This window comes from Castanea sativa, chromosome 5 (genome assembly GCF_040712315.1).
Source record: "Castanea sativa cultivar Marrone di Chiusa Pesio chromosome 5, ASM4071231v1".
Classification (NCBI taxonomy): Eukaryota; Viridiplantae; Streptophyta; class Magnoliopsida; order Fagales; family Fagaceae; genus Castanea; species Castanea sativa.
The window spans coordinates 33260114-33332202 of NC_134017.1; the positions used below are offsets into that span (position 1 = coordinate 33260114).

At 37.0% G+C, this 72089-nt stretch overlaps 1 protein-coding gene across 1 annotated transcript; it reads left to right on the forward strand.

The window, feature by feature from the left end:
- The first annotated feature begins 38189 nt into the window (after positions 1 to 38189).
- Positions 38190 to 54382, forward strand: LOC142634169 (uncharacterized). Its single transcript, XM_075808459.1, has 3 exons — positions 38190 to 38429; positions 53492 to 53691; positions 53901 to 54382. Exons 1-3 carry the CDS (start codon positions 38295 to 38297, stop codon positions 54154 to 54156), a joined length of 591 nt encoding a protein of 196 aa, XP_075664574.1. The 5' UTR covers positions 38190 to 38294; the 3' UTR covers positions 54157 to 54382.
- Positions 54383 to 72089: the final 17707 nt, after the last annotated feature.

Below are 72089 nucleotides of genomic sequence, written 5' to 3' on the forward strand. Positions count from 1 at the left end.
CAAACATATATTTTTCCTACAATTGGTATCAGAGCGGTCTTCATTTTCGTATCTGTATAACATGTTTTCAATTTTGGAAATAGTGACAATAGTTTCATGTTGTTAGAAATTAGTTTTCTGCATGGTTGTTGAAATTATTGTTTGATACAAACTAAAATTGATGTTATGATGTTGTTTAAATTTGAGATTAATTATGTTAAATTGAACTTTAAGGCTATAGCATCAATGAAATTCAGTTTTGATATCAATCTTTGTCCATTATGTTCATATGATGGTTGTTTTTTCATTTAAAAAAAACGTAAATAAACTGTCTTAGAAAAATTCTAGAAAATTCAAAATTTAAGAAGCTCGATCGATCAAGTAGGCAGAATTTATCTTGATCAATCAAGGACTGAAGATTCAAAAAAAAAAAATTTTCTAAGTGTTTTTAAATGTATAAAGAGCAAGGCTATGTGTAATTAGTTTACGCATGTTTTAAAATTAAAAACCTTTATTTTAAAATATCTAGTGGGAGAGAGATACAAGGGTTGGATCTCACGGCTTCCATTATCAGTTCATAGTAGTGTGGGATAAGCACCTTGTCTTGGCGTATATGCCTCACGATCCCAAAAGAGGGTGTTTATTTCATAGTACTACAAGATTGAACTTACTCGTTTAAAGTAGTGTGGACAAGCACCTCGTCTTGGTGTATATGCCTCACGATAAGGGTGTTTTGTTTCATGGTACTACAAGTTTGAACACTATAAAGGGAGATGAAATGTGGCTACACATGATTCTAAATGATGGTGTACATTAGACTAAGTGTAATGTTAACCTCCCAAAGGAGCTATGTCATTATTACTTAGAGGCTAAAGGTAATACGACATATTATTAGTGTTTGATAAAAGTTATCATGATAGTACTAATAATGAGAATAGTTCTCAATCAATCATAGTGTTTATAATAAACTTGCTACCAAGGAATTATAAACATGGGATTGGGTTGTTGTTGCATATATTATATTATGGTTTTATTAAGGTTCCATATTATATGCTTATATGCTAAATAGATAATGTCCAGTTCACTTATTATATTCATGTTTATTGTTTTCAGATTTTATCATGGCCTCACTTTCCTCTCTTCACCATCATGGGTGCCATATGTGCTGGTTTTGTCAGGCGGAGTGAGGCCTAGCTTCGATCGAAGTGGCCATGAGTGGAGACGACCAATCCTGTTGTTGGGGTTTATGCCCTAAAATCCAATTTATTGGCATGTCATAAATAATTAAATTGTTAATTATATGAGACTATTTATAAATAAACTAATGGGACATTATCACAGTTAATGAGATGCATTGTATGTGATTTATGTGAAAAGTCACAGAAGATGTAAATCACAAGTTCTTTGTAAAATCAAAATGTAGTTCGTAGTCGGTGATAAAATTGGATGTTTCATCTGCGAAGACTATAACACATCAACTAAGATGATTTGTCTTGATCATGGAAGTGGAGACTTCTAGTTGATGTGTTGATGTGTCTTAAGAGTTAAGACATATTGAACTAGACCGCTGTGAGATTAATTATTCAATCAACAACTGTCACCTGAATAATTAATCTCACAACTTCTAATTTTATAGACTCTCAATCCTGAGAGGGTAGTGGACTTGATCATGAAATGTAGGTTACTTTGATATATCAGGAGTGGGATCTAATATTCATGGTCAAAACCTCAGTATGTCGGGTAACCACACGTAGTGTTGAAGGAACACATATTCTCGAGATGGAATCCATAATCTCTTTTGTAGAGACACGAAATATCCCCTTGAGATAAGTTTAATGGGAACTGGTTATTTAGGGCGCCCACTTTAGTAAGGAGTTACTAAAGCTTATATTTATTGAAATTAGATTTCAATAAATGTGTATAACAAAAAGATTAAACCGGGTACTTAAGGATAAAATAGTTGTTTACAAAGTGACAGTTTATTATGACTTTGTTCATTATGGATATTTCATGGAGGGGTCATATGATATCATTAGAGTCTTGGGATATAATTTATTAGTAAGGCCTAGAGTGCAATTATATTTATATAGTGGTATTAAATATAATTTATGGTAACTTTGGACTTGTCAAGAGTTGACAGAAAAGCCCAAGGCCCATTGGAGCTAGAGTCTTATTTGTTCCATTTGGTCCCATCTCAAGCCACAAACTAAAGCTCAATTAGGTAGGCCCAAAAGGCTAACCCAATTAGATAATCAGATTTTATTTAATAAGAGTTATTAAATAAAGTAACTACCAAGGTAGTTAGAATGTACGTATGATGAAAAGAAAGAAAACAGTTTTACTCTACAATGTGAAGAAGAAGGATTTTTCTTTGAGAATCAACGTACATAAAGACTGATTGGGAGACCATACTTCTTAGGCACCATGTGGAATTGAGATGAAGAGTAAAGGTATTCTCAAGTCTTGGTTTTGAATTTCACTGCATTAAGGTATGCTTTCTATTCTTTGTTCTAGAATTCAAGGTTACATGTTATCTCTCATGAATGAAGTAGATCCGTGTTTATTGCTTCCGCTGTGTGTTTTGTATGAGATACAAAACCAGATTTTCCAACACCTGTAGCTTCTGCTATTCCACCCTTTTCCTCGGCTATTTCTACCTAAGCTCTTTCCTCCTCTGCAGCTGGTGTCACTCTCAATGCCATCATGAAGAAGCTATAGCGGATGTATGCTGATTTTGGTGGTCGTCTTGACTATCTTACTAATGAAATGTGTCAGATGAACACTAGGATAAGACGTATTGCACTTCAACAAGCTTGCATCAGTGGTTATGGACCATATCCCTCTCCTTCTCCAAAGCATCCTGAACTTTCTCCTTCTAAGGATGCTGAGGATGATGTTGACTCTTCCGGTGATGACGAGATGACAACCTCTTAGTGACTTTCCCTTTGTCATTCGTGACAAAAAGGGGGAGTAGTTTTGGGTTTGAGAGTAGTCTTGTACTTAGGGGGAGAGTTAGTATAGGACATTTTTTATAAGAGGAGTGTATATAGTTTTGAGGGATGTAGTGAGAACTTTATGTGTTTTCTTTTTTTCTTTATTTACATTAGCCTCTTGTATACCGGTCTTGTGACCATTTTATTTACATACATTGTACTTTATCTTTCATATATGATGATGATGTATGTTTTTCTTCACCTATCTCTACATGTGTTGTTTCTTTTCTATCTTTATACACATGTTTCTTTATTTACGTAATCTTTATTTTTGTTTCACATTGATGCCTTGATGAGTTTTGTTTAAGTTTATCAAAAAGACAGGTTGTGAAAGTCTATCTTGCCATGAATTCTCTTCTTGCAAAGTTTTTCAAGAGTTTGTAGCAGGGACAGATTTATTTTGTAATACAACATGTGGTTATGAGTTTAGTGACTTAAGACTTCTCTTATGATTATTTATTTTGTTATGGTTTTGCCACGGATTGCCAAAGGGGGAGATTGTTAATGACATATTTTATGAAATTGGCTAATCCTTTAACAAAATGCACTTTACTTGTAACTGGGTAGATCTATATGATGGGTTTAGTACTTCAAGAAACAAGAGTTCAAGTCAAGTGTTAAAGCCATGAAGATCTGGCCAAGAAATAAGTGAAGAAAGAGCTATTCACTAAAGCTCGACAGAAGTCTCGATAGAATCCTTTCTATCGAGATTTAATGTTGAATCTCGACACAAGCTATTTTTTTCAAGACTTACGAATCAGAACTTCTAGATATGATTTTTGGCCCATGCTGAAATATTTGTATAGGGTTTCTTTTCTCATAACCCTAGACATATATAAGGCTTATTTTGAAGGCCGTCGTGCATGCAGAAAGTGCCCTAGTTCATTATTCTCTCTGAAGAAGCTACTGTGTTTTTACGCTAAAACTTTTGTAACCAAGGAGCTTCCTGATCTTCATTGTTGATGAATTGAAGAACTTTGAATCCAACAACCTCTTCAAGTTGCTGGAGTTAGTCACGTTTTGAGATTCGTGCAAAGGAGTTAGTCACGCACTGGGATCCATGAATCATTGGTTAGTCACGTATTAGGATTCGTGCATTGAACGAAAAGATTTTCACTACAATACAAGTCTAATTGGGTATTGGGGTAAGGGTTCAACTGTAAGCTGGTATTTCAGGATAGGCCAAAGGGTTTTGTAAGATTCCTTATACTCGTAACCGCTTGTGATTGATAATAGTGAATTCTTAAGAGTGGTGACCTTAAAATCACCTGATGGAGTTTTGCATCAATGGTTTTCCCCATTTGTAAATAAATCACCTGTGTCAAATTTATTTTCCGCTGCATTTAGTTTAGTTGGTGATTTGTTTGTGCTACCACGCCATTGCATGTAATTGATCCTAATTAATTAACTTAGGTAATTAATTAATTTGCAAGGGGTCAATTGATTTTAACCCAATAACAGCTTTGGTAACTTTTGCAGGGAATCAATGCAGATTAACTATTAGGGAATCAAAGCAGCTTTTGTAACTTTAGATGGGAATCAATGCGGATTAGTAGTTTTAACTAGAGATTCCTTGTCTATGGACTTAACAATTTTGGCCATTATGCCGAAAAAGTTAATCCTCACCTAATACTAGTGTGGAAGCTTCATCATGAGCAAATAATTTTTTATTATAAGGGTAATAAGGATCATCATTAGCAATAGAGGCTTCTGACGATGCCTTGGATTCTTGGTCATCTTTTTCTTCTTTTGAGTTAGCATTTGCAGCTTCTTCTTCATCCTTCCATTTTTATTTTAACAGTGCAATTATATAAGATTTGTTGAGACCATCAAAAGCATAGTTTTTTTTTTTTGGTCTTGGCAGAAGACTTAGCAAGTTTAGTAGCAGATGTGGTAGTCGGTGTAGTGGGTTGAGGCATGGCTGCCTGCCCATGGGGGTAAGCTAGAGTTTGAGCTTTAACATGAGTAATAATATTAACAGTGCTTTGAGTAGTAGTAGGGAACCCCTTGGTAACATTACCAATAACATCTTGAGTGTGGGAAAACTTGTCCCACCATTTAACAAACCATTGTTGAGTAAGAACATCACCATTCTTGACATATAGCTATTTCTAGATCCAGGGGACCTTGTAATTTTTAACGAAATTCAAGGCTATAGGAAACTTAGCACCATGTGCATATGTCTTATAAACACTTGGAAAGTACTTGAAGGAACCAATCATAGGTCTTGGAAAAATATCAATAACAGGGCCAAATTGTGTCCGACAATGGATGAACCAAAGGGGGAGTTGGGAACTGAAATTCTTATCAAAATTAACAAACTAGGAGTGGGTCATAGTTGCATCTTGGTGTAGCATGAACTTGAACCAAGCATGAACGTAATCATGGTAAGAAAAAGGAATAGTTAAACCCGGTAAAGGCTTTATAGCTGTGAGACGGTGTCCCTCAAAAAAGAGATTCAGGTACCTTTTAGGGCACCTCTCTTTTTGGGTAAGTGGTATGGAGTCACCATTTATTTATTTATGTACAAAAAATAAGAAAAACTAAATTCAAAGTTTTCGTGACTGAATGTTCCATTCATTGATTGAATAAATAAAAATACAAGTTTGAAAACTTGAACTTTACATGGCTTTGGGTCCTAGTTACAATCTACCAAATATACATGGCTTTTTTGTCCTAGTTACAATCTACCCAAAATAAAAATAAAGATAAAGCTAAGTCTACTTAACCAAAAATCTAAATCTGGAGGCTAAGTTACGGAATGGGAAGGTGTTAGGCACCCATTCTACCCAATGTACTATTTTATGCATGTTATGTATGATATGTTGAACATGTGAAATAAAATAATTACATAAAACCATTTATGAATGCATCCTCTTTTTAAAAAATTCAGATCTATTTTTATGATTAGAAGAAATTGATTTTGGCATAAAAAAAAATTAGATCTATTTTTGTTTGTGGAAAAGACTTTTGAAAAGAAAATTCAGATCTGTTTTTATATTTAAAAAAAAAATTTATGTGAAGAGGATCTCATTCAAAAAATAATTTCATGCTTCATGAGTCAATCAAATCAAACAACAATATATGATCTCCTTCTTTATTTCAAAAATCTACATGCATTAAAAAGTCAGATCTGTACCTAAAGAAGATACAAAATCCGTTTCCATTTTAAGAAAAACTCAGATTACATCTAATGTAGATCCCTTTTAAGATGTAGATCCATTTTTGTTTTGAAGAAAATTTAGATCTACATCCAAGAAAGATGTAGATCTGTTTTGTTTTGAAGAAAAAAAGAGTTGATTGTATGCAAATCTTTAAAACTAAGAAATAGATTATAGTAACAATAAAAAGAAGATCATATTTTTACAATCTACATTAACAAGTCAGAATACAAATGTGTAAAAACAAGAGAGCATACATCATCACGACTAGAGAAATATAAGAACAAAAGGATTAGAGAACAACCTCTTGCATGAGCACACTTTGTTCTTGAAAGGATTTTTTAGGGTTCAAAGAAATTTGTTCAATTCTCTTTGAAACCAAAAAAACCTAATTTAGGTAACAACACTCAGAGAAGGGATCAGAAAATATGGGTGATTCGAAAGCCCAAAATGTGTGCCTCTCAGAACGTAGCAGAAAATGTGTTGAATTATAAGGTTCAGTCTCTATTTATAGAGGTCAAAAATACCTAAAAATTAGGTATGGATGATTAGGGTTTGAATCCGGACGCATCTTTTTGCAAAAATTTCGAAAAGTGTGTGCATTATCATCACCCGAAGGCCATTGGGGCAAAGCCCATATGATGGAAATTCGGCACTTTCAAAGTGCCGTTCGGCATTCCAAAAGTGTCGAATTGGTCCTTGGATGCCTACCGCACTTTCGTGTTTGGGTGCCAATTAGACTCTCTTTCTAGGGTTTTTTGGCCAATCCTTGTATCTAAATGCATTTTCATCCTCCGTCTATGATTTTTTATCCTTTTATTTTTATTATTTTTTTTTTATTTTATAATTCAAGCATTTTAAGAACAATTATCTTGAATCAATTATCTTGACCCATTATCTCGTGGATAAATCCCATAAAATAGATCTTGATAAAGTTCAGATTATCCACAATTTTATTGTTATCCAATCATCCCTTTTATTCCTATGCATGCATCTCGATTTTAAACACTAATTATCAACCAATCACAAAATTATTTAATTAATTTTAATTGCTTGACCAATTAGAATTAATTTAAATTAATCGTGTGTGGTCGACTCTTCCTAAACACAATGCATATGGACCGTGCAAACTTGATGATGCATGTAATGCAAGAATGATTTTTTTGGGTACATGGATGGTCACTCCAGTCATTCTCCTTGATTAAATCATGAGTATGAAATCGAGTGTCTATAGAATGCCCCTCATTAACAGAGCTTGCAAAGAAAATGTCAATGTAAAACAAAGACACTGATTTCAGTGACCATGTTTCAATTGAGGTTCAATTTTTAAAGATTACTTAGCCTTCAAACCTAAAACTTTGGAACATAGAACTAGTGCCTTATCTTTTGACAACAAAATGAAAACACTAGACTTAGCTAGTAGTTGATGATTCTAGACATGATTCTTGACAATTAGGGTGACTAAAGGACTTTTCTATCCTAATCTTGAAAATGAAGTTGTCTGGGATGACGATCAAATGGATCTCCTCTAATTTGATCTAGAATTGTAATGTTGATCAAAGGTCCTCTTCTACTTCGATCTGGAATGGAATGAGGATCAAAGGTCCTCTTCTACTTTAATCTAGAATGGGATGACAATCAAAGGTCCTCCTCTACTTTGATCTGGAATTGTAATGTTGATCAAAGGGATCTCCTCTACTTCGATTTGGAACTAAAATGATAATCAAAGGGGTCTCCTTTACTTTGATTGAAGGAAAAAATCTGGTTTTGTATCTCATACAAAACACATAACGGAAGCAATAAACAAGGATCTATTTCATTCATGATTGATAACGTGTACGATGTAAATTTCAGAATTTAAGAACAAGATAGCGTACCTTGGTGTGGAGAAATTCAAAACGAAGATTAGAAGCACTTGGGAACACTTTTAATCTTCACTCCAATTCCACTTTACGCCCAAGATGTGTGGTCTCTCAATCAGTTTTCAAAGGGAGAATGAAAGTGTGTCTCACACTCTCTCACACACCGTTTCTTATTTCACTAATAAAAATTTTGTATGTTTTTCCCTTTATAAGTAACTGATTATCTAATTGGGCTGGCCTATTAGGCCTTTCCAATTGGGCTTTAATACCACTATATAAATATAATTGTACTCTACGCCTTATTAATAAATTATATCTCAAGACTTTATTATGCATGCAACCCCTTCATTAAAATATTCGTAGTAATTCAAAGTCATGAATATAGACTGCCACTTTGAAGATTACTACATCTTAATCCTTGAGTACCTGGTTTAATCCTTTACGTTATTCGTCATATATTTATGAAATCTAATTTCATAAATATATACTTTAGTAACTCCTTACTAAAGTGGTTGGGCCCAACACTCTGAATAACTAAATCCATTAAACTTATCTCAAGGGAATATTTTGTATCTCCATTAAGAGACTATGAATTCCATCTTGAGAATATATGTTCCATCAACACTAAATGCGGATGCTCAACATACTGAGGTTTTGACCGTAACTAATAGATCTCACTCCTGATATATCAAAGCAACCTACATCTCATGATCAGGTCCATTTTTCTCTCAGGATTTAGAGTTGATGTAAATAAAAGTCGTGAGATTTATTATTCATTTAACAGTCGTTAGGAGAATAATAAATCTCACAGCGGTCCAATTCAATATGTCTTAACTCTTAAAACATATCAACATACCAACTAGAAGTCTCCACTTCCATGATCAAGACAAATCATCTTAGTTGATATGTTATAGTCTTCGCAGATGAAACACCCAATTTCATCATCGACTACGAACTAAACTTCTGAGTTTACAAAGAACTTGTGATTTATATCTTTTGTGACTTTTCACATAAATCACATACAATGCATCTCATGGACTATGATAATGTCTTAGTTCATTTATAGATAGTCTCATATAATTAAACAATTTAATTATTAAATACATGCCAATAAATTGGGTTTTAGGGCATAAACCCCAACAATCTCCCACTTGCCCTCAAAGACAATTTATCATATATCTGACACTTATTTCCCTTTAGAGTAATTCATAATCACTCTAAGGCAAGGCTTGGAAACAAGTTACAGCCAAATTTATTGCATAAATTATCTTTTCTACTACTACTATTTCTCATGTACTCATATCTCTCTAATGAGAAGATATCATTTACACTTAATGTGTATCTTCACCACCTAGAGTGAACACATATCTTGAAGTTCAACTTCATAATGTGTATCTTCACTACCAAGGATGAACACATATCTTGAAGTCCAATTTCATGAATCACAATCAAACTACAAATCAGTATTTGCACATCCAGTAATGATCAAAACTTCACTTCTGTGGACAAGCATATAACACCTTATTCCCATAAGATATTTGAGTATATGCTTTACTCCCGCTAAATTAAATGATCTTTGATTCAATTGATATTTGCTTACTATGCCCATCGTAAAATAGATATTTAGCCTAGCATGTAGCATAGTATAAAGACTTCCTATCTATTTGATATAAGGGACCGTCTTAATATGCTCTTCCTTTTATATGTCTTAGGACCACAATCCTATATAAAGGAACTTCAAACTTAAAAGGAAAGAATCCTTTCTTGAAGTATTATATGCTATACTTGGCTAGAAACTAATCTATTTAAGCAGTTTGAGATAGACCCAACATCCTAATTTCTGAATTATAACAAAGTTTAATTCTTAGGATGTGACCAGTCTTTCCCAAGTACTTTATATCAAACAGGACTAGACAACCAAAAACACATTGATGACAATAAATCAACATCATTCTAAATGATTAGAATGTCATCAACATACATTAAGAAATTTATTATTCTATATAGCTATACACACATAAGGCCTTTTAATATTTGATCAAAATCAAACAATTTGATTTCTTGATCAAAGATAATATTTTATGATTTAAATGCTTGCTTTAATCCTTAAATGGAATTTAAGGAACTTGCAATCTAAATACTACCGTTTCTTTGCTATGTACAAGTCTAGTTACATCATATAGACGTCTTCCTCAAGATTGCTACTAAAAGAAGCTTTCTTGATATCCATTGTCATATTTCATCCAAATAAAATATAATAGATAAGAGAATCTAGATAAAATCAAACTTGACTATTGGTGAAAAAATCTTTTCATAGTCGAACCATTTCGTTCTGAATAAATATTTTCACCATTAGTCTTGACTTTGAAGGTTTGCACCTTCAAATCTATCAATCTCAATTTTTTCTTGTAGACCTATTTGAGAACAATAGGCTTAATGCCATTAAGCTCCTCTACAAGTTCTAGACTTTAAATAGAATCTAATTCTATTTACATAACCTTGATCCAGTAATCCATATTTATATCATCTATTGCCTCAACGTAGGACCGAGGATCAAATTCATATCCTTGTGGAATGACTTCAAAAGTTTATTCCAAAAGTATGAATTTATTTGATAATTGATAATCCTCCCACTACGATATTGTATTGGTGTATTAGCTATATATCTAGAATAATTCCTTGTGATGTATCTAATACAACCATCTCATTTCTAAATGTAAATCATAGTTGTCTTACAACAAATTCTGACATTTTTCTTCTAGAACGATTCTATGTATAGCTTTAAGATTATTCACATAGTCATCATCAAGAACTTTGTATTTGTACTTTACAAACATCTTATCTTCTTTATGACTACCAAAACAATCTTTTGAAATTCCTTTTGGATACCCAACATAAACACACATTTTTCTACCTTTTGATTTCATTTTGTTAGACTTCCTTTCTAGCACAAGTGCTGGACATCCCCAAAAGTGGAAGTATCATATACTAGGTTTTTACCTAATCCACAATTTGACAAATGTCTTAGGAACAAACTTTTGAAATCAATTTTAGAAAATGTATAGTAATACATAGAGTATATCTCCAAAAGAAATAAGGAAATGGAAATACTTATCATGTACTTTACTATTTCTAAAAGAGTCCTATTCCTCCTTTATGTATGCACTGACTTAAAGAAGTCATTGATATTATATTCATTTACAATAAAGGAACCCTAGATCATATTATCCTCTAAATAGAATTCATAGATTGAAAATTTAACAAATAATGGTTCTAAAAGCCCATCTTTCAACAATCTTGAATATCATTTAGATTAATAAGATCTAGACATAAGTGCCAAAAACATACAATACCAAAGGATGAAAACTTTCTCTTTAAAAAGTAAAATATGTAAATCTCCATCTAGAAAACAATCATGGACAAAACTTAGCTTTACCAAAACGGAAACACTTTCCTTTTGGTCATACTTTTGAGTCTAATTTCCTTTTGGCAACTACTAGGGCAAATAGCTTGCCCAACTGTTTGGTATTTTAATTCCTCTTCTTACCACATTTTCCTTTCGGTCTAGGCTAAGAATTTGAATTAAATCATATTGATCCTAGCCTTAGCTTTTAGGATGTCTTCCGTTGTGTAGAACTCACTCATCAATTCAGATAATATAAAAGAAATTTATTTTCAAAACAATCTGAATTGGTCAAATGATTCTAACATGGACTTATGGATCATATCCATATGAGATTAACATTTAATCTCTATATCCAAGAATTCCAATTCATTTTAAAATGAAAATATTTTCATAAAATGATATAGAATTGGAACTACTTAAGCTTTTCTTGGCACTCAATATGACTTATATTAAATATCGTCTAGTAGCATGATATTTTATACCAAACATCTCATTTAGACTTAATACAAAGTCTAAGTCTAGTACTAACTCTTGTATCTCATGCTGTAGCACATTTGAGATAAAAGCCAATGTAACATATTAGCATTTCAATGGAGATTATGATCATATCATAAGCCATCTTCCATCAATGCATCATGCATAAGAAATTATGATAATGCTGAATTGAAACATATATATGTACTTCAGCTCCTTAAGCACCATGTCCAAAATTATATCTTAATTAATGTGATTCAATAAAAAAAATAGTTAGAGAACAAAAATTTATGGCAACTTCAATTCGAGACTATGAACATAATTACAGGGACATTATATTTTTCATCCATAACCATATAGTATAAAACCCGAAAAACATACTATACTAGGTGCAACGACAACCTAATCCCGCAATTAATATTCCTCAGCATAGAGTGAATACCAACCACTACGATCAGGCGAGAATTACTCTCATTATTAATGCTATCATGGTAACTCTTACCAAACAAAATAATTTGCCGCTATTTCTTTGGCCTCTAAGTGATAATAGCAAGAACTCAGCATAGAGGATACTATCAAACTTAGTCTAGTGTACACCATTGCCTAGAATCATGTGTAGCCACATTTCATCCCTTTAAACAGGCTTATTATGTAGTGCCATGATACTAAACACCCTCCGCATGGAATGCAAAGCTCGAGGCTAAGACAAGGTGTTTGATCAAACTACTATAAACCAAGAAATTCAATCCTGTAGTACCATGAAATAAATACTCTCCGCATGGAATGCTAAGCTCGAAGCAAAGACAAAGTATATATTTCACACTACTATGAACCAACAATGGAGGCCGTGAGATCCAACCCTTATATCTCTCTCCCACTAGAAATTTTAAAACAAGTGGATTGTCCTAAAAACATTGTGATCTAATCACAAATTTAACCCTACACATCAAATGTGTTTAATTGTTTAAATTCGATGTGATGTTACTAAGTCACGTCACTTTAGTGTAACGAACATTCGCTTAATCACAAAAAAGTTTAACCTTGTAATCCGTGAAGTAAATACCCTCCGCATGGAATGCAAGACTCGAAGTCAAGACAAGGTATTTATTCGCATTACAATAAACTTAATAAAAGGGTTATTTAAGCACTCCCACTCGTTATTTGGGTTTTTCTTAAATAATTGTGATCCCATCACAACTAATAACCTTGCACTTGTTCAAGACTCTTTCCTTAATTTACTAAACAAAAGGTTCTAATCTCATTAGAAATTATATAACTTTTTAATTAGAATTTTAATCTCATTAAAACCCTCTAATTAAAATAAATTAAGGACTAAGAGTTCTATTTAACTAACATCTTTGATCTCAGTAGGTCTTTTAGTTAGATAATAATTAATAAATATCCATAACTTTTAAGAACTATAAAATTAATCATATAGCCTTGTTTTTATTAAAGTTTTAACACTTAGTCAAAAACAAGTGAAAATTCAAAATTCAGTGCCTTTGATCGGTCGAAAGGAATTCTCGATCGATCGAGACTCGCAAAACTGATTTTTTCAGAATTTTCAGGTAACAGTTTTTGACATCTTCATTGTTCTGCCATCAAAAACACTTTTTGATTTTATCAATGAAGATTTACAGATCAAGAACCATAATAATGCTAGACACGTGAAAAAATATAATCCTAATCTCATTAAGAATAAATTTCATTAAACTAGCATTAACAAATATAAATATATATAACGTAATAAAAACCTTTATTACATATAAAAATTTATATTATATTATATATAATATAATATATAAATTAATATATGTAATATATAATTATTACACTATATATATATAATATAATATAATATACCTATATATGTACTTAACATATATATATATATATATATATATATATATATATATATATATATATATATATATATTATGGCCCACGGTTGAAAGCTTGGTGTGCAAATTCAAGATTTTGAATAGTCAACCCACATTCAAACCATGCAAGCCATATAAACCAAGAACCCATTAGTAGAACACATGCAAGATATTTATTCCATGCAAAGCCATGCACCAATTCCAAGCAATCACTCCAAGCCAAATGGTGTAAGTCAATTCAAGGTTTTTTGACAAATGCATAACTGCCAATCAATAACTACCATGCTATTGTACCGCCATGTTGAATCACACGGTAAAGGACAATCAATGCAATCCGTGGGACAAGAAGACAATTACCATCCCACTTGACAGTTATTCTTTTATTCAAAAACTATATCCTTGTAAAGATTCTCTTCATTATATCCAAATGATGCAGAAAATTAAAAGGCAAAGATAACGGTTTTCTTAAATTCTAAAATTCAATCACACGCTATACAATCATGATATAAAAACCTGGCTCTGATACCAATTGAAGGAAAAAATCTGGTTTTGTATCTCATACAAAACACACAGCGAAAGCAATAAACAAGGATCTATTTCATTCATGATTGATAACGTGTACTATGTAAATTTCAGAATTTAAGAACAAGATAGCGTACCTTGGTGTGGAGAAATTCAAAAAGAAGATTAGAAGCACTTGGGAACACTTTTAATCTTCACTCCAATTCCACTTTATGCCTAAGATGTGTGGTCTCTCAATCAGTTTTCAAAGGGAGAATGAAAGTGTATCTCACACTCTCTCACACACCGTTTCTTATTTCACTAATAAAAATTCTGTATGTTTTTCCTTTTATAAGTAACTGATTATCTAATTGGGCTGGCCTATTAGGCCTTTCCAATTGGGCTTTAGTGTGTGGCTTGGAGTGGGACCAAAAGGGACCAATAAGACACTAGCTCCAATGGGCCTTGGGCTTTTCCGTCAACTCTTTACAAGCCCAAAGTTACCATTAATTATATTTAATACCACTATATAAATATAATTGCACTCTAGGCCTTATTAATAAATTATATCCCAAGACTTTATTATGCATGCAACCCCTTCATTAAAATATTCGTAGTAATCCAAAGTCATGAATATAGTTGCCACTTTGAAGATTACTACATCTTAATCCTTGAGTACCCGGTTTAATCCTTTATGTTATTCGTCATATATTTATGAAATTCAATTTCATAAAATATACTTTAGTAACTCCTTACTAAAGTGGTTGGGCCCAAACACTACGAATAACTAAATCCATTAAACTTATCTCAAGGGAATATTTTGTATCTCCATTAAGAAACTATGAATTCCATCTTGAGAATATATGTTCCATCAACACTAAATGCGGATGCCCAACATATGCGAGGTTTTGATCGTAACTAATAGATCTCACTCACTGATATATCAAAAGCAATGTTATCTCGCATGGTAAGTCCATTATTCTCTCAGGATTTAGAGTTGATGTAAATAGAAGTCGTGAGATTTATTATTCATTTGACAGTCGTTAGGAGAATAATAAATCTCACAGCGGTCCAATTCAATATGTATTAACTCTTAAAACATATCAACATACCAACTAGAAGTCTCCACTTCCATGATCAAGACAAATCATCTTAGTTGATATGTTATAGTCTTCGCAGATGAAACGCCCAATTTCATCACCGACTACGAACTAAACTTCTAAGTTTACAAAGAACTTGTGATTTATATCTTTTGTGACTTTCACATAAATCACATACAATGCATCTCATGGACTATGATAATGTCTTAGTTCATTTATAGATAGTCTCATATAATTAAACAATTTAATTATTAAATACATGCCAATAAATTGGGTTTTAGGGCATAAACCCCAACATTGATGACGATCAAAGGTCCTCCTTTACTTCAATTTGGAACTGAAATGATAATCAAAAGGGTCTCCTCTACTTTGATCTGGCTTTGGAATTATGATCAAAGGGATCTCCTCTACTTCGATAATCTAGAACTGAAATGATGAACAAGGGGATCTCCTCTACCTCGATAATCTGGAACTAAAATGATGATCAATGAGTCAAAATTTTAAATTAGACTTTAACTGACAGGTGCTTCATGGTCGCACTGTTTCTGAGATGTGTCATTTTCATTTGCTCACTCTTAATTTGAATGTTGTCAAAAAAAGCTTAATTAACAAAAGATTTTTCTTTTGAGAAACATTTGATCTTTGAAAATTGGAAGTTTTGAAATTCTTATTTCAAATTCTAAGACTTTGGAACTTAGAAAATTTTTTATTTGAAATCTGAAATTTTGAGCCTTAGAATTTTGAAAATTACAACTTGAAATTTTGATCATGAAATCTGAATTTTGGAAATTAAAAAGAAAAAAAAAAGCTAGAGATTTGGGTTTTTCAAATTTGGGCATTGAGAATGTGAAATTGAAAGCTTGTGAATGAAAATTTTGGATTTTTAGAAGATACTTGAAGACTTTTGGAAAAAAAAAGATTTTTTTTTTTTGGGGTTGACCGAGTCAACTTAGTTTGACTGAGTTAACTCAGCTTTTGTTGAGTTTAAAAGTGTGGGGGCCGAAGTTTTGGCCCCCCACTTCATTGTTTATCTCTTTTTGCTTTTTAGCCTCATCTTCCATCAACTTCTCTTCCTCCATTGGCAATATTCACTTTCTTCTTCCCCTAGATTTTTCTTCTTCATTTCACCATTTCTTCTCACAAAAAACACTTTTCTAAGCTTCTCAACTCTCCTTCATCTATCTCTATCAATATTTCTTTAGATCTTTGTGTTTTGGGCATTTTCATCCCATACCCATTTTGGTGAAAACCCATCTTTCAAATCCATTTTTCTTTGAATCAAGATGGATTCTTCTTCCAAAGGACCTTCTTTTCTTACTTTTCATGGTAAGAAATATATTCCAACATTTGATTGGCATGAGGAGGATGGACTTCTTCAAGACCCTAGGACCCATGCTCCATATTGTCATGTAGACACCAAGGTGAGTTTCTCTTTTGGTTCTTTGCTTAGAAAACTTTTGTTGCATGTTTTGTTGAAAGTTTCATGGTTTTGTCATTTGGTTGTTTTAAATTTGGGGTATTGTTTGATTGGTTATGTTGCAAAGTGTTGACTTTGGAGCATTCTTGAAGTATCATTTTTGTGATCATGATGCAATTTGGATAATGTGGGTGGCTTATGGAATTTTGACAATGTAGGTAGAAATTGATGTTGTTGGATGAATTTTGGTTTGGATTTTGGGAGTATTGACATTGTTCATGATAGATATGGAAAAAGTTTATTGGCATGTGTAAACTTTGTTTTATGAACATGGCAAATTTTTGTGGGTACGGAATTTTTTTTTTTTGGATATGGAAAAATTTTGGGCATGAAATTTCGAAAGAAATTTGTTGGGCATGTGATGTTGATTCTTGGAAATTTTGTGTGGTTATGATCTTGGCTATGTGAGAATTTATTTGCGTGTGAGAATGAGGGATTTTTTTTGGTCATGTAGGGTTTTTTTTGTGGAAAATTTTGGTAGTTGTGCATGGTGTTAGGATTTGTGCCCTTAAATCCTATTGTATGATGCTATGTATGATATTATGTATGACTTTATGTATGACATGATGTATGACATGATGTATGACTTAATATTGTGATTGATAAAGTTATTTTATTATTATCTAAAATAATGGTAACATGAATATGGGACATTATCATATAGTCCATGAGATGCATTGTATGTGATTTATGTGAAAAGTCACAGAAGATGTAAATCACAAGTTCTTTGTAAGCTCAGAATTTATAGTTCGTAGTCAGTGATGAAATTGGGCATTTCATCTGTGAAGACTATAACATGTCAACTAAGATGATTTGTCTTGATCATGGAAGTGGAAACTTCTAGTTGATATGTTGATATGTTTTAAGAGTTAAAACATATTGAACAGGACCGCTGTGAGATTTATTATTCTTCTAACGACTGTCAAATGAATAATAAATCTCACGACTTCTATTTGCATGAACTCTTAATCCTGAGAGAATAATGGACATGATCATGAAGTGTAGGTTGCTTTGATATATCAGGAGTGAGATCTGAAGTGACGGTTAAAACCTCAGTATGTTGGGTAGCCACATTTAGTATTGATGGAACATATATTCTCAAGATGGAATTCATAGTCTCTTGATAGAGATATAAAATATTCCCTTGAGATAAGTTTAATGGTTTTAGTTATTCAGAGAGTTAGGCATAACCACTTTAGTAAGAAATTACTAAAGTATATATTTATGAAATTGGATTTCATAAATATATAATGAATAACTTTAAAGAATTAAACCATGTACTCAAGGATAAGATGTAGTAATTTACAAAGTGGCAGTCTACATTTATGACTTTGTGTTACTATGAATATTTTATGAAGGGGTTACGTGTATAATAAAGTCTTGGGATATAACTTATTAATAAGGCCTAGAGTGCAATTATATTTATATAGTGGTATTAAATATAATTAATGGTAACTTTGGACTTGTCAAGAGTTGACAGAAAAGCCCAAGGCCCAAGGCCCATTGGAGCTAGTGTCTTATTGGTCCCTTTTGGTCCCACTCCAAGCCACACACTAAAGCCCAATTGGAAAGGCCCAATAGGCCAGCCCAATTAGATAATCAGTTAGTTATAAAGGGAGAAACATATAAAATTTTTATTAGATGAGATTAGAAAAGAAAAAGAAACGATGTGTGAGAGAGTGTGAGACACACTTTCATTCTCCCTTTGAAAATTGATTGAGAGACCACACATCTTGGGCGTAAAGTGGAATTGGAGTGAAGATTAAAAGTGTTCCCAAGTGCTTCTAATCTTTGTTTTGAATTTCTCCACACCAAGGTACGCTATCTTGTTCTTAAATTCTGAAATTTACATTGTTCACGTTATCAATCATGAATGAAATAGATCCTAGTTCGTTGCTTCCGCTGTGGGTTTTGTATGAAATACAAAACCAGAATTTTTCCTTCACATGGATATGTGAAGAACTTTGGTTATGGTGAGATTTTGGTGCGGCATTGATTTTCTTTTGTGGTGGTAGGGCATTGACTTTTTTGGGCACATGAGAATTTTTGGACATGGGGTTTTGGTCATGGGAATTTTTTGGACATGGAAATTTTTGATCATATGATTTTGGTCATGGAATTTAATGGGCCAAATTTGTGTGTTGTAGAGCCTCAAGAGTCAAGGTAGTCTCCAAATGTTGAAAGGTGCATGGGCAGCGTTGTTTCCTAGCATCAAAAGCATTATCAATGAAGCAGGCTTGGGTACTTTCTTCAAAGCCCTATTGAATCATGAGACTTATGAGTACAAAGATCTTTAGTTACTTCTTACTTTGGCAGAGAGCTTTTGGGACACTACTTGCACCTTCCATTTTCCAGGTATTAGGGAGGTAATGTTGACACCTTATGACTTCTCTGTTAGCATTGGTTTGAGGTTGGGTGGTGAGAGAATTCTTGTCAATGATTTCTTTAGTTCAGCCGAACTAAAAAAACTTCTAAGTGTAGTGCCTTCTAGAATGAGGAGTAGCAATATCCCGTTGTCTTGGTTATGTGAAAGTATTCCTCATTGTGAGACTGCAGCAAAAGGCGCCCGCATGTTCATGCTTCTTTTTATTGGAACTTTCTTGTGTTTGGATTTAGGCAGTACCATAAATTTGCGCTACCTAGAAAGTTTGAAAAGAGTTCGACAAATCCGTAATTATGACTAGGGCGGCATGGCTTAAGCCACTCTGATGCACTTCATGACCCAACTCTCTAGGCGGAGTCTTTCAAGCTTAGGTGGGGCTCCATTAGTATGGAAGGTGAGGTATGGAATTTTTTTTGGCTATGTGTAAGTTTTGGGAAATTATCTTTGGTTTTATGGTAATGGTGTTGTGGTGATTTCAAGTCTAGATGTACGAGTATTTTGGAGTGGGCATGAAACACAAGAGGAAGTTGTTGGCATTTTTCCTAGATTTCTTCGTCGGTTGCCCCATTATCATTTGTCTACACTCTCCAGGCATTCTTTGGAGAGTTGGTGCTTGGTGATTGACAATCTGGCCATTGATGATGTGAGTTCTTTCTCCTTCTCCTTTTCAATCTTCAGCACTTGGTTATGATTCAATCTCTTCTCTTTTTGAGCTCATTTTTATAATTTTTCAAATGAACTTAAATCCTTAGGCTGGATTTGAGGGGTATGCTGAGTGTGAGCGGGCTCTAGAATTGAATGGCTGTCAAGTGTTGTTTGAATGTAGGCATGGAAAGTATTGATTTCTTGGTGATCGGGTATTGCCCCAAGTTGAACACGTATATCCTTCTACAACAACTCCAATTCCTCCTTGTCCCTCCATTCGGTTAGCTAACTTTTTGACTGATGAAGAGATTGCTCAGGCTCGTGTAGGCTTTGTTGTTCCAGGAATAGAAGGATCTTATTCTGAATTTATCAAAACTCGCCTGCAAGGTTGCTTGTCTAATCAAAGGGTACTTATTTTCTTTTCTAAAGTCAAATCTTCATTTTGCAAATTCTTTCCATATTTCTGCTTGGTGACAAGATTTGCATGTTGGATTTTCAGCCTCCACCTTCTAAAGGAGAGGAAGAGGGAGATGAAGAGGAAGAAATTCCTTCTCCTCATCATGCTAGTAGTTCTTCTAGTTCTTTTGCAGAGACTTATCCTCATTTTTGTTGGGGACATATTTTTATGTAATTGGCATATCCTTTGACAAAACGCACTTTACTTGTATTTGGGTAAGTCTAAATAGGTTCAAGATAATCATTACAAGTAGTTAAATTGAAGACATGAAGATTACTCAAGAACTGCTCAAGAAAGGTGCAAACTGCAGGTCTTGATTCCTCCTTGACAGAAGCTCGATCTGTCGAGATTCATTAAAGCTCGACAGATGTCTCGATCGATTGAGCTTACGGGATTCAGACTATAGCCAACAACGTTTTTATTCTAAAAGGTTATTTGTTTATGGGTTTATATAATCCTTATTGGACTAGGAAAACCCAAGGTTTGTGTAAACCTATTTGGAATAGGAGAGCCCATTAAGCTCCTATTTAAAGGAGGTGGAAAAAGAAAAACCTAACCCTAGAAAGCTTCATTAGGTTTTCTTTTTGAAACCCTAGCCTCCTTCTACAAAAGAAAGAGTTCTTGCTGCGTTTCTTGTACGCCTTTGGGTTCTGTAACCAAGCAAAGTCTCTTGCACCAACATTGAAGATCTTATTGGTGTTTCTATGTGAAGCTGTTGCAAATCAACTACAACAATCAAAGGGTTGCTGTGGAGTTAGTCACGTACTGGGATTCGTGCAAAGGAGTAAGTCGCGTATTGGGATCCGCGCAATTGGTTACTCATGTACTAGAAGCTGTGCATTGAAAAAAAGAGATTGTCACTATAGAACAAGTCCAATTGGGTATTGGGGTAAGGGTTCAACTGTAGGTTGGTATAAGGTACTGAAATTCCTTTACTTGTAACCGCTTGTTGTGATAATAGTGGATTCTCGGGAGTGGTGACCTTAAAATCACCCGGTGGGGTTTTTGCCTTGGAGGTTTTCCCCATTCGTAAACAAATCACCGTGTCAATTTATTTTCCACTGCACTTTAGTTTATTGGTGATTTGTTTGTGCTATCACGCGTTTGCATATTAAATTGATTAATTAATTAAACTTGGCTAATTAATCAATTAATCCATCACAAAGGGGTCAATACATTTTTGGCCTATCAATTTTCCGGCATGGCACTATAATGTGATGAATCCTGATGGAACGTATAGTTCCATGCCCTTGAATAGGCCAGAGCACATGCCAAATATTCCTTGGCCAGATCCGATGTGTTCTTAAATTTTCAGCCCTTTTTCCTCATTTCTTCTTACGTTATTGAATGCTTCATGATCTGGCAAATTTGTGCTTCAAGTTGATGTGGATCTCGTAGAAGAAAGCATGTGGATGATTCGAGGCTTGCAGTCATTGGCTCGTACTTAATCTTCCCAATATGTCCTCAATGATGCAAGCTAGGTATTGTTGGAAAAACTGGTTTTGTATCTCATGCAAAACACACAGCGGAAGTAACAAACATAGATCTATTTCATTCATGATTAATAACATGCACTATATAAATTTTAGAATTTAAGAACAAGATAGCGTACCTTGGAGTGGTGAAATTCAAAAAACAAAAGATTAGAAGTACTTGGGAACACTTTTAATCTTCACTCCAATTCCACTTTACGCCCAAGAAGTGTGGTCTCTCAGTCAGTTTCCAAGGGAGAATAATCGAGTAGCTTCACTCACACATACACACCATTTCACGATGATGTTTCTCTTTTTCCTTTTTTCTTCTTATAAAATTCGGTATGTTTCTCCCTTTATAACTAACTGATTATCTAATTGGGCTAGCCTATTGGGCCTTTGCAATTGGGCTTTAATGTGTGGCTTGGAGTGGGACCAAAAGGGACTAATAAGACACTAGCTCTAATGGGCCTTGGATTTTTTCTGTCAACTCTTGACAAGTCCAAAATTACCATTAATTATATTTAATACCACTATATAAATATAATTGCACTCTAGACCTTATTAATAAATTATATCCCAAGACTTTATTATACATGCAACCCCTTCATAAAATATTCGTAGTATCATAAAGTCATGAATGTAGACTGTTACTTTATAAATTACAACATCTTATCATTGAGTACCCAGATTAATCCTTTAAAGTTATTCATCATATATTTATGAAATCCAATTTCATAAATATATACTTTAGTAACTTCTTACCGAAGTAGTTAGACCTAGCTCTCTGAATAACTGAACCCATTAAACTTATCTCAAGGGAATATTTTATATCTCCGTTAAGAGACTATGAATTCCATCTTGAGAATATATGTTCCATCAACACTAAATGTGATTGCCCAAAATACTGAGATTTTGACCGTTACTTTAGATCCCACTCCTGATATATCAAAGCAACCTACACTTCATGATCAAGTCCATTATCCTCTCAGGATTAAGAGTTCATGTAAAAAGGAAGTCGTGAGATTTATTGTTCCATTGACAGTCGTTAGGAGAATAATAAATCTCACAGCGGTCCAGTTCAATATGTCTTAACTCTTAAAACATATCAACTAGAAGTCTACACTTCCATAATCAAGAAAAATCATCTTAATTGATATGTTATAGTCTTCGCAAATGAAATGCCCAATTTCATCACCGACTACGAACTACAATTTTAAGTTTATAAAGAACTTGTGATTTATATCTTCTATGACTTTTCACATAAATCATATACTATGCATCTCATGAACTATATGATAATGTCTCAATATTCATGTTACCATTATTTTAAATAATAATAAAACAATTTTAGTAAACAAAACATTAAGTCATACATAATGTCATACATAGCATCATAAAATAGGATTTAAGGGTACACATCCTAACAATCTCCCACTTGCCCTAAAGACTATTGTGCACTAATCTAACTCTCATTCCCTCCAAATGTGACTAAAAAGTCCTTTGAGGTAAGACTTTGGTAAAGGGATCTGTTAGATTATTTACACTTTCAATCTTTGCTACCACAACATCTCCACGAGCAACAATGTTTCGAATGATGTGGTACTTCCTCTCAATGTGCTTTCCTTTCTTGTGATTTCTTGGATCTTTGGATTGTGCAACCGCTCCACTATTGTTGCAAAACAATGTGATAGGAACTTGTTCCATTCTCATAACACCAAGATCAAAAAGGAATTTCTTGAGCCAAACAGCCTCCTTTGCTGCCTCACAAGCAGCAACATATTTGGTTTCCATGGTGATGTCTGCAACAAGATTGCTTAACACTCCTCCAAGTTATGGCTCCACCTCTCAAGGTGAAAACACATCCTGAAGTGGATTTTCTAAAATCTAGATCTGATTAAAAGTCTTAATCTGTATAGCCAATGGGAATCAAATCCTCACTATGGTAAACAAGCATATAATTTCTCGTTCTCCGTAAATACTTGAGAATATGCTTTACTGCTTGTCAATGTTTTGGTCCTAGATTTGATTGATATCAGTTGACCATGCCAACTGAATAATAGATATCTGGTCTAGTACAAAGCATGGCATACATGAGACTTCCCATTGCAGAAGCATAAGGAACTTGTCTCATCATATTTTCTTCCACTTGAGTCTTAGGCCTTTGGTCATTAGACAGAGGAACTCCATATCTAAAAGGAAGCAATCTTTTCTTGGAGTTTTGCATGCTAAACTGTTCTAGAACCTTATCTATATACCCAGCTTGTGATAAGCCTAACATATTATTCTTGCGATCTCACCAAAGCTTGATTTCTAGAATAAAGTTAGCCTCACCCAAGTCCTTCGAATCAAATTGGCTTGACAACCAAACTTTAACCAGTGACATTGCCCCTACATCATTCCCAATGAGTAGAATATCATCAACATAAAGCACTAGGAACATTACTACTTTGTCTCAACGTCTTTTGTACACACATGGTTCATCAAGATTTTGTTTAAAACCAAATGACTTGATTGCTTAATCAAATATGATGTTCCATGACCTAGATGCTTGCTTAAGTCCATAAATTGACCTTTTCAACTTGCATACCATATGCTCTTGGTTCTTTGCAATGAAACCTTCTGGTTGCATCATATAGATTTCTTCTTCAAGATTGCCATTAAGAAATGCAGTATTGACATCCATTTTCCAAATCTCATAAATATAATGAGTAGCAATGGATAAGAGAATTCTGATAGATTTAAGCATGACCACTAGTGAAAAGGTTTCTTCATAATCACTACCTTCTTTTTGTGTATACCCTTTCGCCACTAGTCTTGCTTTGAAGGTTCAACCTTTCCATCTGTCCCTCTCTTCCTCTTGTAAACCCATTTGCAACCAACAGGTTTAATGCCGATAGGCGCCTCTACAAGATCCCATACTTGATTGGAATACATAGAATCCAATTCAGATTTCATAGCTTGGACCTAATGATGTGCATCTATATCATTCATTGCCTCCTCATAAGTGTAAGGATCCGATTCAGCCTCTTCTGAGATAGCTTCATAAGTTTCTCCAAAACCTATATATCTTATAAAAGGCCGAACAATTCTCCCACTACGATGAGGCACCTGTATACTAGACATCTCATGAGCAGTATCTTGTAGGGTATCTAATACAGCCACATCATCCCTAGTTTCATTAATTGGTTGTTTAACTACAGGTTCATTCATTTCAGCCAAGACAACTCTACTTCTAGGAGTAAAATTATTCATATAGTCATATTCCAAGAATTTGGCATTTGTTCTAACAAACACTTTATTATCCTTATGACTATAGAATAAACCTCCAACAGTTCCTTTTGGATACCCTACAAAAAATACCACTTCCTTTTGGCCTTTATGTGTCTACCTAGTTGATTTTCAACTTCAGCCCTAAACTCTTTGAACTTTTCAAAAATTTCGGACTTCCATTTCATTAGGTACATATAACCAAATCTAGAGTAATCATCAGTGAAAGTAATGAAATACTCAAAGTCACCTCTTGCTTAGATTGACATAGGACTACATACATCTGAATGTACTAGTTCTAGCAAATCTTGGGCTCTTCTACCTTTTGCATTAAAAGGCCGTTTGGTCATTTTACCTTCCAAACAAGATTCGTAAACTAGAAAATCATCAAAGTCTATAGGCCCTAAGAGTCCATCTTTGATAAGTCTTTGAATTTTGTTTGAATTAATATGACCTAAACACAAGTGCCAAAGATATGCTTCACTTGTAGAAGGAAACTTTCTCTTTAATGATTTTACATGAGAGTTATTATTTAATTCAGAATTATATAATTCATGCTTATCAGGAGTTAAAATATAAAGACCATCCACAATATTGCCAGAACATATAAACACTTTACCCTTCTTTATTACAACATTGTCTTTAAGGATAACACAATATCCATGTTTACCTAAATAAGTTGCAGAAATTAAATTCCTACGAACATTTGGTACATAAAGACAATCTTCCAATATTAAAACCCTAGACTCAAAGCATAAATTAACAACTCCAACAGCTACAACCGAAATCTGCTCCCATCTGCTAAGGTAAGAAACAATTCCCCTTCATTCAACTTTCTGGTCTCCTGGAACCCCTGCAAAGAATTGCAGATATGATTAGTACAACCTGAATCCACACACCAGGAATCTGTGGGATTTTGTACTAAACATATTACAAGGAGGAATGAACTTATCATACCCTTATTATTGGCAACCTTGAATTTTGGACAATTTCTCTTCCAATGTCCTTTCTTACCACAATGGAAACACTTTTCTTTGATTTTCTTTCCTTTGTTGGCAACTCCTAAGGCAATTTGTTTACCATCTTGCTTAGTGAAGTCCTTCTTCTTATTCTTCTTCTTACCCTTGCCTTTCGACTTAGGTTGAGAAGTAGAAACTTCACCCATATTGGCTTCAACACTAGATGTACCAAGGATGCCTTCCGCCTCTACCAACTCATTCATTAATTCAGACAATGAATAAATCTTTTTGTTCATATTATAATTGAGTCTAAATTCCTTGAATGATTCCGGTAGTGACTAGAGTATCATATCCACTTGGAATTCTCCATCAATATCGGCACCTAAAACCTCCAATGTATTCAGATTAGAGATCATTGTAAGACAATGCTCTCTCACTGAACTGCATTCATCTATTTTGGTATTATAAATTTGCCTCATGGTTTCTTACCTTGCAGAACGGCCTTGCTCACCAAACATCTCCTTCAGACTTAGCATAATGTCCGAAACTAGTTCTACATCCTGCATTTGATGCTGTAGAACATTTGCGATAGATGCTAGGATGTAGCACTTGGCCATTTCATTAGATTTCTGCCAACGATCATATTGTTGTTTTTCCTCAGAAGGAGCATCTAATGAAGGAAAGCTAGGACATGATTGAGTAAGCACATATTTGTGCTCTTCAGCTGTAAGAACAATGTCCAAATTTTTTTTCCAGTCAACATAGTTGGATTCAGTCAGTTTGTTTTGATTAAGAATGGTAACAAGTGGGCTAAATGATGCCATGTTCAAATCTGAAAATAATAAACATTAATATAATAAGTAAACTAGACATTATCAATTTAGCATATAAACATATAGTATGGAACCTTAATAAAACCAACCTTAATAAAATCATAACATAATATATGCAACGACAACCCAATCCCATATTCAATATCCCTCAGTATAGAGTGAACATTAAATACTATGATTGATTGAGAATTATTCTCATTATTAGTGCTATCATGATAACTCTTATCAAACACTAATAATATGTTATTTTACATTTAGCCTCTAAGTAATAATAGTAAGAACTCAGCATAGAGGATACTATAATACTTAGTTTAGTGTATACCATTGTCTAGAATCATATGTAGCCACATTTCATCCCTTTAACAGGCTTATTTTGTAGTACCGTGATAAAAACACCCTCTGCATGGAATGCAAAGCTCAAGGCTAAGACAAGGTGTTTCATCAAACAACTATAAACCAGGAAATTCAATCTTGTAGGACCATGAAATAAATACTCTCTGCGTGGAATGCTAAGCCCGAAGCAAAGACAAAGTATATATTTCACACTACAATGAACCAACAATGGAGGCCGTGAGATCCAACCCTTGTATCTCTCTCCCACTAGATATTTTCAATTAAATTTTTTTAAGATCAAGAACCATAATAATGCTAGAAACCCTTGAAAAACATAATCTTAATCTCATTAGGAATAAATTTCATCAAACTAGCATTAACATATATAAATATATATATATATATATATAATGTAATATAAACCCATATTACATTTAAAAATCCATATTATATTATATATAATATAATATATGTAATATATAATTATTACATTATATATTATTATTATATGTAAACCTATATACGAATTATACATGCAGGTTGAATCCTTTATATTAATGCATGCAAGTTGGCCATCAAGGCTTCCCATTCCAAGCCAAGCGGTGCAATAAGATCCTTCACATGGATGTGGCATCCAATCAGTATAAACTGTTAACATTTAATTGTCTAACATGCAAAACATGCAAGCCATACAATAAAGACCAAGCGGTGCAATCAATTATTGTCCAAGCAGTGAAATCAATTATAACGCACATAACAGTTATTGAATTTCAATAACTGTATCCTTGGCATCGATAAGACATGGCACAATCATATATATATATATAATTGTCTTATTGCAAGGCGTCAATAACCATGTCCAAGCAACTACAAAGCACGGCACCATTAACATGATCTTGTTGGCATCATTCAACAACAATTGTGGCTTATGAAAATAACCGAATGATAACAATCACATATATAGATTAATTCCATATTATGACATACAGAATCAATCTTTTTCCATATATGAATCATGGCATATAAATTCCAACGCTAATAACGTAAATTCATAAAACCATGATAATCAAACCATGTCTACACAAAGATGACGGTTTTCTTAAATTCTAAAACTCAATCACATACTATACAACCATGATATGAAAACCTGGCTCTAATACCAATTTTTGGAAAATCTGGTTTTGTATCTCATACAAAACACACAGCGGAGTAACAAACATGAATTTATTTCATTCATGATTGATAACATGCACTATATAAATTTCAGAATTTAAGAACAAGATAGCGTACCTTAGTGTGATGAAATTCAAAACAAAAGATTAGAAGTACTTATGAATACTTTTAATCTTCACTCCAATTCCACTTTACGCCCAAGAAGTGTGGTCTCTCAATCAATTTCCAAGGGAGAATAATCGAGTGGCTTCACTCACACATACACACCATTTCACAATGATGTCTCTCTTTTTCCTTTTTTCTTCTTATAAAATTTTGTATGTTTCTCCCTTTATAACTAACTAATTATCTAATTGGGCTGGCCTATTGGGCCTTTCCAATTGGGCTTTAATGTATGGCTTGGAGTGGGACCAAAGTGGTTAGACCTAACTCTCTAAATAACTGAACCCATTAAACTTATCTCAAGAGAATATTTTATATCTCCATTAAGAGACTATGAATTCCATCTTGAGAATTTATGTTCCATCAACACTAAATGTGATTGTCGAACATACTGAAATTTTGACCGTTACTTTAGATCTCACTCTTGATATATCAAGGCAACCTACACTTCATGATCAGGTCCATTATCCTCTGAGGATTAAGAGTTCATGTAAATAGAAGTTGTGAGGTTTATTATTCATTTGACAGTCGTTAGGTGAATAATAAATCTCACAGCGATCCAGTTCAATATGTCTTAATTCTTAAAACATATCAACTAGAAGTCTACACTTCCATGATCAAGACAAATCATCTTAGTTGATATGTTATAGTCTTCGCAAATGAAATGCCCAATTTCATCACCGACTATGAACTACAATTATGTGTTTACAAAGAACTTGTGATTTATATCTTCTGTGACTTTTCACATAAATCACATACTATGCATCTCATGGACTATATGATAATGTCTCAATATTCATGTTACCATTATTTTAGATAATAATAAAACAATTTTATTAAACACAATATTAAGTCATACATAATGTCATACATAGCATCATAAAATAGGATTTAAGGGCACACATCCTAACAGGTATGCCCTGTTACTCTCTGAGTATCTCTTGCTTGAATTGTGCTTAATGGTGAAATTAACACTTGCTTTTGCTTACTTTCCAGGCACTTAGAATGGAAGCTGCTGATGATACTAGGAGAACTTTGGAGGAAAGAATCAGGAGCCTTGAACTCGAAAATCGTCAATATGATCCTCGCATCTTCTTGAGTTAAGAAGGAAATACTGAAGGTGGCTCCTTTCGAGGTGGATCAAGGAGATCCTCATGCAGGTAGACTCAGAGTCCCAATGATGTATGACTTGTGTTTTTATTTTTCCTGCAAAACAAAAGGAAGTGTTCCTTAGACAATCCTGTATTAGTTTCCATGTTTTAACTCCTTGCCCTTTGGATCATGTAGAGACTTTAATTAATATAAGTTTAGAATTCACCTGATGAGGTCTTGTAGTAAAAATTTAAAATTATCTTGCCTAGCCCTGTTGGAATTTTCACTTGCTTAGATGAGGTGGAGCCGAATGCCCCTAGTTTAAAAGTGAATGCATATATATATATATATTTTTTTTGAAATCTTAGTTATGACAATCTTTTAGAAAAATGATGGTGGCATTCCCCCACTTTTTTTTGAAGATAAATGAGCCATGGGTGAATGCCCCTAGTTTAAAATATAATGCATAAATTTTGGAAATCTCAATGATAAAATTTTGAATATATGATGATGATTTTTTTTTTTTTTGAAAATTGCATGAGTCATGGGCAAATTCCCCTAGTTTGGAACATAAATTCATGAATCTTTGAAAAAACTTGATTTGATCAATTTTTTGAAAACAATGATGCAAGTGATGATTTTTTGAAAACAAATGTGTTAGATATGTCAGAATGTCCCAATTTGATTTAAAAAAATCTTTTTGAGTGTCACATTGCCTTTAAAAATTATCCAAGAATGTAAAACTACGTGGAATTACATAAGCATAGGACAGAGAGGCTATGCACCACTTGGCGAATGAGGAGTGCCATTCGGCACTTTTGGAGTGCCATTCGGCACTTCTAGAGTGCCAAATGGCATTGGGCCATGTTATGGCATTCGCGCCATGGTGGGCCGTTTCCTTATGATTTTCCAATGCATGTTTCACATTTTTTGAAAAATGTTTACTTTGTTTGTGATCATGAAACACTTTCCTTGTCAGCTACAAACTCTATGAAATCTATTTCAAACTTGATTGGGAATTGATGTAGCTCATATAAATAAATCCTCCTACGACAATTCTCTGCATAAAGGTTAGTAAAACACAATAGTAACAAGCAAAAGTCATCCATGGATAGCAATCAAAATTTTTCTCATCCAACAATTCATGATATCAACAGATGGGCTCATAGCTTTGATTTCAGCATTGAAACCAATTTTACAGCCTTCAAACTAGAGGGAATTAAGGCTTTGAGGAATGTCAAGATCAAGTGGGAGTTCCTTTATGCTGCTGTGAAATTCTGGGATCCAGAAGATCATGTGCTTCGGTTTAACACTGCTAAACTCTGCCCAACAATTGAAGAGTTTTTTGCTATTCTAGGCTATGGTCCAAGCAAGAAATCTATAGCGGTTTCTTACGATCCCAGGCATAAGGAATCTTTGTCTGATACTATCGGTCTTCTTACTTCCCTTACTAATAGTGTGATTAAAGGCAATATGGTGAATCTTCGAGCCATTATCTCTCAGCTGATTGACAAACGCATTTATGGGGTGGCCAACAATATGCAAAAAAACTTTGGTTTGGCCTTATGCTTCATGGGATAATTTTTACTTTGCTCTGGGAGATATGGTTTTGTGGATGCTCAAGCTATAAGTTTTGTGAGCCAACTTAAGGATGGTGACAATCCTGTTTCTTTAGGCTATGATCCAAGCAGGAAATCTATAGCGGTTTCTTGCGATCCCAGGCATAAGGAATCTTTGTCTGATACTATCGGTCTTCCTACTTTCATTACTAATAGTGTGATTAAAGGCAATATGGTGAATCTTCGAGCCATTATCTCTCGGCTGATTGAAAAACGCATTTATGGGGTGGCCAACAATATGCAGAAAAACTTTGGTTTGGCCTTATGCTTCGTGGGATAATTTTTACTTTGCTCTGGGAGATATGGTTTTGTGGATGCTCAAGCTATAAGTGTTGTGAGCCAACTTAAGAATGGTGACAATCCTGTTTCTTTGATCTTAGCAGAAACCCTTCTTGGAGTGGATGCTGTATTTCATGGTGGAGAAACTCAAAACTTCATAGGGAGTCCTTTGACTTTGCAAATATGGCTGATGGAGCAACTGGACATGATTGCCAAGCCTACAACCAGTAATTATGGACCTAGCAATTTTCTTAGCAGGGCTGTAACCAAAACTGAATGTTAAACTGAGAGTGATTGGGTGAGGTTTCTAGACAAGAAATCTAGTACTTCAATTCAATGAGACTTGAAAGCTTGGATTTGTGTTAAAACACAAGAGCTTGTTTAGACCCCAAATTAAAAGTTACGGCTCGGTCGATTTTACTCTAACTTATCTAAGTGCGGAAACAAGAATAAATGAAGCGCAATCAACTAATACTACTCTAGTGCATAAACATGAACAACAAACAATAAAAGTAAAGCACAAGAGTAAGGGAAGAAGGATGCAAATACAAGATAATACGCCGATGTGTTATCGAAGAGGAAACTGAAGAACTCGGCGAAAAACCTCTCCGCCGCCCTCCAAGCGGTAATCGATCCACTAGAAAATAAAGTTGGAGTACACGAATAACAAAAGACCCTCCAAGCCTAGTCTACCCAATGTACTTGAGCCCTCCAAGCTCCTGCTACCAACGAACTTCACGGAGTCATGTCTTCTCTAGCTTTCCGGACCCCGCAATACGCCCGATTGCATCCGCCAAGCCTCACCGATTTCTTTTGGCAAATCCCCAAAGCTTCCCAATCTCCAAAACACTCTCTACACTTTGAAAAGGTGTGGGTTATGTTTGGGTACAAATCTGCTCTCAAGGTATGACAATGGGAGAGGGAAGGAGAAGAGGCTAGGATGATTTCTCACTAAGGATTAGTAGCTCTCTCTCAAAAAGATGGGTATCTGTGTCGTTGAAAACCTATCTAGGGTTTTTCTCTCTAAAATGGCCTCCTTACACATTTGTGGGTAATGAGGGTATATATAGTATGGGTGAAAGGTAAGCAAGTCACACTTTAAAATCCTCACGGCAGAGAGTTTCGCGGGTGTCTCGCAGGAAGGCCTTACTCACGACACACTAGCAAAATCCTCCAGGCTGGCACATCGCTTTAGCTTCCAGCATGTGCTTCTCACGTGGCTCTTTCGCGGGTTAGCTACTAGCAAGACAGTTGCAAAAACCACTGATCTTCAATTTTGCTTGAATCTTCACCAACTTAATACTAAACCCAATACAATAAAATCCCACAAAAATACAAGGAAACAAACTTATGTAAATACAACACTTTTTGTCATGGAATAAAGCCAACATAAAACATAGTTGTAAATCACAACTTTACAATCTCCCCCTTTGGCTATTCCATGACAAAACACCCTATACCAGACTCTAGACTTAAACGTGAGTTTTGGAACAATGGCAAAACTCATGCACACCTAAATCTAGAAGCTGTGAAGCACTTGGAACATATATACTTGTATCCTGAAACACTCGCACACAAACAAAACTTTCATTAAGCTTATGACAAGTTGAATACAAGGTATGTATATGAGCAAGTATAATGTGATCAAGGTAAATAACAAGATATAAGCAATGAAGCATAAGTTGATCATACAAGAACAGTCATTATGAAACGACTACAATGATCATTTAACTAGTCAATGATCATCCGGACACACAGCAATTAAGTGCAAAGCAGGAATCAATTGCATGTCCAAAACACTAAACCGAAACAAAATATCAAAGTATTTGCATTAAGGATACACGATCCAACAGGGTCACAAGAACATTGAAAGCTCGAATTTGTGTTAAAACAAAAGAGCTTGTTTAGATCCCAAATTAAAAATTACGGCTCCGTTGATTTTACTCTAACTTATCTAAGTGTAGAAATAAGAGTAAATGAAGTGCAATCAAGCGATACTACTCTAGTGCATAAACATGAACAACAAACAATAAAAGTAAAGCACAAGAGTGAGGGAAGAAGGATGCAAACACAAGATAACACGCCGATGTGTTATTGAAGAGGAAACTGAAGAACTCGGCGAAAATCCTCTCCGCCGCCCTCCAAGTGGTAATCGATCCACTAGAGAATAAAGTTAGAGTACACGAATAACAAAAGACCCTCCAAGCCTAGTCTACCCAATGTACTTGAGCCCTCCAAGCTCCTGCTACCAACGGACTTCACGGAGTCATGTCTTCTCTAGCTTTTCGGATCCCGCAATACGCCTGATTGCATCCGCCGAGCCTCACCGACTTCTTTTGGCAAATCCCCAAAGCTTCCCAATCTCCAAAACACTCTCTACACTCTGAAAAGGTGTGGGTTGTGTTTGGGTACAAATCTCCTCTCAAGGTATGACAATGAGAGAGGGAAGGAGAAGAGGCTAGGATGATTTTTCACTAAGAATTAGTAGCTCTCTCTCAAAAAGATGGGTGTATGTGTTGTTGAAAACCTATCTAGGGTTTTTCTCTCTAAAATGGCCTCCTTACACATTTGTGGGTAATGAGGGTATATATAGTATGGGTGAAGGGGTAAGAAAGTCACACTTTAAAATCCTCCCAGCAGAGAGTTTCGTGGGTGTCTCGCGGGAAGGTCTCACTCACGAGACACTAGCGAAATCCTCCAAGCTGGCACGTCGCTTCAGCTTCCAGCATGTGCTTCTCACGTGACTCTTTCGCGGGTTAGCTACTAGCGAGACAGTTGCAAAAACCACTGATCTTCAATTTAGCTTGAATCTTCACCAACTTAATACTAAACCCAATACAATAAAATCCCACAAAAATACAAGGAAACAAATTTATGTAAATACAACACTTTTTCTCATGGAATAAAGCCAACATAAAACATAGTTGTAAATCACAACTTTACAATCTCTCCCTTTGGCTATTCCGTGACAAAACACCCTATAACATACTCTAGACTTAAACGTGAGTTTGGGAACAATAGCAAAACTCACTCACACCTGAATCTAGATCTGTGAAGCACTTGGAACATATATACCTGTAACCTGAAACACTTGCACAAAACACATTAGACCCTCAAGGTAAATCAAGTGATAAAAGAACAAGTATAATGTAACAAGTAAATTGCGATCAAGTAAACATGATGTGAAATATATGAGCAACTTGATCATACACCAAAACAGTCATATGAAAATGACTACAATGATCATATAGCAAATCAAATGATCATCCGAACATGCAACCAATAATGCACAATAACATAAGGGTATGTGCATGTCCAACACATAACCGATGCAATAACACTAAAGCAAGAAGCATTAGGTTTAGATTGCATTAAGGATACAAGATCCAACAAGGGCACAAGAACACACAACCAATCCAAAATACAAAAGGTATTTGCATTAAGGATACAAGATCCAACAAGGGCACAAGTGTGTTCCAACACATAAACACGATGCAATGAGAGCAACAAAGCATAGATAATAAAAGTAACTTAAAGCACCATAAAGCAACGAGAAAACAAGCATAATGTAAAACAAAACAAAACAAGGTTTTCTCATAAAAATGTGTCTTCTCCCCCTTAGTATATGCATCTCTCCTATGGCTTTCTCCCCCTAAGAATGTGTACGAGGTAGAATTTCTCCCCCTAAGAATGTGCACATGAGTCATATAGAAATGACAAAACACACCGATATACTTTCCGGTACCTTTTTGTCACGAATAGACAAATGAAGCAAGAGGAAAGAGGGAAAGAAAAGAAGATATGAACAAAGGTATGATGTATGAGGGATGCAAGATGAATGAGAAAATGAAGCTCAAACGAAAGATAAAACATCTTAGGAAAACAATGCTACAAAGCATAATGTAAACGTGACATGCTAAGGATGATGGAACATGATCTAGACCTAGGCATGGCATAGACACAAGAACATGTTAAATGTGCTAAAAGGGTCTAAAGGGACTTAAATAGCATGAGTGAATGCAAAACATGTCAAGTGTTAGAGTGTGTGCAGCAAAGGTGCATCTATTGTGCATCTAGTATGCATGTGAGATGCATGACCAATGTATGAATGAGCACTCACGGGGCAAGGTGTATAAAACACACCGCCAATGATCAACCCGTGATAAACATAAATAATTATGGTGATTCCCAAAGTTTGGTACTCATCAGAGTCCAAAAAAAGGAGAAAATGCCATTTGGGCATTTTATCAAACACTTAGAGTGCACACACTACACATGCATGTAAAACACAAGAGCTTGTTTAGACCCCAAATTATAAATTATGGCTCGGTTGATTTTACTTTAACTTATCTAAGTGCGAAAAAGAGTAAATGAAGCGCAATCAACCGATACTACTCTAGTGCATAAACAGTGAACAACAAACATTAAAAGTAAAGCACAAGAGTAAGGGAAGAAGGATGCAAACATAAGATAACACGCCAATGTGTTATCGAAGAAGAAACTGAAGAACTAGGCGAAAAACCTCTCTGCCGCCCTCCAAGCGGTAATCGATCCACTAGAGAATAAAGTTGGAGTACACAAATAAAAAAAGATGCTCCAAGCCTAGTCTACCCAATGTACTTGAGCCCTCCAAGCTCCTGCTACCAACGGACTTCACGGAGTCATGTCTTCTCTAGCTTTCCGGATCCCGCAATACGCCCAATTGCATCCGCCAAGCCTCACCGATTTTTTTTGGCAAATCCCCAAAACTTCCCAATCTCCAAAACACTCTCTAAACTCTGAAAATGTGTGGGTTGTGTTTGGGTACAAATCTGCTCTCAAGGTATGACAATGGGAGAGGGAAGGAGAAGAGGCTAGGATGATTTCTCACTAAGGATTAGTAGCTCTCTCTCAAAAAGATGGGTGTGTGTGTTGTTGAAAACCTATCTAGGGTTTTTCTCTTTAAAATGGCCTCCTTACACATTTGTGGGTAATGAGGGTATATATAGTATGGGTGAAGGGTATGAAAAATCCTCCTGACAGAGAGTTTCGTGAGTGTCTCGCAAGAAGGCCTTACTCGCGAGACACTAGCAAAATCCTCCAGGCTGGTATGTCGCTTCAGCTTCCAGCATGTGCTTCTCACGTAGCTCTTTCGCAGGTTAGCAACTAGCGAGACAGTCGCGAAAACCATTGATCTTCAATTTAGCTTGAATCTTCACCAACTTAATATTAAACCCAATACAATAAAATCCCACAAAAATACAAAGAAACAAATTTATGCAAATACAACACTTTTTGTCATGGAATAAAGCCAACATAAAACGTAGTTGTAAATCACAACTTTACAAGACTGTTATTGGTGGAAGCGCCCACCCTCTCTATTGCGGTCTCCAGGATCAAATCACATCTTCCTTGTTGGGTTGCAGAGGGTAACTTTCTACAAGGTAAAGAGACAAAAAGGGTTTTCTCATAACCATGCACCTTAGGGAGAATAGTCGTATACTTAAAGAGTATTGGACACTCATATTAGCTATTAAAAAAAAAAAGGTTAACAAGAAAGATTGAGAAGAGAAAAGTAAACGAAAAAAAAAAATTAAAAGATTTGATGATAAGCCAATGCTAAACAAATTCCATTATAGGGCAATTGGATCCATTTAGGAAGTTAGTTAGGTGGGTAGTTGCATGGTTAATTAGCACATGCAATTAAATTATTTGGATTCATTTAACACGCAAAATAAGGGGATAACCATCTTTGATTTTAAATGGCCTAATTGATTACTGATAGGATTAGAGGATATATATTCAATAAGGTTTGAGCTAGCATGAACTTATATAAATATTGTAAGCATTGCAGGTGTAAAATCCTCAAGTTGCTATTTTATGCCCACACATCAAAAACATGATTTACCCGGGTGTAAATCCAAAAATTTTTACAATGAATCTACAGTGAGTTCTTATAAATAAGAACTCATTGTAGCTAGGTTGTAAAAGTTTTTTATTCTCAATAATTGTCTTTCTCCTCTCTCTCTTTTGAAACATTATTAAAGAATTGATTTGTTTATATTATTTGTTAGCATATTTTATATTATTTTAATAAGTTTTATGTAAAAATAGAAACTGGGATATTGGATGAGTTGTTAAATAGGATGGTAAAATAGATAAAGTAAGTTTTGAGGATGTAAAATAGATATTTTTTGTATATCTATATAAGAATTATGCTCAAGTTAATAATAATGATGCAATTTTCGGATTTCTCTCTCAAATCAACTTGGTTCCTTTGGTGATTAAAAAAAAAAAAAAAAACTTGGTTCCTTTGGTCTTTCTTTAAAAATAAAATAAAATAAAAAAAACATGGCACAATATAGCTTTTATATTTTATACTGTGGAATGAGATATATGCGTGAGAGAGAAGTGAGAAAGTACGTTATTTTTATGTGAAAAATCATATTGTCTTTTTGTGTTTTATTGGCGCTAATTTTCAGGGAGATATATAACTGAAACTAAAATAAGAAGTAGTAGTAAATACTAAATAGTAATTAATGGCTAAAGCCAACCTGTCCAGATAACGCGTGCATTTATTTTAGAATATTTATGTGTATATATAAACTCTTTTAACTCTTAATTAACTATAACTATCAACTATTATTAATTTATTATATATATTTACTTTTACGTGCCCTATCCGAAGGCTCTTTATTTGCTTTGCAGTTTTTTTTGTTTTTTTTAATTTTTTAAAAATTTTATATTTATAATAATATAAAACTTTTATTAAACTTACGCTACTCGTGAGTCGTGACCTTTGTGGATGTGTGTGAGATTGAGAGAGTTGAAGATATCTGGATTTCGGAGCATGGCTTCCAAGCTGTTACTCCTCGTGGTGTTCGTGTTCGATTTGATAGCTTTTGCTCTTGCTGTTGCTGCTGAACAGAGAAGAGCCAAAGTGAGTTTTTTTTTTTTGGTCTTTCTTAAAAATTTACTATTTCTTGCTTTCTTATTTTTTATATGTTATGTGGGTTTTGGTTAAAGGAGTTTTCTTGGTTTCAATTTGCAAATTAAGAACACCCTGTAATTAATAAATTGAATATATATGCTATAAAGTAAAATCCCCCAGTTGCTGAAGTAATTTTTTTGGATGTATATAAAGTGATTGGTGAGAATCTCTTGCTTTGTCAATTTTCTGTATCAACTGTTTGTAAACTTTCTTCACTAGATGAATCTGAGCTTAAACCATGAATAAAATAGAATATGATTTTGTTAATATTAATATACCTGTAGGGGTATTGGGCCCAGTAATTTATGAAGGACGGCCCAACGAAGTCTTTTGAGCTAGAAACCCAAATCCGAAAACATCAAAATGATCGTGGAGCATTTAAATGTCCCAAAACGTCCGAGGAGTAGATTTGTCCTCGGAATGTTAAGCCGAGGACATAGGAAGAGAAATTTAGTGTCCCCGAGTTAGGTTATAAAGAGTCCTACAACTATGGGGATACACAGTATACGTGGAGGACAATAAGAAAGAACGGTGGAATGTCTAAAGTAAAGCTGCTACCACCGCTCATACATTAAAAGCTCTGCAATTGATACGCTGACTGTATAGATGGAAGGATGAGACCTGAGCATAGAACTTGGAACTTGGTCCCTAATCCCAACGGGCTTTAGGGAAGAATGGATGGGACAAGTATCCAGAAATCAGGATTGCAACCCGAAAGTGGAAGATGATGAAGAGAAGGAAAAGAATATAAATGGAAGGGAAGGCATACGAAGAAAAGAGAGGCTTTTTAAGAAAGAAAAAGTGTATGATAATCAATATTTGTATCCAAACTTGAGAAATACTATTATAAACTATCCTCGGAAACAGTCTGAGGAGGAATTCTCAGTCTTACTCTTTGCAAACGATTCTTTGTTTTGTTCCATTGGGCCCAAAGCCCGTTCTTTTTGTAATTGTCTAAGCCATCCTTGAAATCTAGATTACAAACCCATCCTCTACAAATTCATTGTGAAGAAAGGCCTTTCAAGCCCATTTCCTCCCAGTCGTGGTTTGGGAATTTGAATTGTGTCCTTATAATTGGCGTCGTCTGTGGGGATTTAGTCTTTAAGGAAGTTTAGGACATCATGGTAGGATCAGGACCACAACGCAGCGCGGAGTCCGTGGGCTCTCAGTGTGAGGATCACTCCTTGCATCCTGATCACGGAGAGAACCGAGAAGGAAGTGTACATACTACGCACACCATCAGAAGTGCAAGTCATTCGCAAGGAGGAAGCAGAGTTCCTTATGAAAGAAATGCCAGGGCCATGCAGAAGGAGATTGACGGCCTAAAGAGGAGATTGCGCCACGAAAGGCGAAGGAGAACTCCTCCGGTCTCTGACCCCTCTTCGGAAGGATCCGAGGATGACAATTACGGGCAGAGATCCAGAACTCCCCCAGGTGAATATGTCTCTTCCGAAGAAGACAATCTGCATGGGGGGCGTGGCAGAGACTACCCCCCTAGGGGCTTGGGAAATGACGCAATGGGAAGAGCGTTACACCAAATCTCCAGGTCACCCTTCACGCGCAGATTGGAAGAAGGGAGGTTGCCTCGGCGCTTCACACAACCGGCCTTCACTCTTTACAATGGTTGGACAGATCCTGTGGAGCACGTAAGCCATTTCAGCCAGAGAATGGCAGTGCATTCCAGGAATGAAACTTTGTTATGCAAGATTTTTCCTTCTAGCCTAGGGCCCGTAGCCATGAGATGGTTTGACGGCTTAAGGGCAGGCTCCATTGATTCTTTCAAAGAGCTTACTAGAGCATTTGGTTCTCGCTTTATCACGTGCAGTAGAGTTCCTCGTCCATTGGATTCTTTACTATCCATGGCCATGAGGGAAGGGGAAACCCTGAAAACGTATTCGGACCGGTATTGGGAAATGTTCAACGAAATTGACGGAGACTTTGACGATGTAGCAATAAGGACCTTCAAGGTCGGCCTACCAACGGAGCATGACTTGAGGAAATCCTTAACGAAGAAACCTGTCAGAAGCGTACGTCGACTGATGGATTGCATCGACGAGTACAAAAGGGTTGAGGAAGATCAGCAGCAGGGAAAAGGCAAGGCGAAGGTTATCCCACAAGAAAGGAGGGATTTCAGGTCGGACAGATACAACAACAATAGGCCTGCGCGGGATTTTTCCAGGCAGGATGGTCACATACCCCCACAAGTGGTCAACACCGTCTTCAGGGAGCCGGTGCAGCAGCTGTTGGAGAAAATAAGGCATGAGCCTTTTTTCAAATGGCCAAATAAAATGGCAGGGGACCCTTTGAGACGCAACCAAAATCTCCACTGCCATTATCACCAGGAGAGAGGTCATACCACCGAAGATTGTCGCACTTTGTGGAATCATCTGGAACAATTGGTTAAGGAGGGAAAGCTGAAGCAGTTTCTGTACCAACCGAACGGGCGAGGAAACCAATCAGGAGTGGCAAACCACGACGGTCCTTCATCCAGACCTCCTCTAGGTACTATCAATGTCATTTTTGCAGCACCTGGTAGGACTGGCTCAGCTCCTTTCAGGGTAATGTCAGTGGCTCGAACATTGGCCGAAGAGTCACGGGATCAGCCGAAGAGGATTAAGGCAAGTATCCTGCCAGTCCTAAGTTTCTCTGAAGAGGACAAGATGGGGACCATCCAGCCTCATGATGATGCCTTAGTGGTAACCCTCAGAATAGGGAACTATGATGTAAGGAGGGTAATGGTTGATCAAGGTAGTGGCGCAGATATCATGTACCCTGACCTATTTAGAGGCTTGAAATTAAGAGTTGAAGATCTCATGCCATATGACTCACCCTTGATAAGCTTCGAAGGGAGAGCTGTCATTCCGAAGGGACAAATTAGACTGCCTGTGCAATCAGGTCCGGAGGTGGTAGATGTAGATTTCATCGTGGTCGATGCTTATTCTCCCTATACGGCTATTGTGGCGAGACCTTGGCTGCATGCGTTAGGGGCTGTTTCCTCAACCTTGCATGTCAAAGTCAAATTTCATTCTGGAGACCAGGTGGTGGAGTTACTTGGGAGTCAGTCTGTGGCTCGACAGTGTGTCACAGCTGCAATTCTGCGTCGACCAGAACCAGACTCCTCGGCCTCGGCTAACGGAGAAGCATAGCAATCAAAGTCTCTTCCCACAGCCGAGGTAGATGAAGCGGTATGTGAAGAATTGGAGAAAATTCTCATAGACAATGATCCTGAGAAGTTCTTCCAAGTTGGAGTTCAATTGTCGCAGGAAGAGAAGACAGAACTGATTTTATTTTTAAAGAAAAATATGGATGTATTTGCTTGGAACGCGTATGAGGCCCCTGGGGTTGATCCGAACTTCATATGTCATCATTTAAAGGTCAATCCAACTATAGTACCGAGGAGGCAACCACCTCGGAGGTCCTCCAAAGAACATTCCGAAGCCGTAAAAGAGGAAGTGCTCAAACTCAAAGAGGCAGGTGCTATCAAAGAAGTGTTTTATCCTGAATGGTTAGCCCATACGGTGGTGGTGAAAAAGAAGAATGGGAAGTGGAGAGTTTGTGTAGACTTCACAGATTTAAACAAAGCTTGCTTGAAGGACTCATTCCCAAGGCCTCGGATTGATCAATTGGTTGACGCTACTGTTGGACATCCTCGGATGAGTTTTCTTGATGCTTTCCAAGGTTATCACCAGATACCCTTAGCCGTTGAGGACCAGGAGAAGACTGCATTCGTCACTCCTACAGGAAATTATCATTATAAGGTAATGCCCTTTGGTTTGAAAAACGCAGGGGCTACCTACCAAAGGATGATGATGAGAATGTTTGAGGCACAGCTAGGAAAAACTATTGAGGTATACGTGGATGATATGGTGGTAAAGAGTAAAGAAGTTTCTGCACATTTGGAAGATCTGAGCAACACTTTTCAGAAGCTAAGAGAGTATAAATTGCGGCTCAATGCCTCTAAATGCTCTTTTGGTGTGGGATCGGGCAAGTTTCTAGGATATATGGTGACTCACCGGGGAATTGAAGTGAATCCTGCTTAGGTTAAGGCAATAAACAGCTTACACCCACCTCGGAATCCTAAAGAAGTACAAAGACTAACAGGTATGACTGCTGCTCTCAACCGATTTATATCTCGGTCCGCGGACAGATGCAGACCTTTCTTTCAATTATTGAATAAATGGAAGGGTTTTGAATGGACCGAGGAGTGCGCGATGGCTTTCCAACAGCTAAAAGAATATCTCTCGCGGCCGCCAGTTATGTCTCGACCAGAAGTTGATGAAATTCTGTTTGCATATATTGCAGTGGCTAACCATGCAGTTAGCTTGGTTCTTATCCGAGATGACAATAACATCCAGAGACCGGTTTATTATGTAAGCAAATCTCTGCATGAGGCCGAGCTGAGTTATTTGCCACTGGAGAAAGCTATCTTGGCGGTGGTACATGGTACACGAAGACTTCCCCATTACTTCCAGTCTCATACGGTTGTTGTTCTTACACAACTCCCTCTTAAATCAATTCTACGAAGTGCAGATTATATGGGAAGAATTGCCAAATGGGGAACTGTCCTAGGAGCTTTCGATATCAAGTATATGCCTCGCACCTCTATAAAGGGACAGGTCATCGCGGACCTTGTGGCGGAATTTACTGAGCCTTCGTTAGAAGACTATTAAGAAGGCATGGGAAAAAAGTCGATAGGCATGATTTCGTGTGAAGGGCCTCCATTATGGAAAGTCCATGTTGATGGAGCAGTAAATCAGAGGGGATCAGGTATAGGACTAGTTTTGATATCTCCAGAGGGAGTTACTTTTGAGAAATCTTTGAGATTATGATTCTCGGCCACCAACAACGAAGCAGAGTATAAGGCCATCCTCGCAGGGATGAACATGGTTCATAAAATGGGAGGAAAGACGGTGCAAATGTTCTCAGATTCACTGTTGGTGGTAGGCCAAGTGGAAGGGAAACTAGAAGCGAGGGATTCCAGAATGCGAGAATACCTAACCCAGGTCAGGTATATGCAGTCTAAATTTGAGTCTTTTTTACTATTACATGTGTCCAGATGTGGCAATACCCATGCCGACTCATTAGCCACGCTCACAACGTCCTCGGCACAAAGTCTACCACGAATTATCCTTGTTGAAGATTTGTTGAAACCCATTGGGACGGACGGTAACTCCACTCAAATTCTTCAAATTAGGACAGGGCCTAGTTGGATGGATCAAATAGTAATGTTTCTCAGAAATGATATCCTGCCTGGAGAAAAGGCTGAAGCAGATAAAATTCGCAGAAAAGCCACTCGTTTCTGGTTATCCGAGGACCAGAAATTGTACAAACGTTCCTATTCGGGACCATATTTGCTATGCATGCACCCCGAGGCAACAGAGCTACTTTTGGAAGAGTTACACGAAGGGATTTGCGGAAGTCACACAGGAGGAAGGTCTTTAGCTCACAGAGACCTTACTCAGGGCTATTGGTGGCCAAATATGCAGAGAGAAGCGCAAGATTATGCAAAGAAGTGTGACCAATGTCAAAGGTTCGCTCCAAATATACATCAACCAGGTGGAGTCCTGAATCCTCTATCTAGCCCATGGCCTTTTGCTCAATGGGGCTTGGACATTGTTGGACCTTTCCCCAAAGCAACAGGAAACAGACGGTGGCTTCTCGTGGGAACAGATTATTTCACCAAATGGGTTGAAGCTGAGCCATTATCAAATATCAGAGACGTGGAAGCAAAAAAGTTTGTGTGGAAGAATATCGTTACCAGGTTCGGTGTCCCTCATACTCTCATTTCAGATAACGGTTTACAATTTGATAGCAAAGCTTTTCGGAAATACTGCTGTAATCTGGGCATTACGAATAGATATTTTACTCCGGCTTATCCCCAAGGAAATGGGCAAGCCGAGGCTGTCAACAAAGTAATAGTGAGCGGACTCAGAAAGAGGTTGGGTGACGCCAAGGGGAGGTGGGTGGAAGAACTGCCACATGTCTTGTGGACGTATCGAACTACACCACGAAGATCCACAGGTGAAACACCCTTCGCCATGACTTATGGAGCCGAGGTAGTAATACCCTTAGAAACTGGGTTCCTAACCCTGAAGAAAAGCTCCTTTATTCCAGATAGCAATGATGATCTATTAATGAGAAACTTAGACTTAGTTGAGGAACGGCGAGAAAACGCCATGGTTCAACTAGCTTATTATCAACATAAGGTCAAGCAGGGGTATGATTCTCATGTGAAACTTCGACCTCTTGGACTGGGTGACTTAGTATTAAGGAAAGTTTTGGGCACGACGAAGAATCCTGCGTGGGGAAAATTGGGGCCCAACTGGGAAGGACCTTATCGTATTACTTCGGTCGCAGGAATAGGGGCCTACAATCTGGAAGATTTGGACGAACGTGTTGTACCACGTCCCTGGAATGTAAATAATCTACGAAGGTACTATTACTAAATAAAAGGCACTTCGACCGTTTTTTGTTGTAAACTACATTACATTCATTATCTTCGTTCGTCTAAGTATCAAGCTGAAGCTTGGTATGCCTGGATCCTTGGACCACATACCTCGTCTAAATTGATATTCTTTACTAAGTGTTAAACAGAACCTAAGTTACGTCTGGTCCTCGGATCATCTACTTTGGAAAAATTAACATTTCAATTTATTCGTCTAAGTATCAAGCTGAAGCTTGGTATGCCTGGATCCTCGGACCACATACCTCGTCTAAATTGATATTCTTTACTAAGTGTTAAACAGAACCTAAGTTACATCTGATCCTCGGATAATCTACTTTGGGAAAATTAACATTTCAATTTATTCGTCTAAGTATCAAGCTGAAGCTTGGTATGCTTGGATCCTCGGACCACATACCTCGTCTAAATTGATATTCTTTACTAAGTGTTAAACAGAACCTAAGTTACGTCTGATCCTCGGATCATCTACTTTGGGAAAATTAACATTTCAATTTATTCGTCTAAGTATCAAGCTGAAGCTTGGTATGCCTGGATCCTCGGACCACATACCTCGTCTAAATTGATATTCTTTACTAAGTGTTAAACAGAACCTAAGTTACATCTGATCCTCGGATCATCTAATTTGGGAAAATTAACATTTCAATTTATTCGTCTAAGTATCAAGCTGAAGCTTGGTATGCCTGGATCCTCGGACCACATACCTCGTCTAAATTGATATTCTTTACTAAGTGTTAAACAGAACCTAAGTTACGTCTGGTCCTCGGATCATCTACTTTGGAAAAATTAACATTTCAATTTATTCGTCTAAGTATCAAGCTGAAGCTTGGTATGCCTGGATCCTCGGACCACGTACCTCGTCTAAATTGATATTCTTTACTAAGTGTTAAACAGAACCTAAGTTACATCTGATCCTCGGATCATCTAATTTGGGAAAATTAACATTTCAATTTATTCGTCTAAGTATCAAGCTGAAGCTTGGTATGCCTGGATCCTCGGACCACATACCTCGTCTAAATTGATATTCTTTACTAAGTGTTAAACAGAACCTAAGTTACTTCTGTTCCTCGGATCATCTACTTTGGAAAAATTAACATTTCAATTTATTCGTCTAAGTATCAAGCTGAAGCTTGGTATGCCTGGATCCTCGGACCACGTACCTCGTCTAAATTGATATTCTTTACTAAGTGTTAAACAGAACCTAAGTTACATCTGATCCTCGGATCATCTACTTTAGGAAAATTAACATTTCAATTTATTCGTCTAAGTATCAAGCTGAAGCTTGGTATGCCTGGATCCTCGGACCACATACCTCGTCTAAATTGATATTCTTTACTAAGTGTTAAACAGAACCTAAGTTACGTCTGATCCTCGGATCATCTACTTTGGGAAAATTAACATTTCAATTTATTCGTCTAAGTATCAAGCTGAAGCTTGGTATGCCTGGATCCTCGGACCACATACCTCGTCTAAATTGATATTCTTTACTAAGTGTTAAACAGAACCTAAGTTACGTCTGATCTTCGGATCATCTACTTTGGGAAAATTAACATTTCAATTTATTCGTCTAAGTATCAAGCTGAAGCTTGGTATGCCTAGATCCTCGGACCACATACCTCGTCTAAATTGATATTCTTTACTAAGTGTTAAACAGAACCTAAGTTACGTCTGGTCCTCGGATCATCTACTTTGGAAAAATTAACATTTCAATTTATTCGTCTAAGTATCAAGCTGAAGCTTGGTATGCCTGGATCCTCGGACCACGTACCTCGTCTAAATTGATATTCTTTACTAAGTGTTAAACAGAACCTAAGTTACATCTGATCCTCGGATCATCTAATTTGGGAAAATTAACATTTCAATTTATTCGTCTAAGTATCAAGCTGAAGCTTGGTATGCCTGGATCCTCGGACCACATACCTCGTCTAAATTGATATTCTTTACTAAGTGTTAAACAGAACCTAAGTTACGTCTGATCCTCGGATCATCTACTTTGGGAAAATTAACATTTCAATTTATTCGTCTAAGTATCAAGCTGAAGCTTGGTATGCCTGGATCCTCGGACCACATACCTCGTCTAAATTGATATTCTTTACTAAGTGTTAAACAGAACCTAAGTTACGTCTGATCCTCGGATCATCTACTTTGGGAAAATTAACATTTCAATTTATTCGTCTAAGTATCAAGCTGAAGCTTGGTATGCCTGGATCCTCGGACCACATACCTCGTCTAAATTGATATTCTTTACTAAGTGTTAAACAGAACCTAAGTTACGTCTGGTCCTCGGATCATCTACTTTGGAAAAATTAACATTTCAATTTATTCGTCTAAGTATCAAGCTGAAGCTTGGTATGCCTGGATCCTCGAACCACGTACCTCGTCTAAATTGATATTCTTTACTAAGTGTTAAACAGAACCTAAGTTACGTCTGGTCCTCGGATCATCTACTTTGGAAAAATTAACATTTCAATTTATTCATCTAAGTATCAAGCTGAAGCTTGGTATGCCTGGATCCTCGGACCACATACCTCGTCTAAATTGATATTCTTTACTAAGTGTTAAATAGAACCTAAGTTACGTCTGATCCTCGGATCATCTACTTTGGGAAAATTAACATTTCAATTTATTCGTCTAATTATCAAGCTGAAGCTTGGTATGCCTGGATCCTCGGACCACATACCTCGTCTAAATTGATATTCTTTACTAAGTGTTAAACAGAACCTAAGTTACGTCTGGTCCTCGGATCATCTACTTTGGGAAAATTAACATTTCAAATTTATTTATCTAAGTATCAAGCTGAAGCTTGGTATGCCTGGATCCTCGGACCACATACCTCGTCTAAATTAATATTCTTTACCAAGTCTTAAACAAAACCTAAGTTAGGCCTGGACCTCGGAACATTTACTTGGGAAAAATTAAACACTTCTTTTCTTTTTGTCAAAAACATCAGATCTTTGCATGTCTAAATCAAAAGACTATATGCCTTATTTTTACATAGTTCAACTAGAGATCCAAAATGAAAAATCAAATACTTAAATGCATCATTTAATGCAGTTCCCGGCATAATTAAACCTTCCTGGATTATCAATTTCAATTCAAGTTGTTGCTATTAACTTTGGTAAAAAACAAAAAGATGGTATTTTTGGAATGATATGACCAAAACAAAGCAAAAAAGTAAGAATCATCTAAACAAACATGCGTGCTTATATTAGATTCCAAATAGTACTTTTTAAATCACACTTAGAAATTACACTTAGAGATAAAATAAAATAAAAATAAAATAGAGAAAGGTAGCAAGCATTCATTGTTTCAGCTTGATCTTCAGAGGGCCTTTGGGGTCTTTAGGAGATGGAAGCTGAACCGAGGACTCAACGGCAATTCCTTTGCCTTTGGGATCATCTATCAAGGTTATTGGATTGGCTTGATCACCCAACTCATCCTTCGAAGATTCCTAAAGGTCACTTGAGGGCTGTACGTCTTCAAGCGCCTTTTCTTGTACTGGATCAACTTGCTTAGGAGCATCTTCAGGAAGAGTTGAATCTCCAGCCAAATCACCCCCCTTATCCTCAGATGATCCCTGGGCAGCTTCTTGGGAAGCTTCAGGAATGGTAGAGGCTCGAATTGCCGGAGGATAGTAGACACTCTCTGCTTTCCAAAGAATGGAAGAAGCATCAACCCCAGCTTGGGAAAGTGCCTCATTCCACACTTGGAGGCAGTAATGCCTACATACCTCGGGAACCTGAGCCTTGAAAGTTTCGGTGACCTCCTTCACACCTATATCATAACCGTCTTGTTCGGCTTGGTCCCTTGAGATCTCGGCCTCTTCTTTTGCTTTATCAGCCTTTTTCTTCTCCTCAAGGGCTTCCTCTTTGCCCTTGATGGCCTCCTCTTTGGCCATCTCAGACTCGTTCAGATCTTTCTTAAGATCCTCAACGAGCCTTCGTGCTGCTGAGAGGTTATCCTCGGCTTGACGAAGCATTAGGCACTGATCCTCGGCTTGTTTAGTCGTTGTTTTTAGATCAGCCTCTAAGCCCGCCTTATCACTCTCGACCTTAGCCAATTTTGCTGTGACCTCCTGCAGTTTCTTCTTGTGAAGGTCTGAGATCTTTTGGGCGGTTTCACGCCTGGCTTCCTCGGCCCTCAGAGACTTGTAGGAACTGATCGCAATCTCTTCTGCCCTATGGGCAGATTGAACGGCCTACGAACAAAACATATAAAATTTAGACACGGATATATATATAGGAAATAAAAACAAAAGCCAAGGTTTTAGAGAAAGAAAACTCACCATTGCAAGCTCCTTCTTTAAAGTCATGAAGACGGTGTGGTCCCTTTTCTTTCTAAGCTCAACCATATCCTCGGGGAGTAACAGCGCCTGCTCCAATGCATTTGCGACGCATGCAGCTGTCCCTTCATCGGAATTTCTAATGGACGCATCCACGGTAATGACCTCGTCGTCCATAGACATGTCAGGAAGCCATACAGGGGCGCGCACGGCCACCTGTTGGTCGGTTCTTCTTTCCGACCTAGTCTGCATGGTACGGGCCTGCTTTCCACCCTTTTCCACCTCGGGCTCCTTGGAAACAGAGCCCTTTCCTACTTCCACCACTTCCTTCCCTTTCGACTGATCCCTTTTTCTTTTGAGATCAGCTATGTTGGTGCGTTGAGTTTGGGAGGATGGGGGAGGAGGAGGAAGCCTAGTTTCAGGGCCTTTGTCAGCACCCTTTTCTTGAGTCCGAGGGCGCACCTCTTTTGAAGGTTCTTGGACTCTAGGGCCCTTGTCAGCGCCCTCAAGGACATCTTTTAGGCTGGGCTTAATCTTTCGTTGGATGCCCATATTGTCAAGTTCTTCAGTAGTAACCTTTGAAATTTAGGTAGAAGTGTCGAGGATGGAAGTTGAATCTTCAGGAGAGTAGGGTTGATTAAAAACCTCAAACTCGTCCTCGGAATCTGGTACCTCAACTATTTCTTCTTCTTCTTCCTTTACAGTAGAGTGGGAAGACGCAGCTTCACCAGAGGTTAATTTTGTGGAGAAGGGAACTGTGGGAATCCCAACTGGAACGAATTGTGGTGGTTGGATTGGTTGGGTGACCAAAGTACCTTGAGGAATGGTAGTCCCCTCCGGTAGCAAGAAACCCTCCACGGCAACGCTAATCCGAGGAAGACGCGGATCGTGGGCTTTAATCACGCACTTCGGCGCCTGAAAAGCTTTAGATATCGGAGTGTAGCCGAGGATCAGATGAGCCGCACGGAGTTGGCCGTCGGTATGCACGAAGATCTCGGCTTGTAGGATCCTATCCAACCGCCCGAAATCAACAAGGTTAGGATGACGATCCGCTGCGTGTGGATTTGCAGAGTTATCCAAGTAAAAGTGGGTAAGAATAAGTAAAAAGACGAAAGATAATAGTATGTAAAAGAAACTTCACCTGGAGTCCCTTCCCTTGTCGGACAGGGGAGGCCGTCGTGCCAATTTCCTGATACGATCAGGAAGTCGTTTTTTAGGCCCTTATTTGATTCAGGCAGACATTGAATTAGCCTAACTTCTGGGTATCTAGACTTTAGGTAATATTCATCTTTTTTGCTTAGGTAATGGAGGTTATAAACCCAGTTCACGTCGTGGTGAGTGAGCCCTAGGTTCATCTTCTCATTTAAAGCATCTATGGAATCTAGGATCCTAAAAACATTTGGGGCGCACTGGGTGGGAGCCAATCTAAAGGCCCTAAGATAATCCCTAATAACAGTTCCCATGGGGATTTTCATTCCCCCTTCGATGAACGCAATCATCGGGATTACAACTTCCCCCGTTTTTCTTTTTGTATAATACTCTTCCTCGTTACAGTACCTAATGGATACATCCGAGGGAATTTTGTACTTAACCTTAAACTGCTCTATTTTTTCGTTTGAATCCACCAGGGACGCAAATCTACCCATTCTTTTTGAAAAAAGGGGGTGTGAAGAAAACTAACTACGCCGAGGATGAAAGATACAGTGAAAAAGAGAAGATGGGAAGGAAAAGAAACAAAAAGCTGATAAGGAGGGGAAAGAGTATTGAAGAACTTACTTTTAAAAAAAAGAAGAAAGCACGGTCACCTCGGACAAGGTACTTGATAGACAGAGAGAGAGTACGGGGAGATGGAAAGTGTGGCAGGTACGTTATGAGGTTTCTGTAGTGTGAAGAATTTTGAAGAAAATTAGTATTTATATGTCAAAAGGTGTTTTGAAGCGGGCGAATTCTCGCCTCAACGCAGGAATCGCTCTCGACCGTTGGATATGTGTCATATCAATGAAACGTGGGGGACATAGAAGCGCCAATAATTAATTCGGGGGCGTTTCGCATATCGAAGTATCGGGAACACGCGATGGGTAATTCAGAAGTTATTTCCGTCAGCAATACTCTAGGATTCTGCAGGGTAAAAAGGTCTTTTAAGTCGAGATCCTATTTTCCTCCCGAGGTGAAAAAAATAAAGAATCTCGAGGGGCTATTGTAGGGGTATTGGGCCCAGTAATTTATGAAGGACGGCCCAACGAAGTCTTTTGGGCTAGAAACTCAAATCCGAAAACATCAAAATGATCGTGGAGTATTTAAATGTCCCAAAACGTCCGAGGAGTAGATTTGTCCTCGGAATGTTAAGCCGAGGACATAGGAAGAGAAATTTAGTGTCCCCGAGTTAGGTTATAAAGAGTCCTACAACTATGGGGATACACAGTATACGTGGAGGACAATAAGAAAGAACGGTGGAATGTCTAAAGTAAAGCTGCTACCACCGCCCATACATTAAAAGCTCTGTAATTGATACGCTGACTGTATAGATGGAAGGATGGGACCTGAGCATAGAACTTGGAACTTGGTCCCCAATCCCAGCGGGCTTTAGGGAAGAATGGATGGGACAAGTATCCAGAAATCAGGATTGCAACCGGAAAGTGGAAGATGATGAAGAGAAGGAAAAGAATATAAATGGAAGGGAAGGCATACGAAGAAAAGAGAGGTTTTTTAAGAAAGAAAAAGTGTATGATAATCAATATTTGTATCCAAACTTGAGAAATACTATTATAAACTATCATCGGAAACAGTTCGAGGAGGAATTCTCAGTCTTACTCTTTGCAAACGATTCTTTGTTTTGTTCCATTGGGCCCAAAGCCCATTCTTTTTGTAATTGTCTAAGCCATCCTTGAAATCTAGATTACAAACCCATCCTCTACAAATTCATTGTGAAGAAAGGCCTTTCAAGCCCATTTCCTCCCAGTCGTGGTTTGGGAATTTGAATTGTGTCCTTACAATACCAATACTTAATTAAATTCTGGAACAAACACATATAAACAAGATATGAAGTTTAATATGAGAAACGTTGACATGGCACATGGGCTTCAGCTAATTATGAGCTCGTGATTGGTGAAAGGGGTGGGGGTCGGGTCAGCATAGATCTTATTCTTAGCTTCAAGTCAACAATCATAAAAGTAAATTAATAAATTAGAAACCTATAATTCATTATGAGTTTATGTAAACTCTATCTTGCTATTGCCTATTATTGATTTTGACATTTTGATATAGAGGTATGGTTGAATTCAGAAATGGTCCCCAGATCTAAATGGGGGATTGATTCCTACGGGAAAATAATTGACTGGGTTGGGTAGATTTATGGAGTTTTGTTTTCTTGGGAATTTATGGCCTCTAATATATTATTAAATTTGCTGAGTTAAAGCACCAATGGCAATGTATATTTTACCGATGTCTTTCCACTACTACCATATTTGATTGATATTTGACAACTGAGTATATTGTCCTTCGTCCACTTCCCTTCTTTCAAGTATAACTTGGTCAGAATTTCAAATTTTTGTCATAGAGAGAGAGAGACCTCAATCCAAGCTTTTGACCACAAATTCAAAAGGATATGGAAGCGGTTGAGGTTGAGTTTTGATATCTGTTCGTGGAAAATTTTCGGTTAAACTGAAGGGTTCTTTGTGTTTTTAGTCTGGATGAGTCTTGAGTGGATTGTCACATCAATTAGTGCTGTTGGCACTTAAAGCACTCAAATAACAAGATTAGGAAGAGATAAATTAGCCAGTCTCTACCTTGACTAGTAACAAGATATTTACTTGCCGTTTGATATCAACATGTTTTGCAATACTTTAGGTCATCTTTTGCAATACTTCTAATGATACCATGAAAAGCTGAAACATACTAAATATGATATATGCATTAATTTGAGTGAAGTAAAGGGCAAAACTTGGATAGTTCATTCTTCATCATAGCTTGTGCTTCTTTTCTTAAGTTTGGGAATGGATTTCCTGGATATCTGGCATACAGTTAATCTCCATTACTGCTGTATGTCTTTGATTATATGTTTTTGTTCTTCCTGCCATATAGTCCTTCTTGAGAGGGGCGTAGCAGTGATTCAACACAGAATTGAAATCAGTTTAGAACACCAAAATTATAACTCAGAGGTTGTAAAATGGACTCATCTTACCGCTGGTTGAAACAACTTTGAAACAAGTGTAGATTTTCATCACTCTTGTAGGACAAGGTCCTAACTAAACTATTGCTTTCTTCTGACAGGCCCATATTTCTCAAGATGCAACACAAAGCTATTGTGTTTATGATTCTGACATCGCAACCGGCTTAGGTGTGGGCTCATTCTTGCTCCTAATGGCTAGTCAAGTCCTGATAATGGTGGCAAGTCGTTGCCTGTGCTGTGGAAGAGCTTTGAGACCAAGAGGTTCAAGGGCATGGTCAATTTGCTTATTTATCACCTGCTGGTATGTGCTTACCAACATATTATAGTAAAGGGTGTGGTCTTGCTCTTAGATCTGCCTTCATTTATATTTACAAAGATAATGCATGCTTGATGCAGTCTTAGTGTTGCTTCTAAATTGTTTCCAAGACGTGCTATTTGTTACTGTTTCTTTCTTTCCTTCTATTGTAATTATACAAAAGTTTAGATTGACTTGCTGTGTTTGTATGTCAGGGTCACATTTTTTATTGCTGAGGTGTGTTTGCTAGCCGGATCAGTGAGGAATGCCTACCACACCAAATACAGGACTTTCATGATAGAAACTCCCCCTTCATGCGAGATATTAAGAAAGGGGGTCTTTGGGGCTGGGGCTGCTTTTGTGATCTTTACAGGAATAGTCTCCGAGCTTTATTATGTTGCCTATTCCAAGTCTAACGAAGATCAACTTCCCTATGCCAGAGACACTGGAGTGAGGATGGGGAACCTATAGTTAATCTTTTCTAGACTGAGACTTTAGAAATTCTAGTATGTATTGATTCAGTAAATTGGTTTGTATATCATGAATGTGAAAACTTAGAGTATTAGGCTTTTAGCACGTGGTTAGGTATGCACATCTACGTATGATTTGAAGTTTGGGTGAGGATTTTAGTTTGTAGACCTATTTTTTGTTTGATACATAATGGCCTGTTTAATGCTCAAAATATTGTGCTTGTTTAGTGTCGCTTGTACATCAGAGAAGTAGGATTTAAGCAAGTCGTCAAAGAAAATGGAAGGACTTGGCCCGAGCACTGTGACTAAATTTAAACAATATTTTTGTGAGGTCTCAATCTCAATTTTGGACCTCAACTATAAAGAGTTGATATGAAGTTGAATAACCCTTGAAAATAAAAGAAAATGAGTAGAGATAATTCTTCCAATGCCAGTTGTTGAAATCAGTGGTGTTGCTTATCATGATGCAACAACACTTAGAGCGGCCATAGTTGGTTTTCTCTTAACTCTGTTTTTTTTTTTAGAGTTTCAACCTATTTTTTATATAAAGTTTTAATATATAGCGCCCACTTTTATTATTTTGCTCTTTACCATCATACCTATTAAATATATTATCAATGCGATATGTTATATCACGTTGTATGTGCTACAGTGGATGCAGAAGAGAAAACATAGAATAAGAACACGAAGATTACGGGCTCAACATTGACAACTTTCATCCATGGAAGAATCCCTTAAGGGCTACATCTTTATTATATAAGAGTGTAGTACAATAACCTGTATTACAATGAACTATAACATGAGTATATATAGATGACTAAACCGTAGACTACTAGTACAAGTAGGAATGGGCTTGGACTTATTACATTGGGCTAATATGTCTAATATATCTCTAGTGCCCTCCCTCAAACTCAAAGCAAAAGCTCGATGAAAGCTTGAGGTTAGATAAGCATAAGAAAATCCCATGGAGATGCCTTGAAGAATGCCTTTGAAGAAATCATAATGAAGAATGTGCCAATAAACCAATTTCGGAGCTTCAAACGAATAAACGAAGTCCAAAATTGGAATCTACGCAACAAAATGAGCAAGATAGGCCATTTCAAAAATTTTACTTTTAGTTAAAGATCAACGCAAAAAGTCAAACTCAACCGAAGGTCAAAGTCAACAGGTCAACGGTCAGTGGTCAACGGTCTACATAGTCTAGGTCAGTTCCGAGTTTTCTAAGTCGGGTCACAAATCGGGTTGCAGATTTGCTGACGTCATCCTGATGACGTGTCACTAATGTGGACTAAGGTTAATATGGTTAGGGCTGATGTGGTTAGATGATGTCACAATGACATCGCATAAGTCTTTCGGAGTGTGGTGGCGCATGCATTCCTAAGGAGCGCATGGATCTGACGGTGTGCACGTGGCAGTGCGTCATTCGTCAGATAAAGGCCAGATTTTAGAGTTTGGTAGATCGGCGGGCTACAAGGCCGTCATGGTGGTGTGTGTGGCCAAAAGTCTGATCTAGGATTTGAGAACTTTCGGTGGCATGTGGGATTATGCTGGAATCTCTTGTGGCGCATGGTGGAGCACGCCTGTGTTGTTGATTTCATCAAGCGAAGGCTTGATGTGCACAAATCTGAGAAGGTAAGTCATAGTTTGCTTAGTTGTTGGATTTTGACACAGCATTGAGCCATGGTGGCTGCGAGATGCCGTGGAGTCTAGATCCAACAAACAAGCTTGTGTGACTTCAGATGGTGGTGTGCACATGAGAATCTTCTTTGCTTGCTAGAGATGTTTGTTTGATGCCAAAAATAAAGTTGGCTCTAATACCATGTTAAATATATTATCAATGTGATGTGTTATACCATGTTGTATATGCTAAAGTGGATGTAGAAGGGGAAACATAGAATAGTAACACTGAGAACACGAGGGTTACGTGGTTTAGCCTTATCGGCCTACATCCACAAAAGAATCCCTTATGAATTATATCTTTATTATGTAAGAGTGTAGTACAATTACCTGTGTTACAATGAACTATAACATATGTATATATAGGCGACTAGACCCTAGACTATTAGTACAAGTAGGAGTTGGCTTGGTCCTATAACATTGGGTTAATATGTCTAATATATCTCTAACAAGACCAAAACACCAATTGATTTTTGGTGTAGGCAAAGGTTGAATTTCAAATATTTTATTCAACCATCAAAGACTTTACTAGTTGTTCGAATTAGAACTCACTCTTATATATATATATATATATATATATATATTTCTTTCATTCTTTTTTGGAGTAAAAAAATGAAGCATGAAATTGATCATCACAATGATTAATAACTTTCTGATTTACAAGGTCATTGTCATGAAATATCATGACTCAAAATTTACGAGAGGAGGGAATACATGGGACTATCAAAGTATTGTATAATTTTCATATCGTTCTTAGTGTCAAAACTCAAACCCTTGATTACCTTTAGTTTGATAGCAAATAATGGTTGTAAATTGGAGGACAATGAAGGGGTGCATGCCATCTAGAATAGATTGCTTGGCCCAACCCTAGGACCCGCATTACATCTACATGCCTTGGAAGTTGATCGTAGATTCAACTTAATGTAGTGCACTTTCAAAGACATTGATGATGCAAGAAATCAACAGTTGAGTTCCTCGTCAGCGTAGATGGACGATGATGTTGGATTTGTCTCTGATGTGTACCTACAATAAGACTCAAACTAAGTATACACCGGTGTAGTGTTGGCCAAAAACCCTCAAATGATTAAGTCAGAAAAGAATTCCCAAGAAATGTTCTATCAGAGAATTCAACTTGAGATTGGTTTTTTGGAGCGAATTTCTTGTAATTGTATGCTTGGATTTCTCCTTATTTTATAGCTACTCCTCCATTAATGAGCAATGGATCTTTGTATTTATGTGCAACAGCTAGCGCGTTACAAGTTAGTATCTTGATGGACATAACTTTGTTACCATTGCTCCATCCGTTACTCTTTGGCTTAAATGCCTTCAATAAATGCATAACGCACCTTAGCTTTGTCAATTAATGTGAGAAGGTTCCGATTTTTGGACTTAGCAGCTACCCCCTATTCCTTTCTTCATCTATGGGTTACGTGTACAGAGCATTTATTGTGAGTAGAACTTTCGTCTATCTAGTGACACATGTACAAACAGGATTTTCCTTTCGTGTCAGTTTTTTCTCAATTTTTTTGTGCACGGTCTCTCACTTATTTTGTGTTTTCCCTCTTTTTCCTTTTAACACTCATTTGGTTTTTTCTTTGTCGCCGTTTCACCTATCTAGAGCTTCCTTCTTCCTCACTGATTCCTCCTCCATTCTTGGTAAGTCCTTTTTCTATGCTCTTTTTCTTGTTTTCATTCTCTTATGGTAGAATACTCTCAAGTTAGGTTAGGTTACCCCTTTGTTTTTTTTTTTTTTTTTTCTCGTTTGTGTGGCCTACTTGAGTTCGTAGATAGAAAATGTCTCGGGGTTGGTCTTTTTGTGGGGAGAGACTGTCCTTACTGTTCTGTGTTGCTTTTCCTCTTCCCCTTAGTTCATCGTTCAATAGGAATTGCCTAAACTTTGGCAATGTCTAGAGAGGAGGTTAGGTAGAGTGAGCTTGAAATGGGCTTATCTTCTTCTGAGGACCACGGAGCCTTAAAGGTCTCTTCCCCTTTTACCCCTCATAAAGCTTGGAGTATCTACTGTGCTTTAAAGAGGAAAGAAGTGAGAAGGATTAGAAATAGGTTTCAGTTCCCTACCTCCGTTAAAGTTAGGATTCCTGATGGTATTCTTACACTAACGAAGTCTGTTTCTATGAAGCTGACTTTGCCAGCGGTCTTCGTTACCATGTTCATCCTTTCATTAGGAAACTCTTTTCCCGTTTGTTACTCCATCCTGCTCAATATGTCCCTAACTCTTAGAGGATAGTGATTTGTTGTATAGTGGTGTAGATGTCTGCTAATGACGGAGACACCATTAGGATAGATGAGCTCTTGCATTTTTACCGCCTAAGATGATCAAAAGTCCTAGGGTACTGGGAGTTTAAACCTTGGGATAGGAGTTCAAGGTTGATTCTTGATCCCCCATCTTTTCTTTGTAACTAGAAGACCGGCTTTTTCTTTGTCTTTGGTGAAGGTTGGAAAACCGTTCTTAGAGAAAACTTGGATGACGCTCCCAGGTTGCTTCGTAGTTGGGGTACTCCTGTGTCTGGTGCGTCCTTTTATTATATATGTACTCATATATTTTCGTGTTTGTATGGTTTTTTGAGTGTATCTTGACTTATCATATGTTCTTCTTTTGTAGCTTTTGTACGTCCTCGTCTCAAGACACAATATCACAATCGCTTGGAGAGAGTTAGAGCGCATCTGGAGACCATCACAGATTTTGATGAACTCATCTCCCCTCAATCCCTTTTCCTAAATTTTCTTGGCCTGGAGCCTATGAGTCAAGTCTAGAAAAACGTTGAAGTTGCCACAAAAAAAAAGAAAAGTAAGTGGCTTGGCTTTATACTTATTTCTCTTCAAATTAGCCTTTGGAAACCTGACGTGTATGGATTTTTTTTCATCTTTTAGGGATGGCTACCAGATTCAGCAAGGGGAAGCTGTCTGAGATCCAAGAGAAGAAGGCTAAGATTGGGCTATAAGAGGGCCTTCTGAAGAAGAAGCGAAAAAAGGACAGTGAACCTCTCTAGGAGGATACTGTGGTCATTTCTTTAGTTCCCAAACCTACTGTCCCATGTCTAGCCTCCCCTACCTCATCTTTGGAGTTAATAATGCCTACTGATGAGGTTATCAAGACGCGTGGGAAAGACAAGTACGTCCTTGGCACCTTCTAGGACAACGCTAATGCCGCGGTATTGAAGGCTCACAATGCCATTGCTGTTGAAGATCTTGAGCCTTTGATGACCAAATCATCTCAGGAGTTGATGTCGTCTCATGTTCACAAGATTATGTAGGTACGCCCTTTCTTTTTCTTTTCTTTTATGGCCTGTTTGGGAGTTAAAAAAAGGAGGGGGAGTAGAGTAGAGGGAGGGAGAGTAATTTTATTACCTTGTTTGGAAGTTTTTAAAGGAAGGAGGGGGAGGGATTTGGAGGGGTTTAGAGGGATTTGGACTACCTCTAACCTCTCATTTTTAATTCCTCCAAATCGGAGAGATTTGGAGGGAGAGCAAAATAGACAAATTATTGTTCTCCAATATACCCTTTCTAAATTAACAAAATTACAAACCAATATTCTTTTTTTTTTTTTTTTTTCACTGTAATCAGTAATCACCTACGCTATCACAACCACAAAAAGACTTTTCCAACCAAGATCACTGTGTATTGAAATCACTGTGAATTAGATCTTTTCCAGATCAATGGCCAGCCTTTCGTCAGAGGAAGCCTCCGGCTCCGGCTTCGGCTCCAGCTTTAGCTCCGGCCAGGAGCAGAGTGAGCAGTGTGGCAACTATAGCCTGAACACTGACGTCAGCGAGTCGGAGAGCTGTAGCTGTAGCTTCTCGTGCCGGCGGTTCGAAACTTCAAGCTTCAAGCTCGATAACGTCATCTCCTCGTCTGATGGCCGTTAATTTCCTTTTTCCGGCGCCGGTGATCGAAGGCAAGGACGTGGAGTCGGAGAGCTGTAGCTGTAGCTTCTCGTGCCGGCGGTTCGAAACTTCAAGCTTCAAGCTCGATAACGTCATCTCCTCGTCCGGTGGCCATTAATTTCCTTTTTCCGGCGCCGGTGATCGAAGGCAAGGACGTGGTGGGTTGGGACGAGAAGAAGCCCGAGAAACAGAATGGGAATGGACGAAAATAGAGAAAATGAAAAAACAAAAAAAGATTTGAAATCCTGAATTTTTTTTTTCTTGGCATCCAAACAGGGAAATAACAGATAAAAACAAAAAAAGATTTTGCTTTATTAATTAGAAAAAAAAAATTTAATAGGGGTAAATTTGTCTATTTAAATTATTTCCTCTTATTTTCATCATAATTTTTAAAACATCTAAATAAGAGAAATGACTAATTACTCTCTTCCCCCCTACTAATTTTAAAAACATCCAAACAATGTAAAAGGTAATCATTCCCCTCTACTCTCCTCCCCACTACTCTCCTTCCCTCTACTCCCCTCTACTCTCCTCCCTTCCTAAACTTCCAAACAGGCCATTAATCCTTCTCTTTGTTCCAAGTGTTGGGTGAATCCTTATAACTCTTGGGGAAATATCTGGCTTATGAGAAGAAGCTAGCATCTTCCCTTTCTCAAGTGGAGTCTTTTTCCTCGAAGAACGCTCTGCAAAAGGAGAAAGTTTATTTTCTCAAGGGCGAGGCAAAGGAAATGCGAGAACGTCTTAAAGCTTTGGAAAATGACATGAGTACTGAGAAAGCCTTCTCTAGATTGAAGGATAAGCAAATTGAAGAAGCTTTGGCTAGAATTTCGAAGGTCGGTGTTGAGGCCATAAAGAAGTTCAAGGACTCCAATGAGTACTCTAACAAGCTATGCGATTACTATGTTGAGGGCTTTGACCTTTTTCGCAATTATTTGGCCAAGCATAATCCATAGTTGGACTTCTCCAAGCTTGATATGGAAGAGGTGGAGAGGGAGATTTTGGCGGACTGTCGTTTAGAAGCTATAGTGGAGAATGTGGAAGTGATGGAAGGCATTGCTACCACGGCTCTAGCAAATCCGTCTTCTTCTAACCTTCTGTAGAGTTTTCTCACCTTTTTTGTTAAACAAAAGCACTGTTCCTTGGGCTTATTGTTTTGAGCATGTTTATATTCTTGCTTCTTGGAAACAATATGTCTAGGCCCATTTGTTTTGGGCATGTTTATTTACATTGATACTTTGCTTCGTGCTCGGAGCTTAGCTTCATCCTGTTATGGAACTTTGTTAATTTTCAGTAACCTCCATAGATAAATTCAAGAGATACTAATGTTTTGGTTGACTCGTGAATCACAACATTTCAGTCATGTGCTGAAGATGTTTTCGCAACTTTTTGACGGCTTCATTGCGTATTAATAACTTGACAATATCGTTACGTATTAACAATCTTTTTTCTAAGTCATGCATCACTGATGATTCCGTTATGTATACATAACTTTTTTTAAAACATGTATTAATGACGATTTCATTATATATTAATAACTTTTTGTAAGTCATGTATCAATGAAGATTTTGTCATGTATTAATAACTTTTTGAAAGTCATGTATCAATAACGATTTTTTTATGTATTAATAACTTTTTATAAGTCATGTATCAATGATAATTTCGTTATGTATTAATAACTTTCTCTATGTTGTTAGGACATATGTAGAACTTGTTATGAACATATGTCATTTAGAATTGGCTAAGCCTTTGACAAAACACACTTTACTTGTATTTGGGTAGATCTAGAATGGTTTAAGTCTTCAAGAAACATTGTGTCCATATCAAGGGTTAAAGCCATGCAAGTTTGTTCAAAAATCAAGTGAAGAAGTACTGTATTTTAAAGTGATAGGCCAAGAATGTATTGACCCCTTGTGATGAATTAACCAATTAATTAGCCAAGTTGATTAATTAATCAAATTAACATACAATATGCGTGGCAGCACAAACAAATCACCAACTAAAATAAAATGCAGCGGAAAATAAAGCTGACATGGTGATTTGTTTACGAATGGGGACAACCTCCAAGGCAAAAACTCCACCAGGTTATTTTAAGGTCACCACTCCTGAGAATTCACTATTACCATAACAAGCGATTACAAGTAAAAGAATCTCAGTACCTTATACCAACCTACAGTTGAAGCCTTACACCAATACCCAATTGGACTTGTTCTATAATGACAATCTCTCCTTTTAATGCACGACTCCCAATATGTGACTAACCAATAGATGCACAGATCCTAGTATGTGACTTAATCACCAACTTGAGAATAATGTTGGCTGCAAAGTTCTTCAGTTCATCACACAATGAAGATCACGAAGCTGCTTGGTCACCAAAACCCAATGGCGTACAAATGCAATAGCTTTTTTAAGAGAAAAAAGAACTAAGGCAAATTAGGTTTTCGGTCACAATTTGCATGAACAACTCTTTGCTTCACACTCGTGCAATTGTTCAACTTGTGATGGCCCTTAAAATAATCCTTATTATGTTTAGGGTTGTGAGAAAAGAAAACTCAAACATCTATTCACGGATTGGAATGAAATCAGAACTAAAAATCTGATTTTCATAAATCTCGATAGATACCTTATCTATCGAGCAGCTGTCAAGCATCAGGCTAGAACAGCTTTTTAAACCTCGATAGATACTAGCTGTAGAGGTTTAAAAACTAGCACTTCTTTACTTCTTTCTTGGACAGACTTGCATGGCTTTAACACTTGAACTTAGAACCTTGTTCCTTGAAGTATTAAACACATCCTAGATCTAATTAATTACAAGTAAAGTGCGTTTTGTTAAAGGATTCGCCAATACATGATGACATATGTTCCTAGCATGAAACACATATGTCCTAACATAAAGCTCGATAGATAGCTTGACAGATTGTATCTATCGAGGTTTAAAAGAAGCTTTTAGCTCGAAGCTTGACAGCAGCTTGACAGATAGCCTATCTATCGAGGATTACAAAAATTAGATTTCCAGATTTGTTTTTCACGCATATCCAAGCTATTTGTGTAGGGTCTCTTTTCTCACAACCCTAGACATATATAAGGATTATTTTAAGGGCCGTCTATGGTGACACAACTGGATGCAACTTGATGCAAAGTGATTATTCACTCAAATTGTGACCAGAGACAATTTGCCCTAGTTCATCTTTCTCTTGAAGAAGTTACTACATTTGTACACCGTAGGGTTTTGTAACCAAGGAGCTTCTTGATCTTCATCATGTGGGTGAACTAAAGAACTTTGCAGCCAACATCTTTCTCAAGTTGGTGTGTAAGCCGCATATTAGGAACCGTGAATCGATTGGTTAGTCACGTATTGGGAGCCGTGAATTGAAAGGAGAGATTGTCACTACATTGCAAGTCTAAGGTACTGGGATTCCTTTACTTGTTACCACTTGTTTTGATAATAGTGGATTCTCGGGAGTGGTGACCTTAAATTCATTTGGTGAGGTTTTGCCTTGGTGGTTTTCCATTTGTAAACAAATCACCCGTGTTAAATCACCCATGATGTTTTTTTGTTGTTGCACGTCACATGATCATGTATTACTCATGCATACGTACCTTTTCTTTTCATCTTCTAGTACTATCTATTGATTGGTGCTTTTCTCTCTCTCTCTCTCTCTCTCTCTCTCTCTCTCTCTCTCTCTCTCTCTCAGATAGTCTGCACCATGGCACCAAAGTGCAAGTCTACTCCATCTCGGAACCCTCTTCATTTCAGACATCGTCTTCTGACTCCACTCCTCTCCATGTCAGGTTCTGTGATGAGAAGGCCTGCAAGGACTTCTCGGAGAACTTCTCCGAACGTGGCATTCATTCGGAACGCCATGTTATCCTATCAGACTTTTCCAATACTGCTTTTTCGACTGTCACACACAGGTGGGGTTGGGAATCTCTATGTGAGATGCCCATGAGCTGTCCCTTCATGATCATACAAGAGTTTTACTCCAATATGCATGGTTTTGATTCTTCGATACCTCAGTTTTCCACTTTTGTTAAAGATACTAGTATAGTAATGACTCTGGAGCTTATCTCTGAAGTGCTACATGTTCTGAGGGAATCGGATCCTGATTACCATGATTATACATGTTTGAGAGGATCTTAATATAGACTTTCCCTCTCATTTCATCTTCTGTCTTATAGATGTCTACAAGGATACAGTGACTCGTGATATGCTTATCTTTCCTTCTGTTATCACAAGGATCATTCACCACTCCTTTGTTTCCTATCCTGAGTCTGATCATTTCCCCATCATGCATGCCATTGATGCTGGTACTATTCGACAGAGTGAGGCCCAGCTTCGACCAGCGGCCACGGACTGAGATGGCAACTCCTCCATCCACCTCCACTTCTTCTTCTTCTGCTGGTGGTGTGACTCTTGAAGCCATCATGGCTCAGCTTAAGCACACGGATGCTCACCTTGACGCTCTCAATGATGAGCTGTGCTAGGTGAACACTCGTGTGGGTCGTATCGCTCAACGGCAGGCTCAACTGGGCGGCTTTGCTGTTTCTCCTTCTCCTTCTCCAGCAGCATCTGAGGATGAGGATGCTGATGATGGTGATGATGATGATGATGATGAGGATGATGATGCTAGCTTTTTCGATGATGAGGAGATGACTACTTCACAGTGACTTGCCTTTTGTCATTTGTGACAAAAAAAGGGGGAGTAGTTTTGGGTATGAGAGTAGTCATATATCTAGGGGGAGCGTTAGCATAGGATCTTTTTGTTAGGGGGAGTGTTGTTTCCTTTGAGGGATGTAGTGAGGCTTATATGTACTTTTCTCTTCTTTCTTTTAGATACATTACCTCATGTACAAGTCTTGTGACCACTTAGTGATAGCAAACTTTGTATTTATCATTGATATATATATATATATATATATATATATATATATATATATATATATATATATATATATATATATATATATATGAAGATGTTGTTATCACTTTCACCTATCTCTCCATATGTTGTTTCTTTTCTCTCTTTATACTCATGTTTTTTATGTATGCAATCTTTTAATTTCTATTTCACACTAAGATGCCTTGACGAGTTTTGTTTAAAGTGTTTTAGAAATACAGGTTGTCAAAATCTATCATGCCATGAACTCTCTTCTTGCAAAGCTTTTCAAGAGTTTGTGTTAGGATTAGATTTTATTGTTTTCAAGAAGTGAGTATTAGTTGAGTGATTTATGACTTCTCTCATATTTCATGTGTTTGTTGTGATTTTGTCATGGATTGCCCAAGGGGGAGATTGTTAGGACATATGTGGAACTTGTTATGAATATATGTCATTTAGAATTGACTAATCCTTTGACAAAACGCACTTTACTTATATTTGGGTAGATCTAGGATGGTTTAAGTCTTCAAGCAACATTGTGTTCAAGTCAAAAGTTAAAGCCATGCAAGTATGTTCAAGAACCAAGTGAAGAAATGCTATATTTTAAAGCTCGACAGATAGCTCCTTAGATTGTATCTATCGAGGTTTAAAAGAAGCTTTTAGCCCGAAACTCGACAGCAACTCGACAGATAGCCTCTCTAATGAGGATTACGAAAATCAGATTTCCAGATATATTTTTCATGCAGATCCAAGCTATTTGTGTAGGGTTTCTTTTCTCGCAACCCTAAACATATATAAGGATTATTTTAAGGGCCGTCTAGGGTGACGCAATTGGATGCAACTTGATGCAAAGTGATTATTCACTCAAATTGTGACCGGAGAAAATTTGCCCTAGTTCATCTTTCTCTTATAGAAGCTACTACGTTTATACGTCGCAAGGTTTTGTAACCAATGAGCTTCTTGATCTTCATCATGTGGATGAACTGAAGAACTTTGCAGCCAACATCTTTCTCAAGTTGGAATGTAAGCCGCGTACTGGGATCCGTGCATCGATTGGTTATTCATGTACTGGGAGCCTTGCATTAAAAGGAGAGATTTTCACTACATTGCAAGTCCAATGTGTATTGGGGTAAGGGTTCAATTGTAGGTTGGTATAAGGTAATGAGATTCCTTTACTTGTAACCGCTTGTTTTGATAATAGTGGATTCTCAGGAGTGGTGACCTTAAATTCACCCTGGTGGAATTTTGCCTCAGTGGTTTTCCCCATTCGTAAACAAATCACCCGTGTCAAATTTAATTTTCGTTGCATGTAGTTATTTGGTGGTTTTTTTGTGCTACCTCGCGTATTGCATGTTAAATTGGCTTAATTAATTTACTTGGCTAATTAATTGGTTAATTTACCTAAAGGGTCAATACATTCTTGGCCTATCATAAGTCATGGATACATGACCATTTAGTTATGTATTAATAACTTTTCTAAGTCATATATCAATGATGGTTCCATAATAACCTTTTTTAAAATAATAATAAAGACAATAACTTTTGAAAAATGCTATTCTTCATAGTTTATTGATGGTAGAGATAGAAATGCTATTGCTTGCAAATCAATAACAAGAATAAAATTACATTCAACGGAATGAGAAACTTGGAACTTATTTGGGTTTCTTACTGATAATACTTCTTCAAGTGTTCTATGTTCCACATACGAGGTAGTTCGTGACCGTCGATTGTCTTCAAGTAGTACAATCCTTTTCTAGAGTGACAGATAACTTTAAGGTCCTTCCCATGTTGGTCCCAACTTTCCTTAGGATGGGTCTTTCATTATCTATGAAACTTTCTTGAGGAAGAAATCCCTCGAGTTGAACCTTCTAACTTTCATCTTCTTGTTGTAATATCTTGCCATTGCTCCTTTATACTTTGTCATTCTCTGCATAGCTTCATCTCTAACTTTGTTGATTAGGTTTGGGTTGTTGTTAAGCTCTTGTTGGTTCCTTTATTCTTTCATAAGTCTTGACTTAGACACTTGTCAATCCTACTTCTACCAATATGACGGTTTTAGCTTTAAAGTTTAGTCTGAATGGTGTTTCTCCTGTTAGTACCCTTGTTGTTGTCCTATATGCCCATAGGATGTTTGGTAATTCTTTAGGCCATGTACCCTTGGCCCCCTCAAGCCAAGTTTTGATAATCTTCAGCAAACTTCTGTTCATCATTTTGGTTTGTCCATTCGTTTGAGGATGTCTTGAAGAGGAATAATGATTCTTGATTTCTAGTTCTTTGCAGAATTTTCAAAACTTAGGATTGTCAAACTGTCTCCCATTATTTGATATTATTTTGTTAGGAATCCCAAACTTCCAGGCTATATTCTTCCATACGAAACTCCTAATTTTAGCTTCTGTGATTGTTGTTGCTGGTTCAACCTCTACCCATTTAGTAAAGTAGTCAATTGTAACGATCAGGAATTTTACCTACTTCTTTCCTAGTGGAATGGTCCCATGATATCAATTCTCCATTGGGCGAAGGGCCAAGGTATTGTTATTGGCGTCATTGGTTCTCCTGGTCGTGTCTAGATGTTGGCAAAATGTTGACACATGTCACAGGTTTTAACGAGGTTATAGGCATCCTTCTGCAACGTTGGCCAGTAATAACTGGCTCTAAGTGCCTTTCCCACCAAAGACCTTGCCCTAGCGTGATTGCCACAGATTCCCTTGTGTATTTCTCGCAACACATAAAGCTTCTTCTGAGTTAGCACAACGAAGATAATGTTGGGAAAACACATGGAAAATATAGTTTTGTATCTCATACAAAAACATGTAGTAGAATATAAATGGATCTACTTTATTCATGTGAGATAACATGCAACATCTAAATTTGGAAACAAAGAACAAGAAGATGTACCTTGATGTAGTGAAATTCAAAACAAAATGAAGATTTTACTACAGAAGGCTTTCAATCTTCACTCTAATTCCACAATGTGCACAAGAAGTATGATCTCTCAATTAGTTCTATACATACTTGTTCAAGAGAATAACCAAGTGTCTAAAGAAAAAACTCTATCTCAATTAGGACCAAATAAAGCTCTAGCTCCAATGGGCTTTGGACTTATCTGTCAACTCTTGACAAGCCCAAAGTTACCATTAATTATATTTAATACTATTACATAAATATAATTTCACTCTAGGCCTTATTAATAAATTATATCCCAAGACTTTATTAAACATTTAATCCCTTCATGAAAATATTCATAGTAATACAAAGTCATAAATGTGTAACAGTCACTTGGAAAATTACTACCTCTTGATCCTTGAGTATCCGGTTTAATCCTCTAAGTTATTCATCTATATTTTATGAAATTAAATTTCATAAAATATAAAATTTAGTAACTCTTTACTAAAGTGGTTAGTCCTAACACTCTGAATAACTAAAACCATTAAACTTATCTCAAGGGAATATTTTATATCCCTATAAAGAGACTATGAATTTCATCTTGAGAATATGTGTTCCTTCAACATTACGTGTGGTTGCCTAACATATTGAGGTTTTGACCATTTGTCTAGATCTTAATCCTGATATATTAAAGCAACCTACATTTCATGATCAAGTTCACTATTCCCTTGGGATTGAGAGTTTATGTAAATGAAAGTCATAAGATTTATTATTCATTTAACAGTCGTTAATAAAATAATTAATCTCACAGCGGTCCAATTCAATATGTCTTATACACTTAAAACATATTAACATATCAACCAGAAGTCTTCACTTCCATGATCAAGACAAATGATCTCAATTGACATGTTATAGTCTTCATAAATGAAATGCCCAATTTCATCACCGACTATGAACTAAGATTTTGAGTTTACAAAGAACTTGTGATTTATATCTTCTGCGACTAAATCACATACATTACATATTATGCATCTCAAAGACTATATGATAATGTTCAAATATTCGTACTACCATTATTTTAGATAATAATAAAGCAAGTTTATTACATAGAACATAATGTCATACATAGCATACAATAGGATTTTAGGGCACTAATCCTAACAGATATGGGAGGGAGTGTCCTCATCTATACAAGACTCTGATGCGGATCTTTCGTTCTTCTGCCTTGTTTTCTTAGAGTTTCCTTCTTTTAGGAAATGGATGATGGGACCCATCCAATTGTCCTGCTTCATTATTGCTAATACTTCTTGTCCTTCTGTGTTGGGCTGTTTGTTTTTTGCTTTTTTATATATCTCCATGTATAGCTCAGGGGCCATATTGTATTCATCTAAAAATGATAATCTTGCTAAGAAATCTGCCTCCATATTCTTTGCTCTAGGAATTTTCTAAAACTCAATGTCATTGAAGTAGGGCAAGACCTGTTGGATGATGGTCAGGTATTTCTGTATCCTTTCTTCCTTTGCTTCATAGTCTCCTTTTTCTTGGCCAATCACCAGCTGGGAATTGGTTTGGATGATCACATCTCTTGCTTACAATGCTTTCACTAGTTTTAAACCTGTTAGCAAGGCTGCAACCTGACTGCATACTTCATGACTTCTCCTTTTGGTAGTAAATCCCTTAGTCTGCACCATCCATCTCTTTTTGCGGGGGTTTTCTTCATCTTCTATATGGGTGAATTCTGCGATGAAGTCAGCTAGGATCTAGGCTTTGATTTCAACCCATGGTTGATACTCTATGTCAAATTGCCCTAGCTCTATGGCCCATTGAGCTAGCCACCTCGCTGGATCTATCTTATTCATTGTCTTTCTTATCAGCTGATCCGTCATGACGATGATGGGATGGGTTTGAAAGTAAGGGCAAAGTTTTCTAGACACGACCATTAGATCGAAAGAAATTTTATCTAATTTTGGGCAGTTTACCTCGACCCCTTGAAAAGCTTGGCTGGTGTAATACACTGGCTTTTGCACTGTTTCTTCTTCTCTGATCAATGCCGAGCTTACCGTCGTGCTGGACACTACTAAATATCGATACAGCTTTTCCCTTGTCACCAACGGACTCAATAATAAAGGTCGTGTCAGATGCTTCTTTAATTTCGTTAGAGCTTCTTTGCACTCGGCGGTTCATTGGAAAGCCTTTTTTAGAACCTTGAAGAATGGCAAGCACTTATCCGTTGCTCTAAAGACGAATCTGTTTAGAGCCACCACATTCCTAGTTAAGCTCTACACCTCCTTCATAGTCTTGGGAGATTTTATCTCAATTATCGCTTTTACCTTATCGAGATTCGCTTCTATGCCCTGTTAAGACACCATGAATCTCATGAATTTTCCTTAACCAATAGCAAAAACACATTTTGCAGGATTTAATTTCATTTTTTACTACGCAACGTGTTGAAGGTTTCTTTAGATCATCCAAATGATCTGCTTCATCTTTACTTTTCACTAGCATATCGTCTACATACACTTCTACATTCCTCCCTACCTACAGGGAGAACAAACAGTTCATCAGTTTCTTTAGTCCGAAGGGCATTACTTTGTAAGAATACAATCCTTGGCTAGTGATAAGTACAATCTTCTCTTGATCCTTTTCATCCATCAAGATCTGGTTGTAGCTGGAGAAAGTATCCATGAAACTTGCTTATGCATAGTAGTTGAATCCACCAATTGGTCAATTTTTGGTAGGATGAAGCTATCCTTCAAGCAAGCTTTGCTGAGGTTCGTGAAATCGACACACATCCTCCATTTGCCATTGTTCTTCTTCACTATCACCATGTTTGCCAGCAAATCTGGGTAAAAAACCTCATTTATAAAGATTATTTCTAGAAGTTTTTCTACCTCTTCTGTCACTGCTTTATTATGCTTTAATGCGAATATCCTTCGTTTCTATTGCACTAACGTGCATTTTGGATTAACATTGAGATGATGCTGGATAATCTCCTTATCAATTCTCGGTATGTCCTCGTGCTTCCAAGCGAAAATTTCTTGGTTCTTTCTTAGGAAAGTAATTATCTTTGTCTTTTTTGAGGCTGAAAGTCTTGATCCTACTTTCAAAACTTTGAGCGGAACTTCAGGGAAAATTTTGATGTCTTACGATGCTTCTGGTGGTTCGGAAATAGATTTCGGCTTGTCTATCGTCCATGTATGATTTTCTCCCGAGGATAGAGTGGCCTAGTAACATTCCTTAGCAAGGACTTGGTCTCCTAGTCTCTCTCCTATACCATGGGCTATAAGGAATTTTACCTTTAGGTGGTATGTCGATGTTGCTGTTTTCAACTTGTTGAGTTTGGGTTGTCCTAAAATGATGTTGTATGTTGATGGATAGTTTACCACAAGGAAATCAATCTCCTTAGAGGCTTGGGCTGGGTAAGTACCTGCAGTTGTGGTCAGCCTGATAATGCCTTTAGGAATGATTTTGTCCCCAATAAAACATACTAAAGGAGAATTGAAAGGCCGAAACCTTTCGTAGCTCAACTTCATCTATAGGAATGCAGGCAAGTAGATGATAGTTGTTAAGCTCCCATTGTCAACCAGCACTTGGTGGATGTTGAACTCTTCTATCTTGAGCACTATTCTGTTGGGTCATCTTGTGGATGTCTAACACTGCGAGTGTCCCTCTCTTTGAAGACAATGTCAGGTTCACTGCTCCTTGGTATCTTTGATGATGGCTAACGTGAGTAAATGTTGTTCACTTCCCTTGCATAAGCCTTCTTTAGGGATTTTGAGGATCCTCCTACCACCAATCCACCTGTAATCATCCTTATCTCGCCTACTAGAGCCTTTTTGCCATCCGCCTCCTATCCAGGTTCCCTACTATCTTTTTGTGGTTGTTTATATGAACCCGTCTTTCATATGAACTTTTGCAACTTCCTTTGATGAATCAACATCTCTATTTAGTCTTTCACGTGTCAACATTCGTTAGTGTGATGCCCATGGTCTTAGTGGAACTTGCAATATTTATTCTCATCTCTAACCTCTGTCGGGGCATGTATGGGTCAAAGCCATTGTAAAGATGGCTCATCTTGGATCTGCATTAAATCTTGACTTTTGATCTGAGAGGCTCTTCTTTTTATCTACAGTACTCGCAATGTTTTGTGCTTCCTTCTTTCTATCAAGGTTGTGGCTAGTGTTTTCATCTCTCTTCCTCTTGCTTGTCATCTCTTTTGTTGTTACTGCATCTTTCGTGTTCATGTATTTTTAGGCCTTATGGAGTAGTTCAGCCACTATCCTTGGTGGACTCTTGGTGATTGAGAAGATAAAGTCCCCGAGCAGCAACCTTGCCTAGAAGGTCGTTACTCATTAGGACGACTTGATCTTCCGCTTCGTACGACTTGATCTTCCGCTTCATCCACCTGTAGCAATTATTTATTGAAGCGAGTTACATACTGCCTTAATGATTCTCGCTCTGCCTAACGGATGTTGGCTTCTTGTGCCTCTGTTCTCCAATGAAATGATGAAAAAAGCTCTTACTGAGTTGCTCAAAGATGGCAATGGTACTTGGGGGTATTTTTCCGAACCAAACTCTGGCTGCTCCCTTTAGTGTTG

Excerpts from the sequence above, each read along its gene's own strand:
- LOC142634169 (XM_075808459.1), top strand. The coding sequence starts at position 38,295 with ATGTGTGTGAGATTGAGAGAGTTGAAGATATCTGGATTTCGGAGCATG. Across the intron at positions 38,430-53,491 it reads CTGAACAGAGAAGAGCCAAA|GCCCATATTTCTCAAGATGC; the intron begins GTGAGTTTTTTT and ends TTCTTCTGACAG. Across the intron at positions 53,692-53,900 it reads TGCTTATTTATCACCTGCTG|GGTCACATTTTTTATTGCTG; the intron begins GTATGTGCTTAC and ends TTTGTATGTCAG.